This window comes from Camellia sinensis, chromosome 12 (assembly GCF_055761805.1).
Source record: "Camellia sinensis isolate YWXY chromosome 12, ASM5576180v1, whole genome shotgun sequence".
Taxonomy (NCBI): Eukaryota; Viridiplantae; Streptophyta; class Magnoliopsida; order Ericales; family Theaceae; genus Camellia; species Camellia sinensis.
Window position 1 is genome coordinate 150,835,925 of NC_138972.1, and position 72,089 is coordinate 150,908,013.

Here is a 72,089-nt window from a genome sequence, read left to right on the forward strand (position 1 = left end):
AGAATCACTGAACAATGGGATAGGGAAAAAACAATTATACAAACATTGGGGGTACTAATCAAACATTGTTGGAGTAAAAACTTTGAGTTGCATCCCTTCATATTTGTTTTTTTTTTTCTTTTTTTTTTTGGGTCTCACTATTCAATAATTCTTTCAAAATTATATATATTTAAATATATATACAACCATAATTTGCAAAAATGGGTATGTACTATAATAAGAGATGGAAACCCTCATACCATGTCTAATCGTCCAATTATACACAATCAATTTGTCAATAACACTTCTACAAGTAATGGCTACTTCCACCAATGCCTAATATGGATGATACAACGATTCAGTAGCATCAAAAATATTATTTTGTTATTGAAGCTATTTATACATCACAAACTATCATTATTTATGTTTTAATCAGATTTTATTTTACTGTCAACTGAATCAGATTACTTACTGTCGACTGAATCAGATTTTATAAACATAGTGCAAGCCAAGGAGGGACAAAGGGGATGAACATTTTACCGTTGGCTGTGACCTAGTCGACAATCTCTTTGGTCAGTAATAGTGACCTAAAACCATAAAATCTCGAAACAGAGAAAAACAGAGTATTGACAATTAAGTTGGCCGGAGTGTCCAGGCTGAAAGTCCCGAAATCTTAATATATATTTGGGTGCCGGTTCCCTCGGACGTAGTTTCGTAAAATGGCAAGAAAATGAAGTGTTGAATGATAGTTGTTATTGAAGCGTCGATACATGAGTTGTAGTCTCATTTTTAAACTGTTTGGATAATATGGAGCTATACTAATGAATTGAGTTGGATCGAATATGATGTAAGTGTTGATTGGTTATAGAGATGGTATAAGTTGGTTTACAAGTGTTAAACATTTATCAGATCCTAATGTTTTAGTTAATTCTCATATTTTGTTTAGCATATCTCTACTGGGTTTTGGTTCACCCTACTTGGGACACCATTTTCAGGTACAGGTGACATGTCACCTCCAAGGTCTTAGCTTGGGAGGTTTAGGAGTTGAAGACTCCATTTTGTCGATTTGTTTTTGATGTTAAATGTAAATTCAAGTAGAGGGCTTTATTTGTAATAGAGTTAGAACTCTTCTTTTGTTGTATCCAAGTGATAGCTTGGAAAGATGTAAGCCCGTAGGGCGTTTATTTGGTTATTAGAAGTTAGAGTTACATGCTATAGTTTCAGGATAAACATCAATGAAAATGTAATGCATATGATATATGTTGTAAAGAAGACTCTGATGAATGAAAATATAATATTTCTTCTATGTTTATGGATTATATGAATGGTTGTCTTATACCGTATTTTGAGGGTGTTACAACTCACAACCAACCTGTTCCAAACTCACCCAACACATCCTAAAACTCAAATACAAGGAATCAAAGGATGGAAACAATATACATACAACAACATACAACCACTAAACTCGAGTCCGGACATAATAAATAACAGGGAAAAACCGGGATCGCTATAACCTTCCCCCCTTAAATAATTTTGTCCCCGAAATTTTAGTACAAGTCTTCAAAATTTTGATTATTCAATTTTCAACATGATTACAATACAACACTCATCAACATGATCCACTACCGGTCATTCCATCTCTTCTCAAGAGAACAACTTTACAAATATAGCTCAATATACATTATCAACATGCATTCTTTTGAATTTTAACTAATTTCAATATATCTATTCCATATCTCCATAACATATTCAATGTTAACAACATATTTGCATTTCTAAAATACATTCAACATATACAATGTTAAATTAAACTTGCATTCCCGCGACATGTTCAACAATTACAATACTTCCATAGTCCAAAACATATATAATGTTCTTAGAGTTCATCAACAAAACAAAATTTCTGACACATGCTCAAACGTTAACAAACAGGTCTGGATATTTCTCTCGAACCTCTAATTCACGTTCCCAAGTGGCTTCCTCAACTCTGTGATGTTTTCACAATACCTTGACCTAGATACTACATGAAGATTAGGTGAATTGAAACTAATCAATCGGATTGTGTCATTGAATATGACGGTTGGATTAAAGCATTGAATATGTGTTTTAATTGGTCATTGTATATGACAACGTGTTTAAATACATTGCATATGTATCTTGTTTGGGAGGAGATAGGGGATGTACTCCATTGTTTGGGAGGAGATAGGGAATGGACTCCATTGATAATTAAGTTGGTTAGAGTGTCCAAGGTGAAAGTCTCGAAATCTTACATATATATTTAGGTGTTGGTTCCCTCGGACGTAGTTCCGTAAAATGGCAAGAAAATGAAGTGTTGAATGATATTTGTTATGGAAGTGTCGATACATGAGTTGTAGTCTCATTTTTAAACTGTTTGGATAATATGGAGCTATACTAATGAATTGAGTTGGATCGAATATGATGTAAGTGTTGATTGGTTATGGAGACGGTATAAGTTGGTTTACAAGTGTTAAACATTTATCGGTTACTAATGTTTTAGTTAATTCTCATATTTTGTTTAGCATATCTCTACTGGGTTTTGGTTCACCCTACTTGGGACACCATTTTCAGGTACAGGTGACATGTCACCTCCAAGGTCTTAGCTTGGGAGGTTTAGGAGTTGAAGACTCCATTTTGTCGATTTGTTTTTGATGTTAAATGTAAATTCAAGCAGAGGGATTTATTTGTAATAGAGTTAGAACTCTTCTTTTGTTGTATCCAAGTGATAGCTTGGAAAGATGTAAGCCCGTAGAGCGTTTATTTGGTTATTAGAAGTTAGAGTTACATGCTATAGTTTCAGGATAAACATCAATGAAAATGTAATGCATATGATATATGTTGTAAAGAAGACTCTGATGAAAGAAAATATAATATTTCTTCTATGTTTATGGATTATATGAATGGTTGTCTTATACCGTATTTTGAGGGCGTTACAAAGTGAGGAAGGCCGAAAAATGGAGGATCATCGAGAAAGTGAGGGAGACGGAGAGAGTGAGGGAGACGAAGAGAGTGAGAGAGAGCTTACCTCAATTGCACATGGAGGTAATCTAGAGAAAGGCAAAAAAGGACTAGATTTAGGGCTAATGTTGGCAAAAGGCTATTTATACCTAAGGTACAAAACAACGTAGTTTTATGTGTTTTTTGTGACCGTAACTAAATATTTATGAAAAATAAATAAATTAATAGGTGGGAATGAAACTCACCAAATCGGAAAAAGGAAAAGTTGGGAATAAATGGATGTAAACTAATTGAGATGGTGTTTTTGCCAACGTAAAAAACGATCTTTTGAGGCGACAATCTCTCCTGACTCGAATAATTCTATAAAAATGTTTTTTTTGAGACGGTCTTTTTTGGTTGATGCGAATTCGATGTTTTTGCGATGGCAATTGATACCAAGGCAAATTATTAGACTCAAATACCCTTTTTCCTTGTAGTGAAAAGTCATTATTAAAAAAATCAAAAAACCAACAACTTATGTCAAAAATTCATTTTCTCTCTCTAATTTTTGTACATTTTTTCATAAAAAGTCAAAAAGTCATATTCTAAACATATTAATACGTTTATCTCATATTTTAGTCAAAAAGTCAAAAAATTACTAAGAATTCGTTTACTATTGACTTTTTGGCTAAAAAACACAAAAAGACAAAAAAATGTTAAATAAATTAATAAAATAAGTGTCACATTCAAATCATAATTATTTCACTTTATTTCTTACAAAAATCAAAAAAGTTAAAAAATTCAAAACCAAACAAACTTTTAGTCCCAATCTAGACTATTTTAGTAATTTTTTGACTTTTTTTAAAAAGATGTGCAAAAAAAATAGAGAGTGATTTGACAACTTATAGTGCCTTTTTTTACTTTTTAACTAAAATGTATAATTAACAATAGTCAAAAAGTTAACTAAAAAAATTAATTGCCAAACGATAACTAAAATAATATGTTCACATTAAAGCATTTATTACGATAATATCATTTAGCATTACAAGCTAGAAAATAAGGCTTCGTTTGGTTAGCCTTTCTAACTATGATTCCACCCCATGTTGTGCACATGACGTTTGTTTAGAGTTTTTAAAATGTAATTTCACGCTCAGTTTTGAAAACGCTGTCAAAGACGAGAAAATTTAGGCTAACCGGTTGTCCCACCGGTTGACCGGAACAGTGCAAATTTTTTTTTTGCATTTGACATATGTTAAATTTTTCAAATTTTAATTTTTTTAATGTGTTTTAATAGAATTTTGAGTTGTATGTTTAGTTATGAGTTGTAAGTTTTTGTATCAAATATCACATGTCACATCAAAAAATTTTCACTCAATTCAAAACTCTTTTCAAAACTCTTTCACCAAATAAATTTTCCACACTCAAATCATAATTCTAAAACTAACAAACTCAAAATACAACTCATACTCTCAAATCATAGTTAGAAAGTTCTACCAAACGCAACCTAAATAGTTTAAACAAAACAATTAGGAAGTATATTCATTAGCAAATCAAAATGAGAATTTTCAAAAATCTATACATATAATCTTTTTATTTTATTTTTATAGATCTATTAATTATAAAAATGAAAAATGTTTGAGGGCCACAATTTTTGTGGCCACAATGGCTCAAAACTGCCAAAACGACGTCGTTTTGGGTGCAAAACATGCCAAAACGACGTTGTTTTGGCAGTTTTGAGCCATTGTGACCATAAAAATTGTGGCCCTCTAGCATTGTTGTTATAAAAATAAGAGGGACTCGTATATTTATGGATCATCATTTTTTCCTTTGATCTGAATCGTATGACTCGTTAGTCGGTCTAATTTATCGAGAGGTTCCTCATTATAGAGTATGTTATTTTATAATTCTCCATATGTTATTAGGTCCAATTTACGTTTAATTTGGCCATGGCTAAAAAATATAATATTGTTACAAATAAAATAAATTTTATCATAAACCTATTTTAAAGAGTCAATAAATTAAAATTTTAAAATATTAGAGGTATGTATGTTATTTTGATGATTTTACCTCATTTGAATGTGTATAATATTATAAGGACATTTAGTCATAAAATATATTTTCACCTACTTATATTTCACTTAATTTAAATTATTTTCTTATATTTTGATAAATCTTATGAGTGTCATAATTATCAAAATATCCCTAATAATAATAATAATAATAAGGTGAAGTGCGAATTAATGATTATATTGATAGTGTGAATGTTCTATGATGTGAACATTTACACTGTCAACATGAATATTCACACTATCAAATTTATTTAATGTGAATATTCATATCACGAAATTGCTAAAGGTTCAAAAAATATTTATAAATGTAAAATTACCTATAAAATACTTTATATATGATAATTAAAATTTGGTGAATCAAATATTTAAAATAATAGGGGAATATAATAATAATATCTTATCAACTAATTAAGATACAAGTAGTATAAATCTGATTTTCTAATAAATTTCTCCATATTTTCTAATGATCATGCGAAATCGTGGTTGGTTCCTATAATAAAACAAATAAAGTCATCATGTTACGCTCATAGATGTTTGCATTGTGTTCTCATGTTAATTTTATTTTTATTCTTTTGTTAATTGATATGTGAGTAATAATAAATATAAAAAATTATATTAAATTTGACAATTAAAGTCAAAATCACCACTAGCATAAACAAAAATAAATAAATAAATAACTATATACAACCCCTAGACGGATAAATAAACTCCACAAAATATATAAAATTCTCAATTACTGATAACAACAATCCTCAACCACTCCCCTTAGGGATGACAATTTGAAACCGGCCTGATGGGAACTTGACCCCCCGACCCCTAATTGAGCGGGTTTTCCCCGAAAAATACTCCCGACGGGACGGGGATGGAATTTAAAAATCAATCCCCGAATAGATTTGGACCGGGGACTGGGATAAGTGTCCCAGCCTTGTACCCGGCCCGGCCTCGTCCCCGTCCCCGGCCTCGATCCCTGGCCCGGTTTATCCCTGATGTTAAATTACAATTTTACCCTTATATATATATATATATATATATAAACCAGGTCTCAGATCTCATTTCATTTCTCTCTTCTCTACCCCGTCTCCGTCTCTCAACTCTCTCTACCTCATTGACCTCTCTCTCTCTCTCTCAGATCCACCACCACCGCCGTCCAGCTCGCACCACCACCACCACCACCACCACATCGCGTCTCTCATCCACTCCCTCTCTCTCGACGTCGACGACGACCACCGCTGTCTAGCTCGTACCACTACCACCACCACCACCACCACCGCGTCTCTCATCCACTCCCTTTCTTCTCGACGTCGCCGACCAAAATATGAAAATGAGTCAAGGGAACGGTTAGACCAATTGAAGCTTTTTTGGTTTTTTTTTTTAGCATTGAAGGTTTGACAGCGACTTTAGGAAGACACTGGTTGGTGTTTTTAACATAAAGAAGGAAAGAAGTTTACTTTATTTTTGTATGTAAAGGAAAAGGTTTAGTTTTGTGCAGTCTGGATGGAATCTGTGATTTATTATTGAGTTCTATTTTAATGACAAAAATACAACTAGAGGATTCTTAATTAAATTATAGTTTATACACAGATCAGATATCTTTTTTTTTTTGTTTTCAGATCTGTTTCACAATTTTTTTTTTTGTTTTTAGATCTATTTCAGATCTGTCTCGGATAATGAGTTGTATTTTCTGATAATGATGTTGATGTTGTTGTATTTTCAGATGATGAGTTGTATTTTCCCCGTCCATTAATAATTTTGTTTCAGATCTGTTTTTAGATAATGTTGTTGTTATTGTTGTTGATGATTTGTATTTTATGAATTTTTTTTTTTTTTAGCCGGGGAATGCTCGGGGTCGAGGAAACCCGATCCCCGTTGGGGGCGGGGGCGGGGGCGGGGGCGGGGGCGGGGGCGGGGGTGGGGGCAGTGGTAGGTTTCCCGTCGGGGATCGGGATAGGGAAAAATTCGACCATCGGGGACGGGGAGGGTGATCCCCGACCCCGCCCCGCCCCGCCCCATTGCCATTCCTAACTCCCCTTTTCGATGCAAGCAACAAGTGTAACATTCTTCTCACATGATTTGCAATTGCACTCTCATGCACAATTTACATTTGTATTGAACATGTTTTTCAGTATCAAGTTAGGAGGTGTAGGGTAGAATTGGGAAAGGGCTGGGGATGGGTGGTTACAGTCTCGTTTGTCAATTATATATTTTAGTTAAAAAATTATTATAATTGTTACATCACTTTGCTTATTTTTTTACATATTTTTTTATAAAAAGTTAAAAAATTACTAAAATAATATGTTCTCAAACAAGGAGGTTGGGGTTTGTAAGGGGTGATTTTCCAATAGTTGTTGGTAGAGGTTGATGATAATGTGTTGTAGATGAAAGAAAAAAAAAAAGAGAAGAGAATACGAGAAAAGCCGTATGGAAGAATACTTTGGTCAATTCAACTATATATTTCACTTGTTCAAAATTATGAAAAAAGTGCATTTAAATTAGAACAATCAAAAAACAATTACACTTCCATTGAGAATTCTTTAGTCAATTCAATAATAGACTCCACCTATTTTTTAAACTTACAAAAAAAATTATTAAAATGAAAATATTTAAAATAATTACATTTTTATAAAATACAAATGAAAAATGTGACACGAGACACAAGTTACTTGTTTTAAATTGTACTTGTAAAAAGATGCTATTACTTTGAATTATTAAAAGTTACATACATTTTTTTTTATAGGAAATAGTATCGGCAAGTAAAAGTTTTAAAAAATATTTATAGATTACTGATAAATTTTATATATATTAAAATATAAAATGATAAATTTGTCCTTTAATTAGTAATTAACTTCTAAGAATTGCACAAACATGTAAATTTATTTTCATCCATTCCACTGCTATCTTAAATACAAATTTATAATTAAATTAACAAAATACACTAATTCGTAATTTTAATTTTCATGTTTGGAATTAAACAATAATGCTAATGGCGTTACCGTAGGTATTTCACATAATTAAGTAAAATATTAGGTAAATTATATAAATGGTTTCTATAATTTATTCATTTTTTTATTTTGGTTCCCGTTATTTTAATTTGATAAATTTTATCTTTTAATTTTACAAATTATGTTATATTAGTTCAATAAATAATGACGGTTAAATTTGATGGACGGAAAATCAATATTTCAATTTGGTTCATCTAGTTTATGGGTGTGTGCGGTGCAGGTTGGTGCGGTTTGAGAGAAAAATAGAAACCGTATGGCGGGTGGTGGATTGATAAAAGTGTCACTAGAATTTGCCATTTTCCTTATCAAAAACCGGCGGTTCGGTTGGCAAATAATGGGGGATTTGCCTTGGCGGTTCGGGCGGATTGGCGGTTTATAAAAAATATAATTCAAATTACAAAACTTAAATCAAAGAGTAAAAAAAAGACGAGAGATACCGTGATGTTAAGCATCTTGCGAAGCTTTCTTCTGATGCAGCGAGTGTAGCAACAACATGATAATATCAACGACTATGCCATCAGTTCATTACAAGCATCTGTGGAAGCTACAATGATCAAATACAACACATAAAATTAATATCATTCAGGGTTTACGATATATTGAAAATGTTTACTGTTGAAAAGTATTTAGATTAAAAAGTGAGCTGATGCAAGTTTGCAACATGGCCAGAAAAAAAAAAAAGATTGAAAAGTGAATTGGAATCCAACTTTATTTTGAATTACTGACATCCTGAATTCCCCTTGAGCAGTAATGTAATACTATATTCTAAGGTATAGAACAACAAGCAAACTTAAGTAAAAAAGAATTTTTAGAATCTTATAAAACATGATTTAATAGCGGTGCGGGTCGGTGCGATTTGGAAGAAAAATAGAAACCGGCGGATTGATAAAAGTGCCATTAGAATTTGCTATTTTTCTTACCAAAAACCGGCGGTTCGATTGGCAAATAATAACGAATTTGCCTTGGCGGTGCGGTTTCGGCGGTATTATGCACACCCCTAATCTAATTTACAAGATATGTTAATTTGGTTCCTATAGTTTATAAGAAAGTCAAAACAACAAGGACCAAATTAATATATCCTAGGAATGGCAATGGGGGCAATGTGGTGGATATTAATTTCCCATCCCCATTCTCCTATAATAAATTTTCCCCATTCCCCATTCCCCATGGGTACCACCTTTCCCATTTTTTAATGGGTATGGATTTTTCCCAACCCACTTTAATTCCCATTTTTATTTTTTATATTTAATGTTAACAACCACTTTTTTTTTTTTTTTTTTTTTTTTTTTTTTTTTTTTTTTTTTTAAGGTTCACAACAAAAACTAAATATACCTTCAATCTTTTTTCTTTCTTTTTAAATATATTTAATGTTAACAATTTTTTTTTATTTTTTTTTATTTTTTATTTATTTATTTTTTTTAAGGTTCACAACAAAAGTTAAATATACCTTAAATCTTTTTTCTTTCTTTTTTAATATATTTAATGTTAACAATTTTTATTTATTTATTTATTTTTTTTTTTTTTAAGGTTCACAACAAAAGTTAAATATACCTTCGATCTTTTTTCTTTCTTTTTTAATATATTTAATGTTAACAATTTTTTTTTATTTTTTATTTTTTATTTAAGGTTCACAACAAAAGTTAAATATACCTTCAATCTTTTTTCTTTCTTTTTTAATATATTTAATGTTAACAACCTTCTTGTTTTTCTTTTGTCTTTTTTTTATAAAGGTTTTAGCTAAATATACCTTCAATCTTTTTTCTTTCTTTTTTAATATATTTAATGTTAACAACTTATTTTTTTATTTTTTTAAGGTTCACAACAAAAGCTAAATATACATTCAATCTTATTTTATTTTATTTGGTTCAACAACAAAATCAAATACACATTAATTAATTAATTAAAAAGTTTATTTTATAATAATCAAATATATAATTTTGAGAAAATCAAAAAGTTTGTTTGAAGAAAGTGTTATAAGACTCATATTAAATTGCATCAGGGCATAAACAAGGAATTGTTAGCCACGAACAATTTAGACATTAAACCATCTTTCTCTTAGCAAATTTGAACAATTCATTTTAATTTATCCAAAATCTAATTATACCTTAACAAATCTGAACCACTCATTTTAAGATATCTATGCATTACCACACCCAATCCATCCTCCATCTTCTTCCTTTAGTCCCCCACGAATTTTGTTGTTTGTTACTTTTAAAAAACAAAAAATGTTTTTTCAATTAAATTTTTACTAATTTCACAACACCATCACCACTATTTTCACTTTCACTGTCACACTACCATCACCATAGCCACTACCATCATCACTGCCGCCATCACCCCACCACTATGTAACAATTTATACTTTCACCTTCGTTCCATCACCACCACCACCAAATATAAAAAAATATATTTTGAATTTTTTTTATAAAAAATATTTTCTATCTAAATAAATGAAGCATAACATTGGGAAACAAGCTGATTTCAGTTAAATCTGTTCATAACTAAGAAAAATTCTTTTAATTTAAAAAAAATTATTTAGTATGACTTTGTATCCCCTTTCTGTATTTCTAGCAAATAAATCATGTACCCATCATTTCTAACCAATCACAACTCATGCTTGTTTTGATTCTCTACAATTTTCTTATTTTCAAATACATTCATATATATATATATATATATATGTTGTATAAATTGTGTGATAACATAAAACAAATAGATTCATACTCGTTAATTGAAATTTCAGAACAAGCAAACCATTCTGAAAATTACAATACACAACAAAATAAAATAACATAGAAAAGCAAACCGAAACCTACACTAGACAATGTCCTTAATTTTTTTTAAATAAATTTAAAAAATTCTAGATATGCATAAAATTTGACAAGAATAATGTGACAATGTTAATTAATGTGTATTTGATTTTATTGTTGAGCCAAATAAAATAAAATAAGATTGAATGTATAGCTTTGGTTGTGAATCTTAAAAAAAAAAAAAATGGTTGTGAACCTTAAAAAAAATTAAAAAAAGAAAAAAAATTAAAAAAAGGAAAAAAATTAAATGTATATTTAGGTTTTGTTGTGAATCTTAAAAATTAAAAAAAAAGATGGTTGTGAACCTTAAAAACAAAATAAAAAAAGATTGGAGGTATATTTAGCTTTGGTTGTGGTTGTTAAAAAAAAAAAAAAAATTGGTTGTGAACCTGAAAAAATAAATAAATAAAAAAAAGAAAAAAGATTAAATGTATATTTAGTTTTAGTTGTGAATCTTAAAAAAAAAAAAAAAAAACATATGGGGAAATTAGTGGGTACCCATCCCCAATCCATCCCCTGTGGATATTTAAAGAATATCACCTACCCTACCCAATGGATAAGAAAAAGAGGGGAAAACCCATGTATTTGGGTTGGGTCTCCATGGATACCCATAGGGTAGGTTATCCATTGCCATCCCTAATATATCCTGTAAACTACAAGAACCAAATTAAAATATCATTTAATTTTCCGTCCATCAAGTTTAACTGTCATTATTTATTAGATTAATATAACAAAATCTGTAAAATAAAAAGACAAAATTAAGCAAATTAAAACAATAAGAACCAAAATAAAAAAAAATAAAAATGCTAAAGATTCTAAAAATTCTATCAATTTTTTTTATCAAATATCTTACATTTGTGTAAAATTCACATAATGTAAATTTCATATGAATCCCACAATATTTAATAAAAATTTTAATAAATTTTTTTCTCTAACATCCCTCTTAAAAAAAATTGTAAATTACAGGACTATCTCTCTAATTTGCCTAAAATGAAACTCTCTAATTTGCCTAAAATATTTCATTCATAAAAGTTGCAACATAAAGGGATCTTTCTCTCTCTCTCTCTCTATCTTTCTCTACTCTCTCTCTGTCTCTGGCACTTCCCAGGAAGGCCAAACCGAAACAAATGAAATCACCATCCGCTGACTTCTCTCTCTCTCTCTCAGTCTTCTTCACCGTCAGATCCACTCACACGCTTTCGATTCCGATGCGGTCCACCGTCCGATCATTCTCATTCATCGCCCTCGTCGCATTCCTCATCGTCTCGCCGACCTTCGCCTCGGAGTCAGATCACAAGGTATACACTTTGTTTAACTCCATGTAAAAACCGTAATTTTAGCTAGATTTCTCATTGTTATCCAACTTTTCAACTCGCAGATCTTGTGTTTTGAATGTTATTGTTTGTATTCTATTCAGATCTATATGCGTAGGGCTTGAATTCGTTTGATTTTGGTATATAATTGCATAATTAATCGTGTGAAATTGTATTGCGTTTCGTTTCGTTTTAATCTTCGTGCAATTTTGATTTACGATCCAGGAGCATAGATTTTGGTTAATTTCATAGTAAGGTCATGGTTTGGGGTTTAGATCTTAACTTGGGAATGTATTCGCACTGGATGCAACCATATATGAGTGATGCAATTGTGGTGGAGAGAGAATGTATCTGTGGGTATGCCGGACGCGTGAATGGACATCATTCTTCTGGTTAACGGAGCAAGGGTTAAGGGGTTGCTGTGGTGCATGCTAAAATTGGAAACTAGAGTATTCAGAATTGTGAATTGAATTAGTGCTTTAAAGAAAGTGGTTTGCCTGTGTTCCTGTGAACTGTCAAAGGAAAGCAACTAAGTAATTCTATGTGTTCAGAGAAAAATGCTCAGAAAATTATCAAAAAGCCCAAATGTTAGATTGTGGTCCAAAACACAAACCAGGCATGTGCGAAGAAGATAAAACCATATAAATTGGGATCCACTGAGCTTGTTTGGCTGAGCTTGTATGCTCACTTTTTTCTGATTATAGCGTAAAAAAAGTTAAATTGGTGAAGATGGTGGTGGTAAGTTGATGGGTCTATTTGGTAGGGAGAGAGATGGGGTGGTGGGTATGGTGGTAAGGGTTTGTTGGGTGATGACGTTTGTAGTTGAAAAATGATGGTTAAAAGAAGAGATAAGAGAGACGAGAGAGAATATGATGGTTGTAGTGCAGGTGTACTTAAGACTGGGTAGTTTGTCATGGTGATATGTACAAGGCAGATTGGTGGTGAGATCAACGGGCATGTGCCAAAACAGTGGTGTATTAATAATTTTTTAGTTTGACATGGAGATGATTACTTTTGCAAAGGGTAAAACAGGGATTTGGGAAAAGATATGACATTACATAATCAAAGTTCTTCACTTGATTTACGTGCTAGGGGATCATGTACCATGAGATGAAGAAAGGTTTGGTAGCATGGTACAAATCAAAGTACTTTAATGATTATCAAAGTACTTAGATCATGTTAACTAAGTACTTTAATGATTTTTCATGATACAATTTTTTTCATGATTATTATAAATATTTTACTCAAAACCATAGCTGTCAAATTGGAATTCAAATCGTGAATCGAAATGACCTCATACCGAATCGTGAATCGAATCGTTTTTTTTTAAGATTTAGTCATTTTTTCGAAATTACTTAGAAAAATATATTTACACACTTAGATGTTAAATATATCTTATGAATATGAAATATTTAGATTTAAAATAAAAATATTATTTTGAATGACAATCACGTAGTTTAATAGGTAAGAAATTAACAAAAGTTCATATGTAAGATTATCATTGTATCTTTTTTCTTTTTTTAGATATTTTTTATCAATCATTCTTAACAAAGATAGTAACCAAATAGACAAACTATAAATTTTTAAAGTAACAATAATTAACAACAATATTGATATTTGGACAATAAGTATGCATCTTATCCAAGTAACAATGACCAAATAATAAGAAATAATTATTTAGGATATTTTATTTTAAAGTTTAAAATATTTTAAAAGGTATAACTAACCTCATCAATGTAATATTCAACTTCAATTTAATAAAATAGCAATAGATATTTCATGGTGTAGGTTACTTTAATCTTAAACATCTTTAGAAGATATATTATGATTTTTTAAAGGAAAAAAAATGAGAAGAAATGTTAAAACATGTTGAGTCTGATTGAATCATATTAAAAACTTCATGATCACTAAAATAATAATAAATCATGTATATGTATTGATTTTTTTGGTATTAAATGATATTAGTAGTTGTGTCATGTCATTTTCACTAAAAAGATGGAGAAAAAAATGTCGAAAATATATCGGAAACAATAATTTCAACAGTTGTATGAATCATAAAAAGTGAATCGAATCGCAAATCGATTGTGAATCGTGCGATTCATTAGAAATTCACTTCCAAAATAGATTTATCCCTAGATTTGTATCGATTTTGCAAAAATTGCGAATTGGATCATGAATCGAATCACGAATCATAAGATTATGATAACAGAGCTCAAAACATTTAATAATATAATATGTTTAAATTACAGGAATTGTACATAGCTCCACAGTTTATAAAATGTGTTAATATAGATTTGAATATTGTCACATGTTTCAAATGAAATGTTTCATGACATTTTAATTATATATGTGGTTGGCAAAAAAATTATAAGTACAAATTGGGGAGAAGATGGTTACATATATATATATATCAAAAGGAAAAAAACTTGGAGTACTTGGAATGAATATCACACCCATTTATCCAATCTTGAAATGTAATTTAAATTACAGTAAATTATCAACTTTTACGCAAATTTACATTATTATGTTATTAGCAAATGATCAATTTTTGTCAACTCATCATTTTCATTTCTTTTAGGCGGGACACTTAATTCACACCTAAAAGGAAAGGATAAATAGAAAAATGAAAAGGATGTCCCATGAAATAATAAGAACATAATAATGTAATTACATTCAACGATTTGATAAATGGGTGTGTGCCATGTTCATTCCAAGTGATGTATATATAACCCTATTATCCCCCCCTCCCCCCTTTTTTTTTTCCACGAGTTTTGGCCAACCATGAGCTTAATTAAAATGATGTGGAATGTTTGTGAAAATCATTCAAAGTCCATATTATCACCATTTACAAACTGGAAGCTTTGTACAATCCCTGCAATTTAAACATGTTATATTATTAAAATTTATAATAATTATTATATTCTTCAAGTAAAATATTTATAATAATCATGGGAAAAAATTTGTAATCCTGAATATTTCATTAAATCCCAGTTCACTTATACCATTTTTGGTCTTTAATCAATTTTGTTCTTCTGTATATTGTTAACTAATACCTATGTATTGTAGTCCACCTAAATTGTGCACAAGTAGCTCTAGTACTAGTCTTGTTTTTAATCCAGTCAAGTGGAACTTATGTTTATTTATTTATTCTTATTTACATATATTGTAGCTATATTGACTTTTATGAAACTAATTTATTTCCTCCTGTAGTATCAACCAGATGACCCTGTTACCCTTTGGGTAAATAAGGTTGGGCCTTATAATAATCCACAAGAAACATACAATTATTACAGCCTTCCGTTTTGTCATCCAATTGGCGAAATGGCTCACAAATGGGGTGGCCTTGGGGAGGTCCTGGGTGGAAATGAACTTATTGATAGTCAGATTGACATAAAGTTCCAAAGTATGTATAACTTCCTTTTATCTTTTGTGGTTGCTTTATTGTGGTTAAATGATGACATTGGCATCCTTTGACCTTGTTTGGCAGAAAATATGGAGAAGACCACCATTTGTGACCTTGAACTTGATGAAGCGAAGGTGAAACAATTTAAGGATGCTATTGAGAGTAGTTATTGGTTTGAATTCTTCATGGGTATGTTACGCACGGTAATCTTGTTCCTTATTACTAATTTATGATATGTGAATGGATTGCTATTGACATTTAAAAATAACATCAGGATTCAGGAGGGTGGTAGACTTACCCTTATCATGAGCACTTTTATTTAGTATGCCAACATATTTTTTGTCGCTTTTTACTATGCCTATTTCGGTTCTGAGAAGGAGAGAGAGAGAGGAAATGCGATACTTTAGTTTGTGGACTAAAGAACTCACTTTTTCATGATACTTTAGTTTGTGGAGTAGGGTGATTGATGGGAAATGTGATCAGGATTGGAGAGATTGGTATACAGATGCCAGTCCCATGGTGTTGGTGTTTGGAAAAGCATCATGAAAGTGAATTCTTTGCAAGATTGGGAGGTTGGTGTCAATTGAGACGTTTATTGGAATGCTTCAGGGTAACTTGGCTCAGATAGAGGTGGGCGACACTTTGGCTGGGAAAGGGTGTATGAAAATAGTGTTTTTGCAGCCTCTTTTTTGTCAGAATTTGCTGTGGATGGTGATGCATCTTTTCTGTGGAAAGCGATATTGTGATTAAAGGCTCTTTTTTCCAAGGTGGCTTTTTTTTGCTGGAACAGAGCGGTTTGTGATGCTATTTTAACTTTATGACTTTGAGGAGGAGGGGTGAAGTCCTTATGGATTGGTGCTTCTTGGGCAAGAATGCAGGGGGAATGCGTGAATCATCTTTTGTTGCATGGTCTAGTCGCAAGAGAGGTTTGGGATTGAGTGGGTGATGCCCAATTATTTAGGGAGCTGCCTTATATTTAGAAGGAAGGGTTGTGACGGGATGGCTTGGAATGCTACTCCTATATGTTTGATGTGGTGCTTGTGGATGGAGAGGATTGGGAGATTTTTTGAAGGCATGAAGTGTTCTATTTATTGCTTGAAAGGAGCTGTGCTTGCTTCATTGTATTTTTGGCTTAGGAAGGATTTTCCTTTTTGATTGCATTTTTTGTAGGTTTTTTGGGGAATTTTTATTTCCTTATAGATATATAGGAGGCTTATAGGTCTCTGGTTGGGTCCCCCTTTTTTTGGCACCGTCTAATGTATTGTTATTTAAAAAATGCTGTAAAAAATGAACTTTTGGGAACTCTATGTAAATCTGAATCATGTTTTTTATTTGGAAGATTTTAAAACATGCATCCCTTGCAAGAGACTATGTCATCCCTGCTGAATAGTTGAGAGAATTGCAACTTATGTACATCACACTGTATAATGAAGCTATTGATATTTATGTTATTATTGTAGAAAACCAGGGTTGCATTTGTATTGGCAATCTTCTACTTTGTTGTTTGGAACAGAATAAAGTTATTTTTAACCCACTGGCTGGGACATGCTGCTTATGTTGGCACCTATGAGCATTATGGTCAATAGCTTGTCATGGGAATTATTGCTCTCTTTGTGGGTATATTATTTTTTTTAACATAAATAGAGCTTAAAAATTAATGATTCAATTGTTTTGTCAAGCGCCTATAGCACTGTATATTCAACTTAGAGAGACAATTCGAGATTTCATATGCTGAAACAGTCGCACGCATAGTTGAGAGACTATACTAAACATCAGTATTTCATAGAGTTCTAGGAGGCTTGAGTCCATGAGTGTTTGATTTCTTAGTCTTTAAACTTTCTGATTCTTACCCTTTGAGGTATTGAAATGCAATTGCTGCATTCATATTCACTTTTGCATTGGATGGCATGAGCATCATCTAGGATCCTTGATTTTTTGTAATACTTTGATATTCCATTTTATAGCTCCATACTATATGTGGATTGGGAAACATGAGTGTGGAGGTGCTGTTTGGTTTTTATGCCTTTTGTTGGGTTTTGGGTTTCAATTTTCTTATATATTTGTTGGAGCTCTATTCATCACTTATGTTGCCCCTTTTCTGATCTTCTTCTTCTTGGTTTCCGGCATGCTGAATACTGTTCAGACGATCTGCCTCTATGGGGTATGTATTAACAAATTTTAATTTTTTTTTTATTTATGTATTGTACTTTTTGTATTATTAAACTTATTTTTAATTTTTTAGTCTGTTCAGATGTTTAATTCAATGCTTTATTTTATCATCTTGTCGATGTTATAGGTTTTGTTGGTAACCTGCATCCTGACAAGAACAGTGATAACAACAAGCATGTGCTTTACACACATAAAAACATTATTGTTAAATACAACAAGGATCAGGTCCTTTGCTTATGCACCATTTGATTTTACATGGGGATTTGTAATTTCTGTGTTATTGTTGTTAATTGTTTCTTTTCATGTAGATCATTCATGTTAACCTCACTCAAGAGAGCCCTAAACCATTGGAAGTGGGGAGAGCACTGGACATGACATACTCCGTCAAATGGATCCCAATTAATGTCACTTTTGCACGACGCTTTGATATTTACCTGGATTATCCATTCTTTGAGCATCAGGTAAATGGTGTTGTGTATGTGACATTCTTTCCCTCCCCTCTGTGTATTGTCAATAAAGGAATAGTAGGTGTTGCATTGCTTGTTATAAATTGGTTAATTCACATATTTGCTTATTTGCAATTTTGATACCATGGTATTTCTTGTAATAAATCGAGTCTTTAGTGGGTGGTTTGATGTTACATTTAATTTTTTATTAGAACTTAACTAACTGAGTTGCCTACGTATGATGCAGATACACTGGTTCTCTATTTTTAATTCGTTCATGATGGTTATCTTCCTCACTGGTCTGGTGTCAATGATACTAATGCGAACTCTTAGAAATGACTATGCAAAATATGCGCGGGATGATGATGATTTGGAGACTTTGGTAATGCTCTCAAACATTTCTGTATCCTGGCGCATGCACATGTGCATTTTTTTTTTTTCTAAATTGAATTTACTGGGTTGTTATCTTTTGTAGTTTTTATTTTTTATTTTTTCCCTCTTACATTAGAGAGCCCATTATTTTCAGCAATACAAAGTTTGGTGACTATTTGATGACCTCATATTCAGGAAAGAGATGTGAGTGAAGAGTCTGGTTGGAAACTTGTCCATGGGGATGTGTTTCGGCCGCCTCGCAATTTAGTTATACTTTCAGCTGTCGTTGGGACAGGTGCTCAGCTGGCATTGCTTATTCTCCTTGTCATCTTGTTGGCAATTGTCGGAATGTTGTACATCGGGTATGTGGAGAACCAACTAAGATGCATTCAACATGTCTCTCATCAAGCAGTAAATTATTGTTGTTGGTTGCCTCATTGTAATTGTAAATTGCAATTTTGTATATGGATTATGAACATATAGTCTGTCTGCCTGGCTGTCTAATCTAATCCAATTTTTCTATACCAGAGTATAGCTTGTAAATTTAATTTTCCCATCCATGTCGCTTTTATTGTATTTTAGTGTGTTTGCCATAGGTATTTGCGTATGCTTGATCTCTATGTCCATAGTTCTATTTTGATCTGATTTTGAGTTACTTTTCAGATCAAACCTTTTTGCCAGTTCCATCATGTAAGTGTTTTTTGGCTTCAAATTATTACTTATGATTCTGCTTATCTGTTTCAGGAGAGGAGCAATAGTCACAACTTTCATAGTATGTTATGCTTTCACATCATTCATTTCGGGCTATGTGAGTGGTGGAATGTACTCACGCAATGGGGGTATGCTCAATATCCACGTATTGCTTTATTTTACTCTCTTGTTGTATGCATTTGGTGGACACAACATCTATTATCTGCATAGAGTTTTTTTGAATTACATATTTCTTTCTTCTTTTCAGGTAAAAACTGGATAAAATCAATGATCCTCACTGCATCACTTTTCCCATTTATGTGCTTTGGGATTGGTTTCCTTTTGAATACAATTGCAATATTCTATGGGTCTTTAGCCGCTATTCCTTTTGGCACGATGGTGGTGGTTTTTGTCATTTGGGCTTTCATCTCTTTCCCTCTTGCACTTCTGGGTACTGTCGTAGGAAGAAACTGGAGTGGTGCACCAAACAATCCTTGCCGTGTGAAGACCATTCCTCGTCCAATCCCAGAGAAGAAATGGTACCTCACACCATCTGTTGTTTCTATGATGGGAGGACTGCTTCCCTTTGGCAGCATATTCATTGAGATGTATTTTGTCTTCACATCCTTCTGGAATTACAAGGTAAATGTTACAACATTATACCAATGCTTTTAATGGCTTTAGTGCATTCACTTGGGCGTTATTAGCAAGGAAATACAAATAAATAAAGAAAATTCCCAGCAATCCTCTTTGATATATTTGGAGTCATAAGAAATCTTCTACAGTGAAGTCACTCAAATTTGAGTCATCACTATACTTGGTTAAAGAAAAATTAAAATTACGTCATTGCATGAAATCTTAAAATTTCCATGTGACTAGGACACATGCATAGGTTTTGTGCAATTTGACATGGACTCTTTTATTCCTCTTAACCATGGTTTTAAATATCGGCTGATATGTATTGGAAACATTGCTGCCAATGTACCCTTGTCCACTGAATATGATGAAGGTAAGGCTTGAGGGTATGGGATATGTGGTCAACCTTGTATCCAGATTAGACACTTGGATTTTGCAACTTTTTACTATTTTTGAAGAAGTTGAAATTTGATAACAGTGAACAATTTCTAGTCTCTCATGAGAATGGGAGATTTAAAAAAAAAAAAAAATGTATATATTTTCTTTTTCTTCGCTAAATGGCATTTAAGGCCTCATTTGGCAAGATCACTTTTTAGCTTAAAAGCCAAAAAGTCACTAAAAAAACCAAAAAGCCAACAACCTATACCAAAAATATATCAAAAAGTCAAAGATTCCCCTTTCTCTCTACTTTTTGCACATATTTTCGTAAAAAATGAAAAAGTCATCCCAAACATACTAATTTTTTTTACCTCATTTTTTAGTCAAAAAGTCAAAAAGTTACTAAACTAGCATTTTCCCAAACGAGGCCTATTTGCAAGTACATTCATTGACAAGAACATCTTACATCAAAATTAGGTTTAGGGTGGTCCCACGCCCATGCCCACTCCCACAAGTTCCTGTTGGCAGCTGAACCATTGGACACTCCACCAGCCCTCTTCAGTTGGTTTGCCCTATCCAGCACAGTTCCTCTTGGTCTCAATCCAGTTGGTCTGTTTCTTGATGTTGTGGTGAAAAAATAACTTATTTTACTATTTGTATTCAATTGAACATCTGTAAAGTACCTGTTGGAAAAGGTAATATACTAATGATTTTGAAAAAAATAAAATAATGTAATACTTTTAAATGTAACATGTACAGAATTTGACTAGATTTGTTTCATTTCCATGGGAAGTTCACGAACCTCTTTTGCACTCCTTCATACTTTTGGAAAACTGAAACCCCATTCCCTTTCTTTCCCCCCCATCTTTTTTTGTTCATGATAGTCATATGAATAGTCAAGAGCTTAATTATGTCTTTTTGCTCTTTGTACTTGACAGGTGTACTATGTCTACGGCTTTATGCTGCTGGTTTTTCTGATTCTCATTATTGTTACGGTTTGTGTTACAATTGTGGGCACGTATTTCTTGCTAAATGCTGAGAACTATCACTGGCAGTGGACTTCATTCTTCTCCGCTGCATCAACAGCTGTCTACGTGTACTTGTATTCAATATATTACTACTATGTGAAGACTAAGATGTCAGGCTTCTTCCAGACCAGCTTCTATTTTGGATACACTATGATGTTTTGCCTCGGTTTAGGAATTCTTTGCGGTGAGTTTTATTGTTTCTACAAGCGTTCTTTTATTGCTGCACTGCTCTATTGTTGCTTCCTCATTTGTTTATATAATTTCTACAGCCCCAAAGCCTTTTATCATGCTCCTGAATATCCTGTTAGGAATTATGATATTTGATTTGCTGATCAAAACCAAAAAAGAAATGTTATGAAATCTGATTTTTTTTCAGTTTTGTACCTTTCGAAACAGAGGGAATTTCTATTTTTTGCCTGAAATTTTGTTTAGTGGCAAACTATGAAAAATGGGTCAGAATCTCTAGAGTTTTTTGAACATAATATTTAAGATACATTTGCTTAGTGTCTTCTAGGTTGTCTAGTTTGCTTAGTGTTGGATGTTTGTTAAGAATCAAATTATGCAAAAAGAAAGAAAAAAAAAAAAGGGGGGGGGGGGGGGGGGGGGGGACCTATGGCTCCTAAATTTTATCCCTTGGGTCATTTTGGTTTCTCTCTACTTGCAATTGGCTCAATTCTGATTCTTAATTTTAAATTTTATATCAATTTGATCCAATTGATAATGCCGTTAGTATTTTTGACTAAAAATAATCACTAAATTGGTTTGAGATTAACTCACCCAATTTAGTAGATTTATAATTTTATTGTAAAAATATGACACATGCCACTTGTATGCATATTTTTCATAAAAACAAATGTTAAGAGTTGTAATCAATTGGATTAAATTAAAACAAAATCATAAATTTAGGGTCAAAATCGAGCCAATTGAAATTATGGAGACTAAAATGACATAAGGACCAAAATACTAGGACTACTAGCACAATTTGCCCAAAAGAAATTTATTTCAATACACTTTCCACATATTCCTTTTCACTTATATATATATTTTTGTTCTCTTTTCAAATATTTCAATACACTTTTTATACATGTACATTTCCTTCCTAATTTACCTTATTTGATACATTGTAATTGACTGGTTCTATCAGTCTCTAATTTTCTTAACCAAAAAATTCTCCTTTTAATTACAGGAGCGGTTGGTTATTTGGGCTCCAATTTGTTTGTAAGGAGGATCTACCGAAACATCAAGTGTGACTAGGGCTCTCCGAGAAAGAAAATGGACCTGATGTTACTTCCCCAAGCTTTGGATGTCCGATTGTTGAGAATGAATGAGAGGAAGACTCTGGTCTGGTCATGTATGGGGGATCCAGTGATGTTCACAGACGAAACGAAAATCCACATAGTTAGGATGATGGCATGTAACTCTTCTAGATATGAAGCCCTGAGATTTTTACCCTTTTTTTTTTTCTTTGGCTGGGCTGTAAGTGGTTTTTTGTTACTTTATTTAGAATGCAGTGATTGTTTCTATAATCTAAAAGTATAAACATGAAAATGTGACTTAAACTTGTTATGCATTTATTTCTCCCCCCCCCCCCCCCCCCCCCCCTTTCCTCTTCTATTTTTTTTTTTTTTGATCAACAACAAAAGCTTTATTGATGCCCCGTTTTCCTCTTCTATTGATGTCCCATGTAGTGACTTCTTTTCAGTTTCTTTTATTTTGTTCTTTATCAATGCTTTTGACACAAGAAACTTGAGGAATATTGAGGGAATGAATTTTGTGCATCATAGATTGTTTGTCTATGGCAGTCTTCAAAATACTCTCTCTCTCTCTGTCTCTCTCTGTCTCTCTCTCTCTCTCTCTCTCTGTCTGTGACACAGTTAATTTAGGTTATGTGAAGAAGTCATGCATCATAAAAAAATATATCGAAAAAGTGTTTAAAAAATGAAGTGTATGGCGTGAGTCTGTTTGAGCATTTGTTTGGGTGCATAGCATTTTTGTTATGTTGAACCAAGATCAATGGTGACATACATGATGGCAGCATACTCCTTTTATTTTTGGTTATGCTCTCCCATGTTATTGATTGATTAGGGTTGGAGTATCTTTTTGTTTGTTCTGTTCACTGGTTTAGGGGTAGCCTTTGATCCATCAGTTATGAGTTTCGAATTATAAAAAATAAAAATAAAATCATTTTTTTGTTTGGTGTTTAGTTTCTTTTCCTTGATTGCAATGTTCAGTGGAGAGGTGGTTAAATGAGAGCAGTAGATGCTAAATGTGTGATCATGACAATGAGAAACTGAACCCATGTCCCCAAATTTGTACTGTGGTTCAAAATTTTGTATTTGTGAAAACCCAGTAACCAGAAATCAAATAACCCACAATCTGCCCTTTCTCAATGAAAGGCCCAAATTCAATAGATGGATATTGAGACAAACACTAACCACATATACACTGATGATAAAATGATAAAGTGAACCACACCAATCTGACACGTGGGCGAATAGGATACCATGCCACCTCATCCTTCACCACACTATTTCCACAAGCCTCTCCCAACACCAACAACATTAGTCTTTCCAACTCTCTATCTCTCTCTCCCCACCCCTTGAAGCTAAGCTTCCCATTCTGTGTCCCCCACACACCACAATGGCAATGGCAGCCTCACTCTCCAGCACCATGGTTAGCACCTCCTTCCTCCAGCGGCAGCAGCCGGTCACCTCCCTCCGATCGCTCCCTAACGTGGGCCAGGCTCTCTTCGGAGTGAAGGGGGGGCGTGGGGGCCGTGTAACAGCCATGGCTATGTACAAAGTGAAGCTGCTCACACCTGAGGGACCTCAAGAGTTTGAGTGCCCTGATGATGTGTACATATTGGACCAGGCAGAGGAGATTGGTATCGACCTCCCGTACTCGTGCCGGGCGGGTTCTTGCTCTTCATGTGCAGGGAAGCTGACAGGAGGGAAAGTTGATCAGTCCGATGGAAGCTTCCTTGATGATGATCAGATGGATGGGGGTTGGGTTCTCACTTGTGTTGCTTACCCTCAGTCTGATGTTGTCATTGAGACTCACAAGGAAGAGGAGCTCACTGCTTAAATTCCAATCTCTCTGTCTCTCTCATGTTTTGTTGGTCTGCTTTTAGTGTATTCCAAGGATATGATTGTTATGCTTATGAATGAGTAATTTAATCTTTAGTTTATTTTTTTTTTTTTTGGTCTCTTTTTACGTTCTCCTTTGTGATAATAAAAGAGATAGTTACAAATTTAAGATACAAATACAGTCTCCGTTTCATAAACAAATGCAATGGAAATGAGTAAAAAGAGTGGGTAATGTACCATACTATTTCAAGTTTTCAATCCAGGAAGACTGGGGAACTAAAGAATTGGTGATTTGAGTTCAATTTCCATGGGATGAAACCCTTTTTTTCCATTGAGGAAGTTAATATGAAAATTGCATCAATTAATTGTCAAAAAAAATGAAGGCCACTCAAAATAGTTTAAGAGTCGTATGCTTGATAAATGCAGGAATGTTTTTCTTCCACACAATCCTCAGCATTGGATAGGATAGGATAAGAAGACCTGTTTTCCTGGCAGTTTAGTCCATTAGGGGTATTTTTACACCTAAATTATTGTTGAGTAGCATTTTGGTCCCTTGAATTAAAAAAAAAAAAAAAAAAATACAAATTGACTCTCTAAACTATTGATATCGTAAAACCTTCTTAATGATGTTAACAGAATACATTTATTACTAAAATGTTACACACCTCTATATCATTTTATCCCATAAACTATCATAAAGTATCACTTTACCCTTTAACTATAAAAGTGTATAATTAAATATTTTAACTATCAAAATATCACACACTCCCTAATACTATTAACAAAAATTGTGAAATGACCAAATTAATTAACTAATATTTTTTACATCTCGCACGTTCCCTCTCTTTGAAGTCCATCATAAACAATTGCCAGCATATTTTAATGGAGTTTGATCTAATGTAAAATGTGTGAATGACCATTATCATTATCAATATGATACAAGTGGTTATAGTTTTCTTGTAGCTAACTTCCCATAATAGTGTATGGAGGTGAAAATTGTAAAGAGGGTAAAATCAAGCCGGATTGCATTGTGACTATTCAGTTTATAAATTAAGATAAATGTTAACAAATATCTTTATGCATTGTTTAGTATTGAAATAGTGTAAGAAATGTATTAAAATGATAAAAAAGTATTTTAAAATGAGAAAAGTGTAATGAAACTATATACCAATATCTCGACTTTTACGATCTCTTTTTTTTATTTTTATTTTCTTATGCATTTGGGGTACTTATTACCAGAACCCCAATGAACTAGTAGCAAACCTTCATGTATTGGTTTGGTTTCCAATGGAAGAACCCCCACTTACATAATGTAACTTATACAAATAGAAACAATAAAAATAGTGGACCACTCAATTCTTTTTTTCCTTTTTCTATCTTTCACTCTATATAATAAACTTTATAAATCTCATTCACTACCAACTAAAGAGTAAAAATAATAGTGTTAACTTGTAGCAAAATATACATGAAATTGGATAAAAATGTTACGTTGAAATAATTATGAGATAGGCTCTTGCCATCAGAGGACCGCATAGCGCAGTGGATTAGCGCGTCTGACTTCGGATCAGAAGGTCGTGGGTTCGACTCCCACTGTGGTCGCTTTTCATTTTGTTTGGAAAAGGTGTTACGTTAGGAACTTTAGATAAATTATTTTTGCTTAGAATTTTTTTTTGTATGGATCCACACCTATAGTAGAAAATTTGGTAATTTATTTGAGATTTATAGCATTTTTCTTAAAAAAGAGTTGTATTTTGAAATTTTTTGAATTTATTTTTTTTAAATGTTTAAGAATTTTCTTTTAATACTTTTTTTTAAATATTTAATTTTTTCTAAATTTTAAAAAAAATTTGAATTGCCCATATATATCTATATCATAATAAATTATTTGATCAATATTTTAAAAAATAACAAAATATATATTTTTTTACAAAAAATAAAAAATATTTGTCTTCAAAAATAAAATAAAAAATAATTTTAAAGAACAAAATAAAAAAAATATTTTGTTGATTTAAAAAAAAAATAGAGTTTTGAAAAGAGTTTGATTATGAGTTTTGAGTTGTGTGTTTAGTTATGAATTTTGAAAATAATTTTTGAATTAAGTTTTGAAAATAATTATTTAATTAAATTTTGAGTTGTATGTTTGGTTATGAGTTTTGAAATTTTCAATTATAGTCGCGATTCTAAAAGAGACCAAACGCAACCAAAATTGTTAGGGTCTGTTTGGTAACCATTTTGTTTTCAGTTTTCAGTTTATATTTACAAAAATTTAAAAAACTAAGCTAAAAACTTGTTTGGTAAATTTTTGATTTATAATACTAGTTCTCAGTTTATAAATTTAACCCAAAAAATGTAAACTAAAAAAAGGCGTTTTCATTGGCTTATAAATTTGGCACTGTAGCGGAAGTCACTGTAGCGGAGCTACAGTAACTTAGTTGTCGGCATAACGACTACGGTTCAAATCTTCGGAGCACCCAAATTCAATTTATTTTCTCCCAACGGCAAAATAAAAGTTGCATCTAAATCTTATCATTTTTCTCTACTTTATGTTGACTGAAACTTCAGCAAATTAGGTCAGTCTCTCTCTCCCCTCTCGTCTCTGTCTCTGTCTCCCTTTCATTCTCTATCTGTCTCCCCTCTCTTCTCTGTGTTCACTGAGCTTCGAATTTTTTTTTTCTTTTCTAAAACATTACTAATGTTGCAAATCTGCAAATCTTTGTAGATCTTCTAACCAAATTGATCTCAGGTCTCTCTCTCTTCTCTCACTCTCTCTTTTTTTTCCCTCTCTTTCCTGTGTTTTACCAAGCTGCCATGGTGGGATTTTTTTTTTCCCTTTAACAACAAATCTATTCTGCAGATATTTTGCAAAATTTCTGAACCACATTGATCTCGGTCTCAGGTCAGTCTCTCTCTCTCTCTCGATGTTCTGCAAAATTTCCAAACCACAAATCTGTTCTGCAAATCTATTCTGCCATAGTTGTTTGTAGATTTGTGCTAGATCCATGTAAATTTGTTTGTTTGTTTGTTTATTTATTTATTTATTTTTAAGAACATATAACTATTATTCTTCATTTTAAATCGCAGATCTTCTTCATTTTAATGATATTGTTGCCTGACGCTAATTTGGATTTAAAAGATATTTTAATCTGCAGATCTTCTTCTTCATTTTAAATTTGGAGTACATGATAAGGATTTAAAAGATATTGTTGCCTGAAGCTCATTTTAATGATATTATAACTGTTAATCTTCATTTTATTCAAAAGTAATTACTGCTTGAGGTAGATCTAGAAAATTAGATCAAAAGTAACTGGTGCTTGTTCTTCAATGCCTCTTGTTTGAATTTATCTATAAATAAATATGCATATTTAGGCCTCTTCATTTTATTTGAATAAATATTTAGGCCTCTTCAATTTATATTGATGTGTTCTTCTTCATTTTATCTATGAATAAATATACATATTTAGGCAATGGCAACAATAGTACACAATGATCTCCCCATTGATGATGATGATGTTGTTGAAGTTGGTAGAGGAAACAGTGGTCCGTAGCCTCAGGCAAATGAGGCTCTTTTCATTACCCTCATGGATGAGGAAGTGAAAACCAAGAGTAGTAAAATAACTAGGACATTCACTAAACAAGCTTGGAACAGGTTGAGAGATCAAATGAATGCAAAAACCCAATACTAGTATAACGCACACCAGCTTTGGAACAAATACAATTTGTTGCGTATTATGTTCAACAAATTTACAGCAATATTGAAGCATACTGGTGTTGGTTGGGATAGCCAGCGGCTTACTATCACTGCATCGGATGACGTTTGGAAAGCCCTTTACAAGGTTTAATTAACTTTTTGCATTTTGTTTGCTACATTTAATTGGGCAATTCTTCATGTTAACCTGCAATTCATTGGTTTGTAGGTTAATAGCCATGCAAAGATGTTCAAGAAGAAAGGAATGGTTTTTTTTGTGGGTGAATAAGTCATAAATAAAAAGACAAGAGCATACACAAATACAAGGGGCATGCCCCAGGCCCTAACAGAACCTATACAAAACTGCCAGACACAGCAAAAACAAAGTAAAACAACCCACCTGTTTAGGACTACCAACACAGCAAAAAACAGCCAACACAAAAAAGACTAGACTATGTTCAGGAATCTCATACAGATTGTACGTTGAAACATGAACATTATGACGTTCTCAACCACCCAAAACAAAGAAAAAACAATACAGGAGCAATCCCTAGCATAACCCGCAAGGGTAGGCCAGAAAAGGACCATGCTTATCAGGGGTCCAAATAACTCTATCAAGCCCATGGCCAGGCTGTAATGTATCAGGGGTATTATCAATAAGATCCCTAACCTCCCAAGTATTAGCAATGGGCCACTTCCAAGCCTGGTCATAGATAATCTCCTTAACTTTGGACTCACTATTGAGATTAGTGTCATACATTATTCTCTCCTCAAACTTATCCCTCAATAAGCCAAGAGAGTGCCAATTATCATACCACAAGAAAGTGTTCAGACCATCCCCAATAACATGCTTGATCAGGGGATAGATAATGGGTCTAAGTGCCAAAATCTTCCTCCAAACCCAAGAGGGGTCAGAGGGAGCCTTCACCTTCCAAAAATTTATTCCTTTGAGAAGGTAGGATTTAACCCATTGACACCACAACGATTGCTCACCCCCAGAGAATAATAACCAAATGTGTTTGGCCACAGCCGCTTTGTTCCACACTTCCACCGATTTAAAACCTAGACTCCCTTCATTTTTAGGAGCACAAATTCTATCCCAAGCAATTTTAGTCCCATGCTTTCTGAGATCACTACCAGTCCAGGAAAAAGAACAAAATAAACTCTCAATACCCATAATAATCTTTTTGGGAAGGATAAAGAGAGAGGACCAATACACTTGCATGGAAAAAAGAATGGACTGGATCAATTGGGCTCTACCAGCATAGGACACACATTTGTTAGTCCAACTCTTGATTCTCTTAGTGATTCTCTCCATAAGCTGTTGGTAATCAGCTGCTTTGAGTTTAGTAGAGATAAGGGGAACCCCCAAATATCTATCAGGAAGCTAGCCTTCAGCAAACTTAGTCACAACAAGAATCTCATCTCTCAATTTCTTCTCAGATCTAGAGAAAAAGACATTGGCTTTTGTTAGGGCTAAGAGAGAGACCAGACAATGCCTGAAATTCTTGTAAACCCTCTTTAATAGCCACAACAGTAGGAACAGACCCCTTACAAAAGATCATCAAGGCGTCAGCAAAACAAAGATTAACAATCCTGTTTTTCTTACATCTCCAATGATATTTAAACTCGGGAAGGGAAGCCTTTTCAGCAAGAATCCTAGACAATATCTCCATAACCAGCACAAAAAGGTAAAGAGAAATTGGGTCCCCTTGTCTAAGCCCTCTAGCCCCTTTAAAATACCCATGCAGACTCCCATTAATACAAATGGAGAAAGAGGGGCTAGTCATGCAAGCAACAATCCAATTAATAAAGATGGAAGGAAACTTCATAGCCTTTAACACATCAATCATGAACTCCCACCTAACATTATCATATGCCTTCATGATGTCGACTTTCATGGTGCACTTGGGAGTGGGGGATTTTCTATGGTAACCTCTCATTAATTCCTGAGAAAGAAAGATATTATCAGAAATTCTTCTCCCTTGTACAAAAGCAGACTGTACAGTGTCAACAAGGTCAGGGAGAACCACCTTAAGTCTATTTGCAATAATTTTAGATATACACTTATACACAGTATTGCGGCAAGATATAGGTCTATACTCCCTCACTTTCACCGCATTAGGGATTTCAGGAATGAGAGCAATGGTGGTGCTGTTAATTTGTTGAAGAAGCTCACTATATTTGAAAAAGGATTTGATAGCTTCGGTTACCTCTCTACCCACCACCTCCCAAGACTGTTTGAAGAAGCCAACAAAATGCCAATCAGGTCCAGGCGCTTTGTTAGCTTTCATGGACCAGAAAACATCACGAATCTCTTTATCAGTCACATCACAAGCAAAAGACTCAGCTTGGGAAGGAGTCATACAAATCTTCACCAAAGAGCTAATTCTACCATAGCCCTTGTAATTGTCCTCAAAGGGTTTGCCAAACTGATTCGAGAATGTGTTAACAAAGGCACAAATCACATCTTCAGATTTGGTGATCTTCTCCCCATTGTCCAAAACAACCTGATTAATCCTCCCCCTATTAACATTTCCCTTAATGGTGCGAAAGAAAAATCTAGTGTTTCTATCACCCAACCCTAACCACTGAACTCTCACTTCTGGTAAGCCAAACTCTCCTCGACCTTACAAAGGTCCACAAACTTAGAGTAAAGAGACCTCTCTTCCTCTTGAAGGGTAGAATCTAGGGGATTCTTATCAAGTTTGATCTGAATACTAACCAGCCTAGACTTGGTTTTCAAAACTCTAGTCGATATCTCACTAAACTCTCTCTTGTTTAAGCTTTTCAGAATAGGCTTAAGAGTTTTCAATTTTTGGCACACTCTAAACATCGAAGACCCCTTAACATACTTGTTCCACACCTCAGACACTTTGGGAATGAAATCCTGATGAGTACCCCAGAAATCAAAGTATTTAAAAGGTTTCTTGAAGTTCCCCGAGTTGGGATCAATGGTGATGATAGCTGGAGAATGGTCAGAAATACCAGAGGGCAAGAAGTCAGTAGATGAGTTAGGACTAATGGTCAGCCATTTATCATTCCCGAACACCCTATCAATTTTTGAGGAAATAAAATCCCCTTTCCCCCTTTTATTGGCCCAAGTAAATTGGCACCCGCAATAAGAAAGATCAAACAAATCCGAGTCAAGAATGCAATTGTTAAAACACTCTTTTGCATTGTCCCAGCTAGCCTTACCCCCAACTTTTTCATGACTGTACCTAATCGCATTGAAATCCCCTAAACAAATTAATGGGGCACTAGAATGACACTTCGAGATATTCAACAAATCAGCAAACAAAGGTAGCCTCAAAATATGTTTATTTTCAGCATAAACAAAAACAACAAAAAAACTGATATCTCTCTAAAAAACAATCACTTTGCAAAATATGAACTAATTAGTCATTTTAATCCTGAGAATATCACAAAAATTAGGGTCCCAACACACCCATATCCTAGCACTACTATCTGATTGTGAATTTGACAAAAACTTCCAGGTCTTGAACCTTAGATCAAAGATTTTATTCTCATTTTCAGCTTTTATTTTTGTTTCCAATATGCCCATAATTTTAATATCCTCTTTGTTCACCAGATCCAAAACCTCCCTGTGTTTAGTAGGGTCATTAAACCCTCTAATATTCCAAGAAGCAAGTTTGATAGTCATGGGAAAACAATAAAAAGAAAATAAAATTAAAAAAATAAATAAATAAAAATTCACAATCAACTAACAAAATTACCTCTTTTTCTTCCTCTGGCTGCTGGAACTTTTGCCAGAGTTATGTTTTTTCGCTACCTCTATCTCGTCTGTTGCATGTACTATATTTTTTGTTGCTCCAACAGGTGTTTCTTGCCGAGAATGACCAGTCTCTTCCTCCACCTCCTTGATTATATCTACAACCACTGGATTTTCCATTTGTACTATATCAATAACATTTGAATGTGATGTGGCTATATTTGTTTTAGCAAACATGACAGCTTCAACCGCCACCCCATCCTCCATTGATAAAACAGGAAGGACAGCAATTGGAATCTACTCTTGGTCACCCACCTTTCTTTTCCCCTTATCTTTGACTTTAGTCTATCCTTCTTCATCAGCTAGATTATTCTCAGAAGATTTCTGCAGAGCTATCAATTGTGCAACTTGGTTTGACACGCATATTTTAGTCTCATGACCAAATACCCCACAGTGAGTGCATCTTACAGGTACACCCTGGTATTCCACTGTAATTTTCACAATTTCCTCATCACATTTTATAAAGAAGTCCTCAGGCAGGTTTGAATTTGCCTTAATTTCAACACGCACTCTTGCAAAGGAGATACGGTTCCCAGAAGCTGTGAGGTGATCCATGAACAAAGGTACTCCAATAGTACTTGCGATGCGACTAAGCCCCTTACTTTTCCAAAATTCCATGGGAACATTGTAGAATTTTACCCAAACAGGAATAGTGCCCTGGTCTTCCTTAGTTAGCTTCATCATTCTGTGCCATTTTTTCAAAATCAAAAGAATGTCGCCTATATACCATGGGCCTCCATCGATAACCTGCTTATAATTATCTGGGTTGTCAAAAAAGAAAAAAATAAAACCTTCATTGTTAACCTGTACTTCCAAAAGCCCCAAAATTTTCCACATATTGAAAACACTATTCTTGATATAGTTAAAGGGGAGGCTAAGATCAATGAAATATCCAACCAGACATGATTCCCATTTAGCTAATGGGGATGGTACAGACATGTCAATCACAATAGAATTGCTTTGAAAACTAGGATCGTGATGAACAACCGGAGCAATGAATTTCAATTTGACCTCATTTCTGGATGGTTCTGAGGCAACCTTAGCCTAACTTCTCTGCTCATGAAAATGTTGACCATGGTTTGCTCCCAAATGTCCCTTTCCACCACGACCCCCACGATATAGCCCACCTCTTCCACGGTTTCCTCCAATCGGGTCACGATTGGGGGACATCTTTGGTAGATGATGAATACGGTGACTTTCTTTTCCAGTAGTATCAACCTTACTGCTCGTATCAGAGGCTCTGTCAGCCAAATCCGACACACCTAACCCACTGACAACAGATGTAACAGCGTGGGCTTATAACCCATTTTCAATCAGTTCAACAGATTTGCTAGCACCACTTGATTTTTCAATAGGGAGCTTCAAAATCCTAGAGTTTTCTTCTCCATCTACTAGATCAGACCACTTCGGACTTGGAAACACCGGATTCGACTGAGAATCTTGACGAAGTTGTGCGACGAGGTCGCTGAAGCGATCTGAAATATCTTGAATCGAATCCTCCGAAACCCGTGTCTCTACACTAACACCCTCCTCCGAAACTGCGTTCGAAAGACTTGCTTGTATAGTACACTCACTGTAGACGCGCTCTCGGGAACTTCCCGACATCCGCGCGCGCGACGAGGCGGCGCGAATCTCGCTTTGTTTTGAGCTACTACAGTTCGGACTCAAATGTCACGGTTCTGAATCTAATCTTACAATGTGCGATGTAAGACCGATAAATCACCAAAGAGTCCAAATCCGGCAAATCGTTTTGGAAAACTAATTTTTATAAAGAAGTACCAAACATAGACTACTTTGCCAAATACAGAGTCGCCACCTAAATATTTTATTTTGGGGGGAATTTAGGAAACCCTGACTCGTGCCTAAGGCCACGTGTCCGTCATCACCAAAGTTGCCTCGGCTCGGGAACTTGGGTACGAGAGGGAAAGGTCATGTAATGAGCACCCCCGCTCGCCCGATCAAAGATCGGCCTGTACTAAACATGATATTTTGTTTTTGAAAACACACGTGTTCTTATTCCGGTTAATTAGCTAGAATTACTATGTGATGCGCACAGCATACAAGTATAGACTAGATCGCCTAATTTAGAACAAAACATTGCATATCTGTTTGTTTGGAAATGGTTTGAAGTTTGCTACTCGCAAGTAGGCTAAATCAGGGATTTTAATGAATTGTTCTAATTCAAGTAATCCAACCTTCGCCCACAGGCATTCAGGCAGTTATAGCAAATAAGCAATTAGCCTCATGGCAAGCATGCTTTCATGGTAATCGATAACACATATGCAGTATGCTAAAGCGTAAACACTCACAGTGTACTACGAGCCAAAACAAGGAGCTAGTTAGAAATCATGCATGATCCTAGTTCATGTTAAGATGGCTAATGCAACACATGCGAAAATGCAATTAAAATGGCTCGACTATTCTAATCATGTCATGTGAAATGCAACTTGATACATGTATGCAACTTGAAATTAAAATACAATGCAGTTAGTATGATGCGCCGAGCCTGGTGCATGCAGGACAGATGAATGAATGCACGCATGCAAGCATAAGGTATGCTAATTGAAATATGCCCTAAAACTAACCATCATAAGTGGTTAAGTAAAAGGGAGAAAGAAATGGGGGTTGGAAGACATGCATCACACACACGCATGCTTATTACAACAATTGGCCCTCTCGAGGGAGAGACCGAATAAGAAGCTAACTAGCTAATCTAAGCTAATTAAACTAATTATTACATAACAAATTAATTAACTAATCCTAGTTAACTAATTATTACAAAACAAATTGAAATAACTAAACACATTAACTATTAAAGTACAAAACAAAGCAAAAACTAGCTATCTAAGCATGGCAGCTAAGGAAAGCAGTAAATCAGGAGCCTCAGAAGGAGAGGAATGCATGCAAGCCCGGTCGCCTCGTTTGGAAATCCAATGCGATGCCTCGATTTGCCTCTGTTTTCATTTGATCTCAGAACACTGCACCAAGCTCCAGAAAGCTGAAATTTCACCTTGGGAGTCCTGTGGGAGGGTGGCCGACCACTTTTGGTCTCTCCAGCCACCTACCGACCACTTTCTTTGCAGAAAGCTAGAAAAAGTGGTCGGCCAGTTAGTTTTTCTGGCTGGCCGACCAGTTGTTGCTGCTGAATTCCAGTTTGCTGCAACAGAGAGCAAGAAAGGGGCATGGCAATGTATTTGCAAGATATGTGTGCACAACTACCCTCCCTATCATGTCACGAACTCAAGGGAGTGCGGTTCTCGACCCTCGGGCCACCAATCGCGCATTTCAATGCATGATGGCCGAGAGGCGAAGTTGCAAAATTCAATGTAAAATGAATGCACAAGTAAACACATAAAGCCTATAACTCTATCATGTATGATCAAGAGCGTCGGCGACCGAGAATCGAGACATGTTTCATCACTTTAAGTATGAAACGTCCCTCTTTCCCGTGTTTGGACTAACACCTATTCCAAACACAATGCAACGCAAGCATGACATGTTAAAGTATGCTAGAATGACATGTTAAAGCATGATGCATGTTAGGCTAATTCATAGAAATGCACTACAAGTGCATGGAGCATGCAAAGGCCAACCAAACCAAACCCTAATAGAGGTATGAGATGGTGAAACAATACCTAAAACATGCTGAAATAGACTCAACATAAGCTAGAATGACATGCTACTTCATGAAGCATACAATACTAGTTTGTAAGATTTACACTACAAGTGTATTAGGCATGCATAGAGTGACCAAAGTAAGTAAAAACAGTGACATGCCTCAGCAAAATAAGCCCAAATACAAGCTAAGATATGGCCAACATAAACTTAACAAACATGCTCACACATGAGGCCTTCAAGACGAGTATTGAAAATACAAGGAGAGGGGATGACCTTCTCCTATTTAGGACTCCAAAACCACCTTTCCACCATTGAAAATCCTCTAGATTTCAATGGTAGAAAGGTCATGCAAAGGCTACAACAAGAGCCTAAAGGAGTGGCTCAAAACAAGGCTTAACAAGGCCTAAGAGGGGGTAGATCACCCCCAACGAAAAAGTGACCTTGAACAAACCTTTTAAGCATATAAAAACAAAACTTTTTCCAGTTAAGAGCTAAGCTTAAAACAGTATGCAAATAGGCTCCAAAGCTTAAGCAAGAATGGGGGTTTTAAGGGTTAGAAACTCACCCTTGATGACCACCTTTACAACTGCAACTCCAGCAGGTTTTTTAAGCTCAAACCAACCCAAGAACACCAAAACTAGCTCCTAAGCACCGCAGTAGCAAAATGATGGTGTTTGAGTGTGTGTTTGTGTGTTAAAGTAAGACAAAATGACACTTTAAGGCACAAAAATGAAGAAACAAGGCAAGTTAGATACAAAGCTATATGTATAACTCAAACCCTAATTTTCTGAACCTAGAGGAGGGAGGAGGAGCCTCCCTGTTATAGAGAACAAAAGGCAAAGCTTCTCCAAGAAGCTAAGGGCCAAGGCAATCCCTTCATACATGTGTATGGATGATGGCTCTGGTGCCCTCCAGCATAACTAAAGGAAAGTATCTCCAAAAAGGTGATAAAAGTGGCCGACCAGTTGAAGTGAACGGCCAGCTACTTTTTCTGGTTTTTCAGGACAAAAAGTGGTCTCCCGGAAAGAAAAGTGGTTGACTAATGGCTAGAAAGGCCAAAAGTGGTCGTCCAGGTGTCCAAATTGAAGCCCCAGAAGTTAGCTTTCCAATGGCGCCAGCCTTGCATCAAAATTCCAACTATGCAAAAAGTTATGCCTGTTTTGGTGAAGCCGCGCAGTTTCGATCCTGCCCGAATTTATGCCGAACTTCTCCCAAACTAGTTTTCTTCTCTCATTTCCTCTTTTGTTCAAATCTGAACCCCTAAAAAAAGTGTTTTGAAAGATTTTTTAGAGATTTCATCTCTCTTTCATTCATTTCCACTTTGTCCTTTGCTCGGTTTACTAAAAAGCGCAACATATAACAAAACGCGAGCGTCGGAACATCATAGGAACTTTTTCAAAAACTATTTTGAAAGAGAGGGTTTTAAGGTCTAAAAACCATTCAAAATAGCTTTGGTCCAAAATGAGGTGTAAGGTTGGGATTTGACTCTCCTCTCGCCGAAGAAACCGAACGTTTGCACTGCACAGCTTTCAACACCAAGTAAACCATCAGTAACGCCCAAGTCTTAAGGGCGAACAAAAATGGGGTGTCTACACTCACACTCAACATCCTTAGCTCTCAGTGATACAGAGTCAGTAAGAGAGGTAACCATGGTTAAAGAGAGTTTACGCCGTTTAATGAAGTATTGAATGCAGAAACCCTAGAAATGAAAGTGTCTAGAGAGAAGGAGGAGCTTTTCACTCTAACCCATTCTTTTGAAAAGGAATGGTTTACTACCATGAGTTATCTCGTATCTTAGAAAACACATCCGCAACTGGTAAACTAGCTTATCCTTCCACCAAATCACCTTCTAAAAGTAGTGCTAGTTTTGATCCTGAATTTAAGGTAAAGAATGAGGACTTAGATGCATTGCAAATTGATAGTGATAATGACAATGAAGATGGCCAAGGCAAGGGCAGGGGCAAGGGCAAGGGCAAGGGCAAGTGCAAGGGCAAGAGCCAAATGGCAGGTAAAAAGAGTAAGAAGAGGAGCTCTTTTCAAGCTAATATTTTTGAAGCACTCAAAGGAATGAGTGAAAATAACAAGAGGAAGGTGGACCTAATGGAAAAGCAATTGACAAGTGCTTCAGTAGAAAAAAAGACTAATACTTGTGTGAAAAGCCCCTTTATTGCTACTGAAAAAAATTGAAAAAAAAAAAGAAAAAGATTTCAAGTATTGCTACCAAAAAAATTAAAAATAAAAAATAAAAAATTCTTGTGTGACCATATTTTCATGTGTTTTCATTATCACTAATACTTTTGTTTTTAAGGGGTCAACACAATATCACAGTGATATATATGAAGCCGATGCATGCTCTTGATTTGAGTTTTGACTCAAACAGTGACGATGAAAATATACAATTTCTGGTGTGTGTAGCACTACATGAGTATTGTAATACTTACCTTCAACCTAGACCATGCCGAACGTCCATATTACAAGGACATAACTACGTATTAGAAATATTGAATGGCCATGAAACAAGGTCCAAGGAAAATTTTAGAATGGAACCAGATGTATTTATTAGTTTGTGTGAGGTACTTAAGGTATATGGTAAACTGGAACACCCATGTTATCTAACTGTCCAAGAGCAAGTTTGTATATTTTTGCTAACAATTGGTCAGAACGAACGGAATCGTGTTGTCCAAGAGCGATTCCAACATTCTGGCCAGACCATCTCCAAATACTTCAACTGAGTCTTGAAGACAGTGTGTAGGCTTGGTAAACAAGTTATAAGGCCTTTAGATTTTGATGAGGTGCCTGCAGAAATTCGACATAATCCACGTTTCTACCCTTTTTTTAAGGTAATCACTAACAGAATATTTCAAGCATAAATTTTAGTAAAATATTCTGCATTATTAAAGTCATTTGTCAAATAGTATTGTGTTGGAGTAATTGATGGTACCCACATATCTGTAAGGGTGCCAACATCAGAGCAAATACCATATCTGGGTAAGCATACTGTTATAACGCAAAATGTAATGTGTCTTTGCTTATTTGACATGCGATTTACGTATGTATTGGCCGGTTGAGAGGGCACTGCAAATGATTCAAGAGTGTTCACTGAAACCATACATGATCCAGCAAATTTATTTCCAATACCACCAAGAGATACGTATTATATGGCATTTTGTTAATTTATAATGAATATTCTTCTGCCAACCCATAATAATAGATACATACATGTTGAACAGATAAATACTATGTTGTCGACTCGGGTTATACAAATATGCCTGGCTTCTTATCGCCATAACATGGCGAGAGGTACCATCTAAATGAGTTTCGTACTCAACGTCGGCAACCAAGAAACAAGAAGCAAATATTTAATTACTGACACTCCTCACTACGCAATGTGATTGAGAGATGCGTTGGTGTCTTAAAGGCTCGTTTTCCAATTTTGAGAGACATGCCTCCGTATTCAACTAAGACACAGAGATACATCCCCATTGCATGTTGTACAATACACAACTGGATTAGGATACATTCTCAAGGTGACACATTGTTCACTGAATGGGCCAATCCAGATCGTATTGTTGAAGAAGCTGGGCCTAGTAGAGGTGGTAGTAGCAGCTCGACACATGCATGAAGTAGTTCTTAGCAACCAATTGACGTAGACATTAGTCAACCTCAACTACGTCACATGTCTGATGTAAGGAATCAAATTGCTGGTCAAATTTGGGAATCTTTCAGAAACAATTGAAATATTGTTTATGCGTATAATAGATTGTGGAAGATGTTCTTTTATGGTTTGTGGAAGAATTGAGATGTTATTATTATGATTTGTAAGTTGTTATAAACATTACTAATATGGTTATTAAATTTATCTATGGTTGGTATCGTATCAATATGATTATTATGGATGCTTATTACAATGTGTATGATCCCATTATCAAAAAAAAAAAAAAAATAGGCCTTAACAAACATGTTTTTTAGTTTATGTTTTCAAAAATTTTCAAACATTTTGTCCAAACCAAACACGTTTATTATTTATGTTTTTCTAAAAATAAATAAAAACCATAAATAATAAAAGCGTTTGGTTTGGACAAAATGTTTGAAATTTTTTAAAAACATAAACTAAAAAACATGTTTGTTAAGGCCTAAAATTTTAAAATTTTAATTTTTTAATTTTTAAAATTTTTGACAATGGGATCATACACATTGTAATAAGCATTCGTAATAACCATATTGATACAATACCAACCATAGATAAATTTAATAACTATATTAGTAATGCTCATAACAACTTACAGATCATAATAATAACATCTCAATTCTTTCACAAACCATAAAAAAATATCTTCCACAAACTATTATACGCATAAACAATATTTCAATTGTTTTTGACAGATTCCCAAATTTGACCAGCAATTTGATTCCTTACATCAGACATGTGACATAATTGAGGTTGACTAATGTCTATGTCAATTGGTTGCTAAGAACACTCTCTGCATGTGTCGAGCTGCTACTACCACATTCACTAGGCCCAACATCTTCAACAATATAATCTTGATTGGCCCATTCAGTGAACAATGTGTCACCTTGAGAATGTATCCTAATCTAGTTGTGTATTGTACAACTTGCAATAGAGATGTGTCTCTGTGTCTTAGTTGAATACGGAGACATGTCTCTCAAAATTGGAAAACGAGCCTTCAAGACACCAACGCATCTCTTAATCACATTGCGCAATGAGTAGTGTCGATAATTGAACATTTGCTTCTTGTTTCTTGGTTGTTGATGTTGAGTACGAAACTCATTTAGATGGTACCTCACCACGGTAGAGCAATAAAAGGCCAGGCATATTTGTATAACCCGAGTCGACAACATAGTATTTATCTGTTCAACATATATGTATCTATTATTGTGGGTTGGCAGAAGAATATTCATTATAAATTAACAAAATGCCATATAATACGTACCTCTTGGTGGCATTGGAAATAAATTTGCTGGATCATGTATGGTTTCAATAAACACTCTTGAATAATTTGCAGTGCCCTCCCAACCGGCCAATACATACGTAAATCGCATGTCAAATGAGCAAAGACATATTACATTTTGCGTTGTAACAGTATGCTTACCCCGATATGGTATTTGCTCTGATGCTGGCACCCTTGTAGATTGTTGGACAATCTTCACTGTATTTAAAAAGATTAAATTCTGTTGTGTACTAAACAACAACAAGAATATAAAGAAATAAATGAAATGAAAGAATTTGTTTGATTACAAAAATCAACCTAGAAATAAATAAATAAAAACATATTTTATTTTGTTACAAAAATAAAATTAAAATATGATTTAATAAACAAATAAAATAGAATAATAAATTAAACAACTTACTTGATTAATTTCTGCTAATAAATATCTGATCAAGTCCAGTGTTTGACACTGTGTCCTTAAGACAGATTCGTCCTCTCCTCGGTGCATTCAAAATATGGACGTCTATCTCCCAGGATGAAATGATCAACTACAAACAATAGCAGCACTACAAATTGTTTGCCTAACGAACACACTAAGTGTTTATACTCTTTCTTACAAAAATTAAATGCAGCAAAATGAAGAATAAATTTGTAGAGGTGAAGTACGAAATTTCTGAATGTGTTTAACATCAAATGAGGGCTGTCCTATTTATAGATGTAGTGGTGGCTGCAGGTTTTGAATTAAACAGGTGCAAACCTGTTTGAACAGGTATGAAACCTGTTTGGTTTTGAATTTAAAATTTTTTGAATCTGTTCAAAATTCAAACAGATAAAAAATGGGAAGGGCCCTGTTTGGGTGTACAGTAAAACCAGACCAGTTTATTTCTGAAATTAATTTGAATTCTGAATTTTATTTTACCAAAAAATAAAATTAAATTCAAATGTTTTTGACCCAAAAAGAAAGGTATTGGGCCGGACAAGCCCAACCTCATACCACACACCCGCGCCCAAGCCTAGGCCCAGCCCGACCGACCGAACGGTCGGCGGCGCGCGCGTGTGGTGATTTTTGGGTCCAATGGGTCTAGCCCATTTTGCTCATAACCTCCATCTCTAAAACATTTGAGTACCCCTTGGGGCACACCCCAAGTTCCAATCTTATGCCTTATAAACCCATTCAAAACTTCCTACCAAATCAATGTGGGACAAGCCTTATTCAAACATTTAAGGATTTTTCACCAAAACTCCATTTTCATGGAGCATACTTTGGCTTCAATTTCCCATTCACTCGGTAATGATTTTGAGCAATCAAATATACCACGTGAATCACAACGTGGCATAGAACACGTTACCACTTTGACCCGCAAAAATCGATGCACGGGGCCCACCTAAAAAATAGACCAAACTTTGGAAAAAATTCTGTTATTAACCCAGAATTTCTAAACCATTTCCAACAATCCCCCACATAAATGGAATTTGATGACAACGGAAATGCAACAATATGCTGACTTTATCGAAAGAGTATAAGTCAAAAATATCTTGCATCAGGATAGGTAGCTTTCGGTCTGGAACCTTCCTTAGTGATAACCTATCAGACTTACTACCTAACCAATGGACGCTATGCCTTGAATTGTTCAGCCGTTTATGTAAGCCAAGACTATAGATTTCACACAAAATATCTTCTAACACATCGTGGTTCTCACTATTGTGTTCATTTTGGCCTTGAACGCTTCTGGTTTTCATAAGTGTTTCTAGAGAATTTAGCCTCTTATATTCTCATAGAACCGGCCCCAGTTCGACACTCATATAGGTGATTCTTATTGTAAGTATCTCTTTATACTTGTCTTGATTTTTATACCTAAATCAAGATATAAGTAATCATTAAAAGCTAAGCTTATCCTTATACCCCTGCATACGACATATGTTGCAGATATCACTCTCACCATAGGAATGTGTAAGGAATTTTAATCCCTTGGTGATTTCTGGCGAGCCACTCATAACTTAGTTGTCCCTTTGAACTTAGTTCTTGGGATCTCCAGTCATATAAGTAGGGTTACCATTATGACGACTTTTATGTAATAGGCTTTAATCCCATCCCCTTCGATGAACTATACACTAGCTCTTTTGTCAAACCTTTTGTTAATGGATCCGTAATATTCTCTTTAGATTTTATATAATCTATTGAGATTATTCCATTTGACAATAATTGCCTTACGGTATTATGTCGACGACGAATATGTCGTGACTTACCGTTATACATGTGATTATGTGCTTTGCCTATTGCAGATTGACTATCACAATGAATACAAATAGCTGGCACAAGTTTTGGCCACATTGGAATGTCTTCTAAGAAGTAACGAAACCATTCTGCTTCTTCTCCTGCTTTATCTAAAGCAATGAACTCGGATTCTATTGTGGATCGTGCGATGCATGTTTGTTTCGTGGATTTCCAAGAAACAGCAGCGCCTCCCAGAATAAAGACATATCCACTAGTGGATTTTGAATCTTTAGTATCCGATATCCAATTTGCATCACAATAACCTTCGAGTACTGCTGAATATCGAGTAAAATTCAAACCATGATCACGAGTAAATCTTAGATATCTAAGAACCCAAATGATCACCTTCCAATGATCTTCTCCAGGGTTACTAGTGTACCTACTCAATTTACTGATAGCATAAGCCATATCAGGACGAGTACAATTCATTAGGTACATTAGGCTTCCAATGATTTGGGAGTATTTTAACTGAGACACCGCATCACATTTATTTTTTGATAAATAAAGATTGACGTCTACAGGTGTTCTAGCTAAATTCATATCATCCTTGATAAATTTATCAAGAATTTTCTCAATATAATGTGATTGAGATGATGCATATCTGTCAAATGTTTTAGTAATTTTCATTCCTAATATAACATCTGCGACCCTCATATCTTTCATATCAAATCTTTTGTTAAGCATTGATTTAGTTGATTTGATCACGTTTTAACTGCTTCCAATGATAAGCATGTCATCCACATAAAGACAAACTATGACATATCCTTGGTCAGTGTTTTTAATATAGACGCACTTGTCACATTCGTTTATCTTAAACCCATTAGTAAGCATTGCATGATCAAATTTTTCATGTCATTGCTTAGGTGCTTGTTTTAATCCATAAAGAGACTTTACAAGTCGACAAACTTTCTTTTCTTGCCCTAACACTACAAACCCTTCAGGTTACTCCATATAGATCTCTTCATTTAGATCACCATTTAAGAAAGCTGTCTTAACATCCATTTGATGTATTTCTAAATTAAACAACGATGCTATAGAAATAAGCATGCGAATGGATGCTATTCTTGTCACAGGGGAATATGTGTCAAAATAATCCAGACCTTCCTTTTGTCTGTAACCTTTTACTACAAGTCTTGCTTTATACTTGTCTATTGAACCATTTGCTTTCATTTTTCTCTTGAATATCCATTTATATCCAAGAGGTTTAGAACTTGGTAGAAGATCCACCAATTCCCAAGTATGATTTTGCATAATAGATTCAATTTCATTATTAACAGCCTCTTTCCACAAAGGTGCTTCAGGACCTGTCATTGTTGCCTTAAAGCTTTGAGGTTCATTTTCTAACAGATATGTCAGAAAATCTAGACCAAAGGATTTTGATGTTCTTGCTCTCTTACTTCGTCTTGGTTCATCATTAGTTAAATCTTGTTGGTCGAGACCATTACTAGCCTCTTGTGTTTGATTGTCATTAGTCTCTTGACTTTGTGTATAATCATAAGTTCTTTTCTGTGAACTTAATTCCTGTCCTTTCTTGTAAGGAAAGACATGTTCAAAAAACACAGCATTCTTTGACTCTATAATAGTGTTCACATTTATATCAGGTATTTCTGATTTATAAGTCAGAAACCGATATGCACTACTATTCTGAGCATAACCAATAAACACACAATCTATTGTTTTTGGTCCAATCTTAGTCTTTTTAGGAACAGGAACTTCAACTTTTGCCAAACACTCTCATACTTTTAAGTATTTGTAAGAAGGCGGTCGACCTTTCCACAATTCATAAGGAGTGTTGTTAGTTTTCTTGTGGGGTATTCTGTTAAGAACATAATTAGCAGACAATATTGCTTTCCCCCATAAGTTCTGTGGTAAGCCTGAACTTAGTAACATGACATTCATCATTTCTTTTAGGGTTCTATTCTTTCTTTTAGCAATTCCATTTTGCTGAGGAGAATAGGGTGCTGTAGTTTGATGAATAATACCATGTTGTGCACAAAAATCATTTAATGGTGCATCATATTTACCACCCCTATCACTTCTAACCATTGTAATGGTTTTACCAAGTTGATTTTCAACTTCTGTTTTGTAGAGTTTAAATATTTCTAAGGCTTCATCTTTACTTCTAAGTAAATAAATATAACAATATCTTGTGCAATCATCGATAAATGTTATGAAATACTTTTTGCCTCCTCTAGTTTGAACAAATTTTAGATCACATACATCAATATGAATTAATTCTAGAGGTTTTGTTTTCCTTTCAACCAATTTAAATGGGGCCTTAGTTAGTTTCGCTTCTACACAAACTTCACATTTATGATTAGGATTAATTTCAAACTTTGGTATATAATCTAAACCAATTAATTTACGCAAAGTATCAAAATTCACATGTCCTAATCTACCATGCCATAAATTCAACTCAAGAATATAAGCAAAAGATGTGTTATTCTTATTTATAGCAACTTTCGGTACAACTGTCATTACATTCAACTTAAAGAGACCATCGCTCATGTATCTCTTACCAACATACATACCACTCTTTGTTAATACAAATTTATCAGACTCAAAAACAAGCCTAAAACCATTTTTACTTAACAAATAACCAAAAACTAAATTCTTCCAGATGTCAGGTACATGCAGTACGTTGTTGAGGGTCAGTTCTTTCCTTGATGTCATCTTCAAGATCACTTTCCCTTGTCCAGCCACAGTAGAAGTAGAAGAATTTCTCATGAAAAGTTGTTCACCATTTGCAGCCTCAATGTAGGTAGTGAACATCTTCTTGTCTGCACATATGTGACGAGTTGCTCCTGTGTCAACCCACCACTCTTTGGGATTTCCAACCAAGTTAGCCTCAGATACCACAGTAGAGAGGTTGATGTCATTCATTCCGTCAGAGATGTAATCTAGTTCAGTTACATTAGTCTAATTGGTAGTCTTCTTGCTTGTACTTCCATGATCCTTCTTAGGGCGGCGGCAATCAGAAGCTCGATGTTCAGTCTTGCCACAGTTATAGCATTTTCCTTTGAACTTCTTGTTGCTATCACCTTGTTTAGGACCATCTCCAGTAAACTTCCTCTTTTTGTTATGTGGTTTGTGAACTTGTTCAACCACATTAGCCTTGGACTCAATGGGATTTTTCTCATTCCTCTTTTCAGCCTTACGGTTATCTTCCTCAATTCTTAGTCTTACAATAAGTTCATCCATGGTCATCTCTTTGCGTTTATCTTTTAAATAATTTTTGAAATCTTTCCAAGCCGGTGGTAACTTTTCCACTAAAGCAGCGACTTGGAAAGACTCTCTTAGAGACATACCCTCAGAATGAATATCATGTAAAATTAATTGAAAACTTTGAACTTGAGAAATTACCATTTGGGAGTCTACCATAACGAAATCCAGAAATTTACCGACAACAAATTTCTTCGTGCCGGCATCCTCTGTCTTGTATTTCTTCTCCAAATAATCTCACAATTCTTTTGCTGACTTCAAAGGACTGTAAACATTATACATCATGTTGTCAAGGCCATTGAGGATGTAGTTTCTGCACAGGAAATTTGAATGTTTTCAAGCATCTACAGCGGCAACAATTTGCCGATCACTTTCACCCTCTTTAAGTGCTAGAGCCTCTTCATGGAGAAACCAGGCCAAATTAAGAGTTGTAAGATAGAACAACATCTTCTGTTGCCATCTCTTAAACTCAGTACCGTTAAATTTTTTCGATTTTTCTCCATGATTTATTAGTACATGAACATGGTTCTAGATAGAGACCGGTGCTAGTGTAACAATCGGAGTACCACTACCAGTTGCAGTAACCATAATCTCTGATTACAAAAATCAGAAAAAAGTGAAACACAAATTAATTTTCTAGTTACTAAAATTAGAAAATAAATGATAACATAAAATAATTTTATTTTCCTTGTTACTAAAACTAGAAAAATAAAATATCACAATAATTTTCTGTAACACAAATTTAATATTCTGCAATTGTTAATGACACCAGTATGTTACTACTAGTTGTCAAAGAAAATAGACAGTATATTACTACTATTTGTCAAATAGAATAAATCACTATTTGTTTTTTCAACCAGAATATGTCTTTATGAAATCAGAAAATTAAATACAATAAAAATACCAAAAAAAGATTATGACTTAAGATTGCTAGACAATCTTCACTGTATTTAAAAAGATTAAATTCTGTTGTGTACTAAACAACAACAAGAATATAAAGAAATAAATGAAAGGAGACAATTTGTTTGATTACAAAAGTCAAACTAGAAATAAATAAATAAATAAAAACAGATTTTATTTTGTTACAAAAATAAAATTAAAATCTAATTTAATAAACAAATAAAACAGAATAATAAATTAAACAACTTACTTGATTAATTTCTTCTAATAAATATCTGATCAAGTCTAGTGTTTGACACTGTGTCCTTAAGACAGATTCGTCCTCTCCTCGATGCTTTCAGAATATGGACGTCTATCTCCCATGATGAAATGATCAACTACAAATAATAGCAACACTACAAATTGTTTGCCTAACGAACACACTAAGTGTTTATACTCTTTCTTACAAAAATTAAATGCAGCAAAATGAAGAATAAATTTGTAGAGATGAAGTACGAAATTTCTGAATGTGTTTAACATTAAATGAGGGTTGTCCTATTTATAGATGTAGTGGTGGCTGCAAGTTTTGAATTAAACAGGTGCAAACCTGTTTGAACAGGTATGAAACCTGTTTGGTTTTGAATTTAAACAGATTTAAATCTGTTGTGTTCAAAATTCAAACAGATAAAAAACAGGAAGGGCCCTGTTTGGGTGTACAGTAAAACCAGACCAGTTTATTTCTGGAATTAATTTGAATTCTAAATTTTATTTTACCAAAAAATAAAATAAAACTCAAATGTTTTTTATCCAAAAAGAAAGGTATTGGGCCGGACAAGCCCAACCTCACACCACACACCCGCACCTAAGCCCAAGCCTAGCCCGACCGAACGGCCGGCGGCGCACGCATGTGGTGATTTTTGGGTCCAATGGGTCTAGCCCATTTTGCCCATAACTTTCCTCTCTAAAACACTTGGGTACCCCTTGGGGCACACCCCAAGTTCCAATCCCATGCCTTATAAACCCATTCAAAACTTTCCACCAAATCAATGTGGGACAAGCCTTATTCAAACATTTAAGGATTTTTCACCAAAACTCCATTTCCATGGAACATACTTTGGCTTCAATTTCCCATTCACTCGGTAATGGTTTTGAGCAACCAAATATACCACGTGAATCACAACGCGGCATAGAACGCGTTACCACTTTGACCTGCAAAAATCGACGCACGGGGCCCACCTAAAAAATAGACCAAACTTTGGAAAAAATTCTGTTATTAACCCAGAATTTCTAAACCATTTCCAACAGATATGTGGGTACCATCAATTGCTCCACACAATCCTATTTGACAAATGACTTTAATAATGCAGGATATTTTACTAAAATTTGTACTTCAAATATTCTGTTAGTGATTACCTTAAAAAAAGGGTAGAAGCATGGATTATGTCGAATTTCTGCAAGCACCTCATCAAAATTTGGAGGCCTTATAACTTGTTTACCATGCCTACACACTGCCTCCAAGACTCAATTGAATGGAGATGGTCTGGCCAGAATGTTGGAATCGCTCTTGGACAACACGATTCTGTTTGTTCTGGCCAATTATTAGCAAAAATATACAAACTTGCTCTTGGACAGTTAGATAACGTGAGTGTTCCAGTTTACCATATACCTTAAGTGCCTCGCACAAACTAATAAATACATCTGGTTCCATTCTAAAATTTTCCTTGGACCTCGTTTCATGGCCATTCAATATTTCTAATACGTAGTTATGTTCTTATAATATAGACGTTCGGCATGTTCTAGGTTGAAGGTAAGTATTACAATACTCATGTAGTACTACATACACCAGAAATTGTATATTTTCAACATCACTGTCAGAGTCAAAACTCAAATCAAGAGCATGCATTGGCTCCATATATACCACTGTGATATTGTGTTGACCCCTTAAAAACAAAAGTATTAATGATAATGAAAACACATGAAAATATGGTCACACAAGAATTTATTTATTTATTTATTTTTAATTTTTTTCAGTAGCAATACTTGCAATCTTTTTTTTTTTTTTCAATTTTTTCAGTAGCAATAAAGGAGCTTTTCACACAAGTATTGGTCCTTTTTTCTACTGATATGTTAGAATGGTCCTGGCACTGCTTGCAATCTTCATTTCGATGTTAACTTATATACTCAGAATTACTATTATGAAGCATATAGCCCAACAGAGAAATGAAGATGGAAAGTACAAATATGTTTGTTCCATTGTAGAATAAAAGGTTATATCAAAACTACTTTTCTTTCTTGGTTGAGAAATTATTCAACAATACTCTTGTGTGGGATTCAACAAAAAAATTGAACGTAATGATAGAAAGAAATTGATGCTGCCCATGCCATTATTTTTATTTTTATTACTACTAGAGGCAAATGTAGTGGAACCTAAATACCATGGAAAATACCAAATTTTTGAACCCATATATATCTTTATTAATGTGAGCCTTTATGTTTGTCTAGTGTAGCAAGAAAATATTTGGAATGACTACCAACAATCATTATATAGGAGAAGATCATACATACCTTTGGACTCTTAAAAAAATAAATGTAAATATGGTCATACATACCTTTTCCAATTGTTGACAATGCAGAAGCTTTGTTGGACTCTTGATAAAAAATACTTGAAATGACTACCAACAAGCATTATATAGGAGAAGATCATTGAATATAGCAATAGCATTCAATTTGGGTTGTTTGTATTCAATACTTCAACTACCCATAAACTCTCATTGTAATAGCATTTAAGATAATTGAATATAGTTGTGGCGTTCATTGAATATAGCAGTAGCATTCAAGTGCGTTGTCAACAATTTTATATCTACCCATCAACTCACAATGTAATAACATTCAAGATAATTGAATATAGCTGTGGTATTCATTGAATATAGCAGTAGCATTCAAGTGCATTGTCAACAATTTTATATCTACCCATCAAGAGCAATGTAATAGCATTCTAGTACAATATTAAAAACATGTTGCATACACCCAACTCTGTTTCCATAATAAATAATTCTGAAACAAATAAAATAAAATAAAAAGTGCAATACACTACCAAATATTATCCGACATTTTTGAAAACATGAAAACATCCATACGAACTAACATTTTTTAACTACCAAATATTATCTAACATTACTAGTAAATAAAACAACACAAACACGTACCACACTAAGCTTGAACTCTCTGAGAATAACTTGCAAAGATTAAGGACCCAATCCCTCATCCCAACTTGAATGAAAAGAGCCTCATTTGCCTGAGGCTGTGGACCACTGTTTCCTCTACCAACTTCAACAACATCATCGTCATCAATGGGGAGATCATTGTGTACTATTGTTTCCATTGCCTAAATATGTATATTTATTCATAAATAAATATTTTTGAAAAAAATGTAAGTCAAATAAAATGAAGAGGCATTGAAGAACAAGCACCAGTTACTTGAAGAGGCCTAAATTCGTATATTTATTCATAGATAAAATGAAGAAGATCACATCACCATAAATTGAAAAGGCCTAAATATTTATTCAAATAAAATGAAGAGGCCTAAATATGTATATTTATTCATAGATAAATTCAAACAAGAGGCATTGAAGAACAAGCACCAGTTACTTTTGATCTAATTTTCTAGATCTACCTCAAGCAATAGTTACATTTGAATAAAATGAAGAATAACAGTTATAATATCATTAAAATGAGCTTCAGGCAACAATATCTTTTAAATCCTTATCATGTACTCCAAATTTAAAATGAAGAAGAAGATCTGCAGATCAAAACATCTTTTAAATCCAAATTAGCTTCAAGCAACAATATCATTAAAATGAAAAAGATCTGCAGATTTAAAATGAAGAATAACAGTTATATGTTCTTAAAAAAAAAAAAAAACAAACAAACAAATTTACATGGATCTAGCACAGATCTACAAACAACCATGGCAGAATAGATTTGCAGAACATATTTGTGGTTCGGAAATTTTGCAGAACACAGAAAGAGAGAGACTGACCTGAGACTGAGATCAATGTGGTTCAAAAATTTTGCAAAATATCTGCAGAACAGATTTGTTGTTTTAGAAAAAAAAAACCACCATAGCAGTTTGGTGAAACACGGAGAAGAGAGAGACTTGAGATCGGTTTGGTTGGAAGATCTACAAAGATCTGCAGATTTGCAACATTAGTAATGTTTTAGAAAAGAAAAAAAAAATTTGTAGCTTAGTGAACATAGAGAAGAGAGGGGAGACAGAGAGAAGGGAGGGTAGACAGAGAAGAGAGGGGAGAGAGGAGAAGAGAGAGACTGACTTGATTTGCTGAAGTTTCAGTCAACATGAAGTAGAGGAAGATGATAAGATTTAGATACAACTTTTATTTTACCGTTGGAAGAAAATAAATTGAATTCGGGTGCTCTGAAGATTTAAACCATGGTCGTTATGCTGACAACTAAGTTACTGTAGCTCCGCTACAGTGATTTCCGCTATAGTGCCAAATTTATAAACCAATGAAAACACTTTTTTTCAGTTTACATTTTTTGGGTCAAATTTATAAACTAAGAACTAGTATTATAAATCAAAAATTTACCAAACAAGTTTTTAGCACAGTTTTTAAAATTTTTGTAAATATAAACTGAAAATTGAAAACAAAATAGTTACCAAACATAACCAAAATATTTGTAAACATAAACAAAAAATGTAAACGTTACCAAACGCTACCTTAGTAATTCATTTTTTATTTCCTAAACTATTACTTTTCTTTAAAAAAAAAATTCATTTCTAAACTCTCAATTATTTTTTTTCTTTTTGAAAAATAAAATTTTTAATTCATTTTTTATTTCCTAAATATATATATTTTTCTATTTCCTTTCTATCAATTGTCGCCATTCAGTCTCTAGAGATTTTTTTTTTTTTGCCAATTTATGCAGTCCATTTATAATGACTTTATGAATGATCAACCTTTCCTATTTCATTTCTGAATTATCAATTTTTTATTCAATCTCCAAAGTTTCTCATTTCAATTCATATCTAATTATAAATGATTGTATCGATCATTAACAATTGAAATAATTGCGTTAGAAGAAAAAAAATCATTTTAAAATTTGAATAACTTAAACTATATAGCCAAGTACTATTGTTGTTACCATTTTGAATGAATTACACAACACAATTAATTCGATTGGTGTTTTGGACATATCATTAAAATTGATCAAATTTTGAAATAATTTTTTTGATATAATTAAATTTGGTTTCGACGGTAATTGATTTGTATAATAATTTTTAATTAAATTACATGAAATAAAATAAAATAAAATAAATTATAGAAACTGAATAAATAAAATTAATTGTTCAGAACATCAATGATATAAAAAAGATAAATTACACTTTTCACTCTTATATTTTGATGTAAATTTCACTTTAGTCTTTATTATTCTAATTTGAATAATTTGGTTCATACACTTCAAATTCAATTTTAATTTGATCTTTTCGTCCAAATTTTTATTAATTTTTTTAATGTATACACTTCAAGATATTAACAAGTGTCATAAATTTGTTAATTTTAATATTCAACTTGAATAAAAGATTCAAATTGAAATTGAAATTAAAGTATAAGGACTAAATTTTTGAATTTAAAACAATAAGAATCAAAATAAATTAACAAGTGTTCTAAAATTGTTAATTTTAATTTTCAACTTGAATAAAAGAACCAAATTGAAATTGAAGTATAAGGACAAAAGTTTTCAATTTAAAATCATAAAAATCAAAGTAAAATTTAAATCAAATATCGTTTGAGAATAAACTTATTTAGTGACTTTTAAATTTTTACTTAAAAAGCGTAAAAAGTAAAAAAGAAAAAAAATTAATAACTTGTATAGTTTTTTTGGAGGTCTAAGAGCATTCATATCAGTTCCCTTATAATAGCAAAAGCTATTATAAAGGTTAATTCTGTTGGAAAATTGATTTTATAGGCTTATTTTGGGCTAACTTTGAGCCCAAAACTAAGTGGGGTCTACACGTCTTTTGGGATGAGTTCGAAGATGTGACGTGTTCCTTGCTGCATGACAAGTCACACGGTGAACAAGGTTCGTTAAAACCATTTATGAGTGAATGAGAACTTGACGTCATTTTCGGGTTTGTAAAATGAACATTTAAAGAATTAAATGTGGATTTCCTTATAAGGCTTATCTTACATTGAAACTTTAAGAGAGTTTGTGTATGTATATAAGCTCTAGGTGGCAACAATTGGGTTGGGCCCCAATGGGCACCCAAGTTTGTAGAAGGGAGGAGTTATGGACAAATGGAACCTTGGCTAAAACCACCATACGCGTGCGCCGCCATCCGTCCGTCCAACCAGCTAAGTCGAGCTGTGCTAGGCACGGGTGTGGATTGTGGGGTGGGTCGGTTCTAACATTAATTTTTTGGACAAAATTTATTTAAATTTCAAAATGTTTTTTAATTCAAATTTGAATTCAAATTTTTTCCAAAATTTGTGCCTCTTCCGAATTCCACAACAGATTCAAATTTTTGAACAGATTCAAACTGTTTTACAGGTTTAAAACTACCCGGACAGATCCAAACTGCCCAGCAGTTATCTGTCCAAAATTGCCAGCAGATCTGTTGCAGTTGGAAACTGTGATTTGTTCGAAATTTGAATTATATCTGTTGCACTTGTTCATTTAAAAACCTACATGTCCAGTTTGATTTTCGGACCTATTCGGGTCTATTTATAGGAGACCATTTCCAGCAGTCAAGTGATTCAGAAAAATTGATTTTTTTGCCTTCATTTTGCTCTCTTGCATTATTATTCTCCATACTAGTTTTTAGAGAAAAATTCAAAGAGTATTAGAACACAGGTTTTTTGTTCGCCGTACAAATTGTTTGGAGTGCTACTACAATTTGTGAAGATCATTGTATCCTAAGAGATAGGCGCATTTTATCCGTAAGCACCGTAGTGGGGCGAATCTGTCTTAAGGATAGAGTGTCACACACTCGACTTGATCTTTTAAATATTCATTTGGTTCGGTAAAATAAATTCTATAAGTTATTTATTTTATTTGTTTTATTTGGTATCAATTTATTTATTGTACATAGAAGATTGCTCCAACAATCTTAAGACAGATTCGAATAATTTTGTTTATACAAAATTTTTTGTTTGTTTCCTTTTCTCTTTTTTCTTCTTATAGAAATTATTTTTTGTGATTTTACAAAATAATATTCTGGTTGGAAAAACAAATAACAGTAATATACTGTTTGACAGATAGTAGTAATATATTGTCTATTTTCTTTGACAACTAGTAGTAACATACTGGTGTCATTAACAATTCAGAGTATTTATTTGTGAAGTTTGTCAGAAATTAATTTTGATTTTCATAAATAATTTATGAGTGTTCATTAATTAAAATTCTGTTTTCAGTATTTTAATTTTTGAAGTGTTACAGAAATATTTTTCTGTGTAGAATTAATTTGTTTAAATAAAATTTTATTTTATTTTCAAATTAATTGGAAATAAAAGTTACAATTCTTGTGTTCTTTTATTTTGATAGAATTTAATTATGTGATTTTGGTTTAAATTTTCTGTGTAATATACAATTATAATTATAATTATAATTTTGTTTTATAATTTAGAATTCATGACTACTGAACTAATACTCAAACAAGTACTAGTATGGTGGCTGCAATTACGCCTATTGCTCCTCCTGTTGTGACTGTGCCAGTCAATCACGGTGAGAAGCCAGAGAAGTTCTCGGGAACTGACTTAAAAAAATGGTAACAGAAAATGCTGTTCTATCTTAAAACTCTAAACCTGGCTCGTTTTCTCCGTGAGAATGCTCCTACTCTGAACGAGGATGAAACTAACCGGCAAGTAGTTGCTGCAGTCGATGCCTGGAAACATGCTGATTTCCTTTGTTAGAACTACATCTTGAACGGACTAGACAACACATTATACAATGTCTATAGTCCTATCAAGATAGCAAAGGAACTTTGGGAGTCTTTGGAGAAAAAGTACAAAACAGAAGATGTTGGCTTAAAGAAATTTGTGGTTGGCAAGTTTTTGGACTTTGTGATGGTTGATTCTAAGACTGATCAGCCAAGTTCAAGATCTCCAACTCATTCTGCATGACATTCACGCAGAAGGCATGTCTCTCAGCGAATCCTTCCAATTTGCATCTTTAATTGAGAAATTACCACAAGGCTGGAAGGAATTCAAGAACTATCTCAAACACAAGCACAAAGAAATGTCTTTGGAGGAATTAATTGTGCGTTTAAGGATTAAGGAGAACAACCGCAATTCAGAGAAGTGGGCTGGTAAGCGTCCAATGGAGTGAAAGACAAATGTAGTGGAACATGCTTCAAAAGCCAAGAAACGGAAGTTTTCTGGAGAAAGTTCCTCACAAGGTTCTAAAAGAAGGAGAAACTAAAAAGTACAAGTTTAATGACACATGTTACATCTGTGACAAAGAGGGACATCGGGCCAAAGATTGCCGTAGCAAAGGCAAAAGCAAAAGAAGAACAAGCAAGAAGCCTGCTCAAGCCAATATGATCGAAATGGACAAAATTTCCAATGGTGTTGATGACATAAATCTTTATGCAGTTGTTTCCAAGGCAAACTTTGTCGGAAATCTTAAAGAATGGTGGGTGAACACTGGTGCTACTCGCCATATCTATGTCGACAAAAAAATGTTCACATCTTATTCTATAGTGGACAACGATGAACAACTTTTTATGGGCAACTCCTCAATTTCCAAAGTTGAAGGATATGGAAAGATTATTCTGAATATGACATCTGGAAAGGAACTCACTCTCAACAATGTACTACAGGTACCGGACATTCGCAAGAACTATGTTTCTGGATCTTTGTTGAGTAAAAATAGATTTAGACTAGTTTTTAAAAGTGACAAGTTTGTACTTATCAAAAACGGGATGTATATAGGAAAATGTTAAATGTCTGATGGCCTTTTCAAAATGAATGTAATGACTGTTGTATCCTCTATTATTAATAAAAATACATCTTCTTCTTACTTGCTTGAGTCTTCAAATTTATGGCATGGTAGACTTGAACATGTTAATTATGGATCTTTGCGTAGATTAATTAATATGGAATGTTTACCTAAATTTGACATTGATTTAAATCATAAATGTGAAATTTGTGTTGAGGCAAAATTATCCAAAACTCATTTTCATGCAATTGAAAGAAATATGGAACCACTTAAATTAATTCATAGTGATATTTGTGATTTTAAATCAATTCAAACTAGAAGTCGGAAATTTTTTTTTATTACTTTCATAGATGACTATACTAGATATAGTTATGTTTATTTAATTTGAACCAATGATGAAGTTTTGGAAACTTTCATTCAATATAAGAATGAAATTGAAAATCAACTTAGTAAGAAAATTTAAAAACTTAGAAGTGATAGAAATAGTGAATATGAATCACATTTTGGTGAGTTTTGTAAAGAACATGGAATAATTTATCAAACCACCGCTCCTTACTCACCTCAGCAAAATAGAATTGCTGAAAGGAAAAATAGGACTTTAAAAGAAATGATGAATGCCATAAGTTCTGGATTACCTCATAACTTGTGGGGAAAAGCAATACTTTTCGATAATTATATACTTAATAAAGTACCCCGAAAGAAAGTGAATCAAACACCTTATGAATTGTGGCATAGGAGAGTACCGTCCTACAAATACTTAAAAGTGTGGGGGTGTTTGGCTAAAGTGGCTATTCCTAGTTCTAAAAAGCTAAGATAGGTCCTAAAAACGTTGATTGTATTTTCATTGGTTATGCCATGAATAGTAGTGCATACACTACAAAGAAAAAGTCACTTTTAGCTACTAAAATATTGGTCGCCAATTGTCTGTTTTTTGGTCGCCAATGACATTCTGCGACCAAAATTTTTGGTCGCTACATTTGTCACCAAAACCCTATCGGGAAAGGTCTTTGAGGGCTTTGCCAACCAAAAAACCTTTGGTCGGCAAAAAGCAAGTCTTTAGCGACCAAAACTTTGGTCGCCAATAGGCAATTATATTTTTTTAAATTATACATTTACCGATCAATGTTTTAGTCGCCAATATTCAAGGAATCGGCGACCAAACCTTTTAGTCGCCTAAAGCTCGTTCGTGAAAAAAAAAAAAATACACTCACTAACTTCTCATCTACACTTGTAAATATTTGAACCATAAACCTTATACAACACACTCTTTCTACTACGCCTTTATAATGCCATATGATTATATATGCAACATATATTATTTATATAGTACATAGACCCGTATTAATATAAAAGTATATATATAAAGATAATTATTTTTTATTGAACATAATTTATGTAAAAAAAAATTATTTACTAGAAAAAAAAAAGACCACTTTTGGCGACTATACTTCTTTTTAGTCGCCAATTCTATGCTTTTGGCTACTAATTATTTTTTAGTCGTTAAAAAATTTAATTCCCACGCTAAAATTATCACTTTTGGCGATTAAATTTCTTTTTAGTCGCCATTAAGCCTCACTTTTGGCTACTAAATATCTTTTTAGTCGCCCAATACCTCACTTTTGGCTACTAAATTATTTTTAGTCTCCAAAAAGCCTCACTTTTGACTCTAAACTTCTTTTTAGTCGCCCCATGCCTCACTTTTGGCTACTAAATTATTTTTAGTCACCAAAAAGCCTCACTTTTAGCTACTAAAATTTTTATAGTCGGTAAAAGCCTTATTTTTGGCGACCAAACATCTTTTTAGTTGCCCAATGCCTCATTTTTGGCTATTAAATTTTTTTTAGTCACCAAAAAGCCTTACTTTTGGCTACTAAAATTTTTTTAGTCGATAAAATCCATATATCAGCGACCAAACAGATTTTTAGTCGTCAAAACCTATACTTTTGGCTACTAAATTTTTTTAGTCGCAAATTTTTTTTACTTTTGGCTACTAATGCTTTTTAGTCGCCAAAACTTATACTTTTAGCGACCAAAGGTGCTTTTTAGTGGCCAAAGGTGCTTTTTCTTGTAGTGATATCGATTTTTGATTTATAAGTCAGACCATTCCGAAATGCATGTAAATACTATTATTGAATCTCGGAATGCGTCTTTTTTTGAACATGTGTTTCCAAATAAAACTAGACAAGAGACTATTACTAATAAAAGATCTTATGATGCTATTATTAGTCAGGATCAAAAGCATGATCAAGAACAAGAGCAAGAGATAGTTCAAAATAAAGAAGAAGAACCTAGGCTTAGTAAACGTGCTAGAACCTCAAAATCTTTTGGACCAATTTTCCTAACATTTTTGTTAGAAAATGAGCTTTTAACTTTTAAAGAAGCTATGTCCAGTCTTGAGGCTCCTTTATGGAAAGAAGCTATAAACTGAAAAGTTGAATCCATCCTGCAAAATCACACTTGGGAATTGGTGGATCTGCCATTAGGTTGTAAACCTCTTGAGTACAAGTGGATTTTCAAAAGAAAAATGAAAGCGGATGGATCAATTGACAAATACAAAGCAAAACTTGTGGTCAAAGGTTTTAGACAAAAAGAAGGTTTTGATTACTTTGACACATACTCACCAGTTACTAGAATAACATCCATTAGAATGCTAATTGCCAGTATATCATTGTACAATCTAGAATTTCATCAAATGGAAGTGAAAACCGTTTTCTTAAATGGTAAGTTAGATGAAGAAATTTGCATGGAACAACCAGAAAGATTTTTTGTTTTAGAAAAAGAAAAGAAAGTGTGTAAATTAGTTAAATCATTATATGGTTTAAAATAAGAGCCAAAGCAATGGCATGAGAAATTTGACAAAGTAATGATGTCAAATGAATTTAAAATTAATGAGTGTGACAAATGTGTTTATATTAAAAACATTAGAATGACATGCTTTGTCACAATCACATTACATTAAAAAAATACTTGATAGGTTTAGCAAAGATGGTGATTATCTTGCTAGAATACCTATGGATGTTAATTTGTTTCTTCTAAGAATGTACAGGAAAGTATTTCTCAATTAGAGTATGCCCAAATTATTGAAAGCTTAATGTACTTGATGAACTGCACTCGCCCAGATATAACTTATGCAGTAAGTAAATTAAGTAGATATTTGAGTAATCCGAGAGTAGAACACTAGAAAACAATTATAAGGGTTATAAGATACCTCATATTTACTCGTAACATTGGGCTGAATTATACTAGATATCCAGCAGTACTTGAAAGATACTATGATGCAAAATGGATATCGGATACTAGAGACTCAAAATCTACCAGTGGGTATGTATTTCCTCTTGGTGGGGTGGCTTTATCTTGAAAATCTTCCAAACAGACTTGCATTGTTAGGTCTACTATGGAATCAGAATTCATAGTTTTAGATAAAGCTGGGGAAGAAGCAAAATGACTTCGCCACTTCCTTGAAGATATTCCAATGTGGCCAAAACTGGTGCCTGCTGTATGCATACATTGTGATAGTCAATCAGCAATAAGTAGAGCACAGAGTCATATGTATAACGGTAAGTCGTGACACATTCGTCATCAACATAACACTGTAAGATAACTACTCTCTAATGGAATTATTTCCATTGAATATGTGAATTCTAACGACAACATGGCGGATCCGCTAACCAAAGGGTTAGCAAGAAAGTTAGTTGAGAATTCATCGAGGGAAATGAGACTTAAGCCTATTAAATAAGAGTTACCACAACGGCAACCCAACCTAATTAACTGGAGATCCTAAGATCTAGGTTTAAAGGGATAATCGAGTTGTGTACAACTTAGAAGGATCACTGGGGAGTCAAACTTTTACCCATTTTCATGATAAAATAGTGATGTTTACAGCGGTTTAGGTTAAGTAAAATTTTAATGATTCTTATATCTAGATAAACCTAGTGGAGTATGATAGGATACTTTTCATAAAAATCACCTATGTGAGTGTGAACTAGGCCGGTTCTGTGAGATTTGTGAAGGGTTACAATTCTCTAGAGTACTCATGAAAGACCAGGTTATTCAGGGCCAAAATGAACACAATAGTGAGAATTAAACTATGTCTGGTAATATACTGTGTGAGTTATATTGTCTTGGTTTATACAAATGGCTGAACAGTTCAAGACATCATGTTCACTGGTTAGCTAGTAAATTCGATAATGTCTCACAAGGGAAGGTTCAAAGCCAAAAGCTACCTATCCTTTGCAGAATATTTCCAATATCTGTATTTTTTGTAATTAGATCATATTGTTGGATTTTCTCTCCGTCAAATTCTATTCATGTGAGGGATTGTTGGAATATTGGTTTTTATAAACTTATTTTGGGCCAACTTTGAGCCCAAAATTGAGTGGGGTCACACGTCTTTTGGGGTGGGTCCGAAGATGTGACGTATTCCTTGCCGCATGGTAAGTCACACGGTGAAGACGGTTTGTCAAAACCATTTATGAGTAAATGGAAACTTGACGCCATTTTTGGGTTCGTGAAATGGACATTTAAAGAATTAAATGTGGGTTTTCTTGTAAGGTTTGTTCAACATTGAAACTTTAAGAGAGCTTGTGTATGTATATAAGTTCTAGGTGACAACACTTGGGTTGGGTCCCAAGGGGCACCTTAAGTTTGTAGAAGGGAGGAGTTATGAACAAATGAAACCTTGGCTCAAACCACCACACGCGTGCGTGCGCCACCGTTGCCGTCCGACCTGCCGGCTGAGCCGAGCTGTGTCCTAGCACGGTTGTGGTTGGGGTCGGTTCTAACATTAATTTTTTGAACAAAATTTATTTAAATTTCAAAATGTTTTTTAATTCAAATCTAAATTCAAAATTTTTCCAAAATTTGTGCCTCTTTCGAATTCCACAACAGATTCAAATTTTTGAACAGATTCAAACTATTTTACAGGTTTAAAACTGCCCGGACAGATCCAAATTGCCCAACAGTTATCTGTCCAAAACTGCCAGCAGATCTGTTGTAGTTAGAAACAGTTATCTGTTTGAAATTTGAATTATATCTATTGCACTTGTTCATTTAAAAACCTACTTGTTCAGTTTGATTTTCGGACCTGTTCGGGTCTATTTATAGTAGGCCATTTCTAGCAGTCAAGTGATTCAGAAAAATTGATTTTATTGCCTTTATTTTGCTCGCTTGCATTATTATTCTTCATACTAGTTTTTAGAGAAAAATTCAGAGAGTGTTAGAACACAGGTTTTTTGTTCACCATACAAATTGTTTGGAGTGCTACTACAATTTGTGAAAATCATTGTATCCTGGGAGATAGATGTCATTTATACATAAGCACCGTAGCAGGACGAATCTGTCTTAAGGATAGAGTGTCACACACTCGACTTGATCTTTTAAATATTCATTTGGTTTGGTAAAATAAATCCTATAAGATATTTATTTTATTTGTTTGATTTGGTATCAATTTATTTATTGTACACAGAAGATTGTTCCAACAAATTCTTCAGAAATTCTTTCCTAGCAGATCCCTTATGCCATTCCTTAAATGTAGGATTGCTACAATGACTCCTAATTTGTAAAGAGTCACTGTAACTTCCTTATATCTGATAAATTTTTATTTTATTTCATTGAAGGTATAAAATGGAAGTCCCCCTAAATGTCCTCGGATGTCCGTGGATGCCCCATACCTGAAGAAGAAAAATGTCCAAACATTACATAACCGGTCAATTGCCCAATCAACCTGTGCCGTTGGTGTTTGGTTGTGTTGTTGCCCAAAAGTGTCCTAGTTAGTTTTTTATTATTTTATTATTAAAAAAATATTTAAATTTAAAAGTAATTAAAAATATTATTTTAATAGAATAAAAAAAAAATAGTATTGTTTCTTAAAATAAAAAATAAATTTTTTAATAATATTTTTCGATAAAATTTAAGTACAATGATGCTTTAAAATCCTCTGTCCAAGTTTTAAATTTAGGTGAAAAACTAGGGTAAGATTAAACTTCAAAATAAAAACGAACCGGTCCGATCCATTGCTTAGGAGAAACCTTCAGTTCAAGCTAGGGTTTTTTAAGCTAAGGTCTGTGTCTGTGCGCGCGCAAACTATAACGTTATACAAATGTAAGCTCTCTCTCTTTCTCTAGATTTCTCTTTGGATTTGCAATTCATGTTTCTGAGAAACTCTGAATTCGCATTCTTCCCGTGTTATTCCCGAGAAATCGAAGGAAAATAGAAGAAAAACGACCTCGAATTCTATCAAATCCAACTCAACCCTGTTGATCATAGTTTTCAATCGGAAACTTAAAGTTTTAGTTTTTTTTTTTTAAAAGCTTGTATGGTGTGTTGGATTGGAATTCAACTTGTACTAATTTTGAATTTGTTTCTTGGCAGCAACGAAAGTGATTCAAGTGAGTTGAAGAGAATGGCTTCAACAGGACAACCACAATCGTCTCTCAAGAAACGTGATTCATCTGGAACAAGAGAAGGGGATCAGCTGATTATAACCCCTTTAGGTGCTGGCAATGAAGTGGGTCGGTCCTGCGTTTACATGTCTTACAAAGGGAAAACTGTTCTGGTATATTGCAACCCCACTCTGAGTTTTTGAGTTTCATTGGTTATTTATTTAATTATTAATATATTTATATTTGTTTTTTTTTTTTTTTTTGTTTTTGTTTTTTTTTTTTTCTCTATTCACTCAAGTAGTTTGATTGTGGGATTCATCCTGCTTACTCGGGCATGGCTGCTTTACCGTATTTTGACGAAATTGATCCTTCTACCATTGATGTGCTTCTTGTCACTCAGTATGTACTTCTGCTTCTTATTCTTTCATACTTTATTTAAAATCTTGTGCTTGACGCGGCCTCCTTCCTTTCGATAGTTGGGTTTACTGTATTGGCCAGCTAATTAAGTGCTGAATTGAAAAGATTGTTCTATTTTTTTTTTTCTCAATAGAAATTGCTATTTCATGTTGAACTGTTTTATTGAACTGTTGACTCTGAGAGTTGTGATTAGTCAATTGCTAACATGATTTGTTAAGTTGAGTGAGTGGATGGGTTTGTTGAGTTCGGGTGGTTTTATTGAGAGTTGAAATTGAAATGCAATGCACAATGTTTGCACTTTGTCTATTAGAAATCCCCAAGAAAAATAAATAAATAAATAAAAGATAAGAGGAGAATGGTTGCTTGAAGAAATGATTGTATAAGGTATATTACTGCACTTTAGAGTTTTTAAATTATTTGTTTTTCATAATGAAAACGAGTTTTGGAAAAGTTTGTCACAACAATGGTGGCGTTGCATGCTCATATAGAAAATTTGGCCATGCAACCACTGCACAGAGATGCTTGATTGGAGGTGGTGGTGGTGGACATGAAAAAGTTTTGCTTGGATGGTGCATGGGCAAAATGTCCTTTTTAGATATTGATAGAATGGTTGAGAGGGGCACAATAAAATATTCCCTCTCTTTGGGGAAGAGGGGGAGGGCTTGTGAAGGGACAAAGATTCCTGATGGTTTGAGTGTTTCAAAGGCTGTATTGCCTTTCTTCTTTTGGAATATTGGTTTTCGGTGAAAGTAAGAAGATTTTATTATTCTTTACAGTGTGCTTGTTACTTATGATGCCATTAAGATGAGATGATGGTTATGGGATTACTTGTATATTGATTTAGACTCTGTGCAAATACAAAATTTTCTTTCTGTGTTGTGAAGGTCTTATTTATTTTGTCTTTCTCAATATTGCTGATTGTTGGTGGTGTTTGAGATTCTTCTGAGCACCAGAAATGTTAGTGACAGGATTATTAGATCACATATTAGTCATTCTGAAGGTTTAGTTTTGATGGTTTCATTGGGGGCTTCTTCACTATATTTTTTATTTATTTATTATCTTAATCGGAACTATCCTAATTTTATTATTGATTTTTCAGTTTTTTTTTTTTTGCTGTTGATGCACTAATGGCAATGTTTTTTGTTTGCAGCTTTCACTTAGATCATGCTGCTTCCCTGCCATATTTTTTGGACAAGGTTTGTTGCTTTCTTGAGTAGCTTTTGTTCAATTAATTCTTATGGGTTTCTTGTAGATGCTAAATTTTTATGGTTTGTTATGTAGACCACATTTAAAGGGCGAGTTTTTATGACTCATGCAACAAAGGCAATCTATAAGTTGCTTTTATCAGATTATGTCAAAGTGAGCAAAGTTTCAGTTGAAGATATGTTGTACGATGAACAAGACATTCTTCGCTCCATGGATAAAATTGAGGTATGCTTATTTCATTTTGTTGTTTGTTTAATCTATGTCTTCTCTGGGATCTTTTTCCCATAAAAATGTCGTTTTACCTTTCATGTGTGGCTTTGTAATCATTCCAAAATCCAAATTTATGTGGATTGCTAGTAGGGAATTTATGTTTAGCATTTAGATTTGTTTTCACATAATGACGGTAAGATATCAGTGTATTGTGTTTGTTTTTTTTATTGTTTCAAATGGATTGTATGGTGCTTCCATTATTGCATTGATTCCTCCAAAGAAATTTCATTATCAGATTAGAACTTTCTGTTTGATATTGAATGGTTTCCTCATTATGAAAAATAGCTTCGTGTCAAATGCATACAACATATATGTAATCTAATTCAGAAAATTTACCTATATGTTTCAATTTTTTCTTTGTATCTGTTTTTGTTTATTTTTTGGTAGAATGTATGCATTTTATGCATGAATCATTATATGTAATCCAATTGTTGCATGATGACCTCTACTGGAACGTCCTAGTTTCCTATTGATTACTTTTTGTCTGTAGACTCTCTACCCTAACTAGTTCGACCACATAAATTAGGTTCTGTCATTCTTATATTATTAGGTTACAAAAGCATCATTTGTAGTCAAAGTATGTGTAGGCGCGCCCTTGGGCTTCATGCTACAGTTCGGACTCAAATGTCATGGTTTTTAATCTGATCTCACAATGTACTATGTGAGATTGATAAATCACCAAAGAGTCTAAATCCGGCAAATCGTTTTGGAAAACTGATTTTTGTAAAGAAGTGCCAAACATGGACTGTTTTGCCAGATACAGAGTTGCCACCTAATATTTTATTTTGGGGGAATGTAGGAAATCCTGGCTCGTGCCTAAGGCCACGTGTCTGTCATCACCAACTTGCCTTGGCTCGGGAATTTGGGTACGATTGGGGAAGGTCATTTAATGAGCACCCCCACTCGCCCGATCAAAGATCGGCCTGTACTAAGCATGATATCTTGTTTTTGAAAACACATGTGCTCTTATTCCGGTTAATTAGCTAGAATTACTATGTGATGCGCATAACACATAAGTATAGACTAGATCGCCTAATTTGGAATAAAGCATCGCATATCCGTTTGTTTGAAAAATGGTTTGAAGTTTGCTACTCGTAAGTAGGCAAAAATGCGAATTTCAATGAATTGTCCCAATTCAAGTAATCCAACCTTCACCCACAGGCATTAGGCAGTTAATCACGTAAGCAAATAGCCTCATGGCAAGCATGCTTAACATGGCAACATTAACACAGATTTAGTATGCTAAAGCGTAAACACTCACAGTGTACTCCAAGCCAAAACAAGGAACTAGTTAGAAATCAATGCACGATCTTAGTTCATGTTAAAATGGCTAATGCAACATATGTAAAAATGCAATTAAGATAGGCTCGGCTATCCTAAGAATGGCATGTGAGATGCAACTTGGTACATGTATTCTAATTGGAATTGAAATACAATGCAGTTAGCATGATGCACCGAGCCCGGTGCATACAATACAGATAAATAGATGTAGACATGCAAGCATAAGGTATGCTAAATGAAATATGCCCTAAAACTAATCATCGTAAGCGGTTAAGTAAAAGGGGAGAAAGAAATGGAGATTGGAAGACATGTATCACACACACGCACGCTTATTACAACAATATGCCCTCTTGAAGGAGGGACCGAATAAGAAGCTAACTAGCTAATCTAAGCTAATTAAACTAATTATTACACAACAAATTAATTAACTAATCCTAGTTAACTAATTATTACAAAACGAATCGAATAGCTAATGCATTAACTAATTAAGAGTACAAACCAAAGCAAAAGCTAGCTATCTAAGCATGGCAGCTAAGGAAAGCAGTAAAGCAGGCAGTTCTCGGAGGGAGAAGACTGGATGCATGCCCGGTCGCCTCGTTCGAAAATCCAATGTGATGCCCTGATTTGCCTCTGTTTTCATTTGTTTTCAGAAACTTGCACTAAGCTCTAGAAAGATGAAACCCCACCTTAGGAATCCTGTGGGAGGGTGGCCGACCACTTTTGGTCCCTAGAAACACCTGCCGACCACTTTTTGTTGTTGAAAATCAAGAAAAGTGGTCGGCCAGCTACTTTTTCTGGCTGGTCGACCAGTTGCTGCTGAACTGCAATTTGCTGCAACAAAGAGCAAGAAATGGCATGGCAATGTATTTGCAAGATATGTGTGCACAACCACCCCTCCCTATCATGTTATGAACTCAAGGGGGTGTGGTTCTCGACCCTCGGGCCACCAATCGCGCATTTTCATGCATGATGGCTGAGAGGCAAAGTTGCACAATTCAATATGAAAATGAATGCACAAGTAAACACATAAAGCCTAAAACTCTATCATTTATGACCAAGAGCGTCGGTGATTGGGAATTAAGGCACGTTTCATCACTTTAAGTATGAAACGTCCCTCGTTTCCCGTGTTTGGACTAACACCTATTCCAAACACAATGCAAGCAAGCATGGCATACGCAATGCAAATAAACTACATGGCATACTCAATGCAATGTGACATGATTAACTTAACAAAGCTAATGGCATGCGAACAATGCTAATGTGTGCATGCACAATGCAATGCTACAAGGACAAATTAGCAATGTTAGGGACATGCACACACAATGCAAATATCAGTTAGCATGCACAATGCAATGATGTAAACTAAGCATGCACAATGCAAAGTACAAGGCATACATAATGCGATGAACAATGTGGCATACTCAATGCAGTATACATGACATGTTTAATGGACTTAAACTAAAAGGGGTAGACCTCAGCTATGCCCAAATCAGTGGCCATTGGTGATGAAATGAAGGCACATAAAGCAAGGCATGCATGCACAATGCATTGGCCATCAAAGAGGCCAAAGAGCACAACTCTCAAGAGTGCTCGATGAGTGACAAAAGTGGAAGTGTAACAACACTAAGTGCACTGAAATGAAGCAAGAAATGATGCCAAATCATTCAAACAACATAAGCAAAGCATGCTAGGGTCCTAAGGCATGAAAGCTAGCAAAGAGCAACACAAAGGAGGCATGCAATACATGGCACAAATGCATGAACTAAGCATGGACAGAGCTCAAGTAGGTCAAAATAAGGACCTAAACATGCTAAGATGAGGGCCCAAAGGCCTAGGCATGCAAGCTAAGGCCATAACAAGGCCATAATGCATAACCCTTAAAAGCATTTAAAGCATGAATGAAGTGGAAACATAAGCATGCTATAAGCTCTGAAATGTCATGTTAAGTGATGCCAAATCATGTACACAACACAAATGAAGCATGCAATGGTGCTCAAAGCTTGAGGCAAGCAAGAGCATTTGTACTACAAGTATACAAAACATGAAACATGTGACTAAGGCAACCCAAAACAGTCCTAGAACATGTTAGAATGAGTCTCAAACATGCATGGAAGTAGACCAAAACAAGCTATCATGGAGGGCATAAGGCATGATTCATACAAGGCAAATAAGGCGGTTTACACTACACCTATTAAGACCAAGCATGGAATGACTTAAGAAATAAAAATCAGAGTTATATCATGGCAAAATAATCCCAAATAAGCACTGAAATGATGGCTCGCGAGCTATGGCATGAAGGCATATGCAATGATTCATGTTAAGGCATAAAGGGGGAAACCCTCCCACGCATTGAATGTGTGACAAATGTGAATGTATGGTCATAAAACATGGACTAAAATCACATAACAAGTGATGCCAAATTATTCAAATAAGCCAAGTAGAGCATGCTAGTGGACTTGGTGTACAAAGCTAACAAGCTAGATTGAACTATAGCTATACAAAGCAAGTTATGCATGACCAAGACAACCAAAATCAAAGCTAAAGCATGTTAAAACATGGACAAAAGTTTCATGAAGTTAAGCCAAAAGCATGCTAAAAGACATGTCGAAGCATGAAGCATGTTAGGCTATTTCATGGAAATGCACTACAAGTGCAATGAGCATGCAAAGGCTAACCAAACCAAACCAAACCAAAACAGAGTCATGACATGGCAAAACATCACCAAAAACATGCTGAAATGGAAAGAAAACAAGATAGAATGACATGCTACTTTATAAAGCATACAAAGCTAGTTTGTGTGATTTACACTACAAGTGTATTAACCATGCATGTAGTGACCAAAGTAAGTAAAAACAATGGTATGCCACAGCAAAATAACCACAAATACATACTAAGAACATGCTAACACAAGCTTAGTAAAGGTGCTCAAACATGAGGCATATTAAGGCATGTAAAGAAGACACAAGGAGAGGGGATACCCTCTCCTTCTTAGGACTTTAAGATTTCAGTGTTGAGAAGGCCAATACAAGGTGGTCCCGAAGCTTACAAAAAAGGCTAAAAAACAAGGCCAAACCAAGCCTAAGAGGGGGTAAACAACCCCAAATACAGTAGTGATCTTAAACAAACTTTTTAAGCATACAAAAACAGAACTTTTATCAGTTATGAGCTAAGCTTAAAACAGCATGGAAGATAGGCTAAAAGCTTAAGCAAGAAAGGGAGATTTAAAGGTCAAAAGCTCACCCTTGAAGACCCTCTTTATAACTGCAACTCCAGCAGGTTTTTCAAGCTCCAGGCAACACAAGAACACCAAAATCAGCCCCTAAGCACCTTAGTAGCAAAATGATGGTGTTTGAATGTGTGTTTGTGTGTTAAAGTAAGGCAAATCTACACTTTTGAACACAAAAATGAAGAACAAGAGTGATATAGAGACAAAGCTATATGTAACTCTCTTCCCACAGATTTTCTGAACCTGAAGGAAGGAGGAGGAGCCTCCCTCTTATAGAAGAGAAAAGCCAAAGCTTCTTGGAGAAGCTAAGCTTGAATGCCATCCCTCCATATACATGTATGGAGGATGGCTCAAATGCTCTCCAGCTGTGCCAGCTGTCCCAAAATATCTCCAAAAAGGTGCCAAAAAGCAGCCGACCAAGTAGTCGACTTGCTAGTAAAAGTGGTCGGCCGACCACTCTAGGTGGTCAACTAGAGCAGAAACTAGTCGGCCATAGGTGGGAGAGGTCAACACACTAAATGCAAGGTGGTGGTGTGGTGGTCGACCAGAAAAGATGGTCCAAAGACCAAGAAAGCCAGTTATCTGACAAGAAAACTAGCTGGAAAAAGGAAAAGTGGTCGGCCAGGGAAAATACTGGTCTCCCACCCTGTACCACCTTCCAAACAAGGAAAGCAAGGTTTGTACTAAAAACAAACCAAAGCGGATGCAAGACGAGAAATATGGAGGGGAAACATGCGGCCAAAAGCCCCGAAAACTACCTGACGAGCATCAAAAGTGGTATGCAACCACAAAAGTGGTCTCCCGGACCACAGTGTTCCTCTAGGCAGAGGCAACAAGGTTTGGTTCAAAAACCACGCCAAACGGAGAATGTTAAGTGGTCCCGAGACAAGGTGCGCGGCCAAAGGCTCCAAAAACCGGAAACTAGTCTCCAAACGGGAAAAGTGGCCTACGACCACAGAGAGATGGTCTACAAGACCACTCCCTCCCTCCGGGAAGGGAAAACAAGACTTGTTCCGCAAACCGAGTCAAAGCACAAAGAGTTCAGAGGCCCAGAGGCAAGGCTCTCAGCCAAAACTCCGAAACCTCAGAACGAGTACAATATGCACCATCACCGAGCGCTCAATCGATGACGTCTGAGTCTTAAGGTCGGTCAAAAATGGAATGTCTACAGTATGAAAGTTTAGATATGACATACTAATTACTACACCTAGAAGCTGTCTCAAGTGCTGCTTTATTGATTCTATTCTAAAAGGTTCACTCTGGTTCCCTTTCCCTTTTTCTGTTCTTGGTTTCGTGGTTTTGGTTAGTAGTTATAGTTGAAACTTGAACTAGTCACAAGGTAATGCACAGTTTTATTTTTGCTTGTTTGTTTTTTTTTTTTTCCATTTTCATTTGTAACTTTACCTTAGTCTATATCATATTATTGACTGATTACTGAACTCCCAAACACTATGCAGACACTCCCACCCACTCTCTGCGTCCTATAGGATAACTAAATCAAGCTAGCAAAAACCACAAATTTTGGCAATTCCCTGTCTAAATGTCTGACCTGTACCATTCGTCTTAAAGTCTTTTTTTTTTTTTTTCCCCTTCTCTTCCTTTTCTTGTGTGTGTGTGTTTGACTGTTATCGTTTGAGCCAAAGCATTCTTCATAATTATACTTTGTTATTTGTGCTCCTCTTTTTGTTTCCTTGTTCTCATCACTGCATGCAAATATCTAATATCTAGGAAAATGGAATCATGTATTGAATGTGGCAGTCAATTAGTCCATAATCGATGGAGAAAAATGGCCTCAATAGATTGTTGTGATAGTTGATCTCTTGATCGTTCATGAGTGCTTGTGTTGACACAATTAATATCAGTGCTCGTTAGCTTGTTTGTTTGTTTGGAATTGTGATTTTTTCAAGAGAGTCAAAACTAAATGATTATTTACCTGAAGCTTTTTCATTCAATTTTTCCTGCTTAAAAATGATCATTTGTAGATCCTTCTCTTATCTTTAGACATTACCATCAGTTGTCCCATACTAAGGAAAAAGATTTATTTGGTTGCAACTCTTCTTACATGAAATTCCTGTACTCTCTCCCTCTCTCTCTCTCTCTCTGCATGTATGTATGTGTGTATTTTGTTTGTTTGTGAGTTCTGGATCCAACTTATTGTGCATATGCTATGAAGCACGGACACCTCTCCGAAGGCAGCATATGGGTGTCGGACACGGGCATGCGGCAAACACATGATGGACACATGTTGGACACTTTGTCTAACGTGTCCATAATTTTTTTTTTAAATTTTTTCCCAGCTGGACACTTAGCAGACACGCTCACACACGTGAGGGATTCATTCGTTTGGGACACTGCAGGGGGAGGGAGGGGGAGAGAGAGAGAGAGAGGGAGGGAGGGGGGAGGGGGAGAGGGAGAGGGAGGGAGGGGGGAGAGAGAGAGAGACGGAGAAGAAGCCGTTCACTTTGAAACCCTAGGCAAAGCTGTCGATCCACTTGAAGTCCCATATTGAAGCAATCGCAGGTAGATTTCTCTCTATTTCTCTTCTTTTCTTCGTCTCTCTTCTTCTCATCCTCTTCGTTCTTCGTTCCTCTCTGCTAAGCTGCTCTTCTTTTCTTCTTCCCCCCCCTCTCTCTCTCTCTGTTTTTTCGTTTCTCTCTCCTCCATTTTTTTTTCCCGCTCTCTCGCTCTCTTAAATTATATATTTGTTGAATTTAATTTGTTTTCCCCATTTATGGGGTCAGCCACTAGAGAAGTGAACAAATATTTGCCACCCATCAATTTTTCAATATTCATCTTTGGCCCTCTTTTCCTGAACAATTATAGAACAAATTAATTTTATTTGAAGAAAAAATAAATTTCTTGAAATTGATGAATAGATGATGGTTGCATGTATATATGTATTTTTAAAATATTTGTTAATGTTATTTTGCATTTTTTATTACTTTTCAATGTTTTTTTTTTAAATTTTTTTTTATGTCATATAATAAATAAGTAAAATTATATATTTTGAGTGTATCCCCGCGTGTTGTGTCCCCTATTTTTTGAAAATTTGCATGTCTACGTGACCGTGCCTATGTCCGTGTTTGTGCTTCTTAGTGCATATGGAACTCATGGCTGTGTCTGCATGACATATTAGCTATGGCAGATGCAACTATCTGTTCACCTACAGCTGCTGGTATTGCTACCCATCCCTGTGAACTGCAGCTCAGGTCAAGTAATGTTGATTATATCAGATATGAGGGCAGCCCATGTGTTGCAACTTAAACTAAACGACGGTGGCAATGTTTTGGGTTCTTGTTGCGGTGAGCACATTAGGTCATGGTAGACTTTTGTTTTTGGAAACAAAATTGACCTTCCATCAATCACAGCCTCAACTTTAGAGAAGGTTATGCCAAAACCTGATTTGACCAACCTTCTTATTTTCACCATTTCTATCTTGATTCTCCTAATTTGAGGTACAAAGCTTAAACTTTTAAGATCGATTAAGTTCATTCATGATGTATAATTGTTAATTATTGTATAAACAAAAATGAAGACAGATGTAATTATTACGAAGGCTAGAATGATCATCTGTAAGGTACAGAAGGGTCAAGCTAT

General features: G+C 34.4%; 3 protein-coding genes and 1 non-coding gene across 5 annotated transcripts in view; all 4 read left to right on the forward strand.

Annotated features, from left to right (window-relative positions):
* Positions 1 to 11,774: 11,774 nt before the first annotated feature.
* On the forward strand, positions 11,775 to 22,806 carry LOC114287329 (transmembrane 9 superfamily member 1). The gene is made up of 12 exons (XM_028230648.2): positions 11,775 to 12,110; positions 15,336 to 15,528; positions 15,613 to 15,717; positions 17,672 to 17,689; positions 17,825 to 17,922; positions 18,006 to 18,158; positions 18,391 to 18,525; positions 18,711 to 18,877; positions 19,260 to 19,354; positions 19,474 to 19,847; positions 21,158 to 21,431; positions 22,434 to 22,806. Exons 1-12 carry the CDS (start codon positions 11,940 to 11,942, stop codon positions 22,499 to 22,501), a joined length of 1,851 nt encoding a protein of 616 aa, XP_028086449.1. The 5' UTR covers positions 11,775 to 11,939; the 3' UTR covers positions 22,502 to 22,806.
* An 893-nt stretch (positions 22,807 to 23,699) lies between these two features.
* On the forward strand, positions 23,700 to 24,434 carry LOC114287330 (ferredoxin). The gene has a single exon (XM_028230649.2). The coding sequence runs from the start codon at positions 23,888 to 23,890 to the stop codon at positions 24,329 to 24,331; it is 444 nt and encodes a 147-aa protein (XP_028086450.1). The 5' UTR covers positions 23,700 to 23,887; the 3' UTR covers positions 24,332 to 24,434.
* A 1,424-nt stretch (positions 24,435 to 25,858) lies between these two features.
* TRNAR-UCG (transfer RNA arginine (anticodon UCG)) lies at positions 25,859 to 25,932 on the forward strand. The gene has a single exon. It is a non-coding gene; the product is annotated as a tRNA-Arg (tRNA).
* A 35,426-nt stretch (positions 25,933 to 61,358) lies between these two features.
* Positions 61,359 to 72,089, forward strand: part of CPSF73-I (cleavage and polyadenylation specificity factor 73-I) — a 22,560-nt gene continuing 11,829 nt past the window's right edge. The window contains exons 1-5 of one of the 2 annotated variants that reach the window (XM_028230646.2): positions 61,359 to 61,811; positions 62,082 to 62,265; positions 62,394 to 62,491; positions 63,660 to 63,705; positions 63,791 to 63,940. In XM_028230646.2, coding sequence (XP_028086447.2) covers positions 62,113 to 62,265; positions 62,394 to 62,491; positions 63,660 to 63,705; positions 63,791 to 63,940 — 447 coding nt within the window. In that variant the 5' untranslated portion in view covers positions 61,359 to 61,811; positions 62,082 to 62,112. The other variant, XM_028230647.2, reaches the window with a different exon arrangement.

What these genes read in the sequence shown, in the direction of transcription:
- LOC114287329 (XM_028230648.2), top strand. Translation starts at nt 11,940, where the DNA reads ATGAAATCACCATCCGCTGACTTCTCTCTCTCTCTCTCAGTCTTCTTC. An exon ending in ATGATGATTTGGAGACTTTG is followed by an intron (nt 18,526 to 18,710) that starts GTAATGCTCTCA and finishes CCTCATATTCAG; the next exon opens with GAAAGAGATGTGAGTGAAGA. An exon ending in GTCGGAATGTTGTACATCGG is followed by an intron (nt 18,878 to 19,259) that starts GTATGTGGAGAA and finishes TATCTGTTTCAG; the next exon opens with GAGAGGAGCAATAGTCACAA.
- LOC114287330 (XM_028230649.2), top strand. Translation starts at nt 23,888, where the DNA reads ATGGCAATGGCAGCCTCACTCTCCAGCACCATGGTTAGCACCTCCTTC.